The 72,089-nt window shown below is 40.7% G+C and overlaps 1 long non-coding RNA gene across 1 annotated transcript; it reads right to left on the minus strand.

Moving 5' to 3' along the window:
• Positions 1 to 30,379: 30,379 nt before the first annotated feature.
• Positions 30,380 to 51,076, minus strand: LOC119144994. Its single transcript, XR_005103267.1, has 3 exons — positions 49,995 to 51,076; positions 45,953 to 45,956; positions 30,380 to 30,413 (listed from the first exon to the last, which is right to left on the minus strand). It is a non-coding gene; the product is annotated as an uncharacterized LOC119144994 (long non-coding RNA).
• Between the last annotated feature and the right edge of the window lie 21,013 nt (positions 51,077 to 72,089).

Below are 72,089 nucleotides of genomic sequence, written 5' to 3' on the forward strand. Positions count from 1 at the left end.
TGCTGTGACAATGGAGGGCAAATAACATGCTGGGCTGTTTTAGCAAGAACAAAGATGTCCAGGGAAGTGATTATTTGGTTTCTGGGACACTTCTGGAAAACTATGTTTGGTTTTAGACTTCCAGTTTATACATACATATATCAACAAACTCTAAAAAGTCTAGCTGAGGAGCCAGAGCATATGATGTACAAGAAGATGGTAATTAACTTATTTAGGTTGGCATGAAACCTAAGGATGTGTAGAGGAACTTCTGTCCTCCATTACTTGATAGGGTTTATAGAAAAGACAAATCAAGACTTTTCTTGAAGGTTCGTGGAAATAAGTCAAGAGGCAAAAGATACAAGTTGGTATATGGAAAACTTTGATTAGATATAAGGAAAAAGTTTTTCATCGTAAGGCTGGTCAAATATTGAAGCGGAGATCTGGAGAGGCTGTAGTATCTTCAGCCTTGGAGACAAGCAAGGCACAGATAGATGGAGCCCTGAGCATCCCATGTAACCGGACCTGTTTTGAGCAGGGGACTAGAACAGATGGCCTCTAGATATCCCTGCCATTCTGAACTTTCCTGTGATTGCACTCATTAGAAACAAGGTCTGGATGCTTTATGTTGTCTAAATATACCAAAGAAATGCAGGTTAACTTTTTCAAATGTGAGTGCTGGTAGGGCACTTCAAATATTAGGTCAATTAAAGAGTGAGGAAATACTGGTCATAGGAAGCTCAAGCTTGCTTTCAACCACAGCCAGTCCTAACCTCCACCACCTCATTTGTGTTTTCTATATGAGCCAGAAAGAGTAACCACACTCCAAGGGCATTCAGCAGCCCAGGGACAGGTCAAGCCTTCATGCCTGGTTTTGCTGGATGAAGCCAAGCTCAGTCCACCAGAAGGTGACTTTCCTAAGGACAGCCTGGGCACTCTGGTTTCAGGAGTTGCCTGGTATACAGATGGATGAAAAGAAACAACCCATCTTGTGTTCTGAGCATGTTTCCTGAAGGCCTAGGGCTCAGAGCCACGTTTAACTACAGTACATAAGTTTATGACTTCGCATGGGAATTATCTGTGCAATTTTAAGCATCTAAGCAGTTTTATTAAATATAGTGCTTAAGAATAAGGAATTTAAGCACTCTGCTAAGCTGGAGCTTTAAAAGCTCATGTCTACGCAGCAGTTATCATGGGATTCAGGAGTGTGTCACAATGTGCTGCTGATGGAATACCATTACCACAGCTATACATTAAGCCCTGGGGTGTCCAGGTGGCTGGTTATCACTATATGGTTTTGCTTAGAAGCTATTAAAATTGTTAAAGGGCAGTTTTCCTCCTGCCATCGGCTCAATTATATTTCTGTTTTATAGTCTTCATTAAAAGACAAGGTTGAAGATGAACAAACAGAGGAGTCAAGTTTAATGGTGGTAAAAAGACACTTGAATATACATTCCTTGAAGAAATTTGGTGTATACTTGATTTAATTTATTTTCCACTAAAACTATCTCCAAGTAATAGCTAATAATTATCACTGTGATGTAGTATACTAGCAAGGCCCTGTGTAGTTATCTTAGCTGTTTTTTGAAAATGAAATTTGTGGCTACATCACAAAAGAAATTCCATTTCAGCTTGAAACTTCAGCTCACAATAGCAATAGTTGGTGCATATAAAAAATTACTGCTTTTGCAGATTATTGAGCTGAGTTCTCAGTCACCTGGTGACACTTCTGTGTTGCTGGAGTTGTTGGTTTGCAAGATTCTTTGTTAGCATTAGGAAACCATTTATTTTTAGAGGAGGAAGAAGAAGACTTTTTTTTTTCCCTCCAGAAAAATCAAACCCATGCTGATGATGGGTGCTGCTTATGAACCTGATTTTGTACCGTGCACTACTGTACATTCTTATTTAGCTGTGTTTCCACTTGTCAGAACATGGAAATAGGAGTGGTGAGTCTCCAGTTGGGAAGGTTTATGAATGTGAATGAGAAAAGTTTAGTAGGAGAGGGAGTAGCTTTTATTAGCCAACATGCATGCCCTTCAACAGGTCTGGTTTTGGTGTTTGATTTTTGTTTGTTTGTGTGTTCTCTCTGTATTAGCTGGTTTGAAAGGCATTAAATTGCTTCAGAATGGGCAGGAAAAATTAGAGAATTGTCTGCAGCATGGAACTTCTGTAATCACCCCATTTATGGGCAACTGGAAGATAGTGCTCCTCTCCCTCCATTCCTGACTTCTTGGCCTTGATCTGTAGGGTGTTCTGGGGAGCTTGGCAGCTCACTGCTGGAATGGCAGGTGAGAGGACACTGGAGTTCCCGATCAGCCAGCTGGCAGAAAAATGGGCAACACGAAAAGTCAACACAATGCCAAAGTATACAGTGGGGCTTTCAAATCAAACTGTTCCCAGTATGAAACTGACCCGTCAGAAATTTCTACAGCTATCTTGAATTGTACAAGTATCTCCTGATGAAGTCTCCCCAGATCTTTGTCAGATTTTCAGAGGGACAGGAAGAGTAATGTTGGGTAAAGTTCATGTGTGAGGTCTCTGGCAGAAGCAAAACAGTAGTATCTGGATACCCAGATCTATTTCTTCAACACTGTTCTTCTTTCACTGTACCCTATGATACATCACTATTTAATAACAATTTAAAAGCTTAAACATTTGCCTGGCATCCCTGAAAGGTCTCAAATTCTGATCTGAGTACCAAAGGCCATATATTTATCTCTGAAGACAGATTTTAAAAAAACCTTGCACATGCATATAGAGGTACTCTCCAAAAATTACCAGGAAAGAGGACTAACCATCTGCTTCCACTACTACCCCACTAGTAGGGGGTTCCACTAAAAAGGGGCCTATATCCACTACTCCACTACATCTACCTCCGCTGCTCCCTGAGTAACAGGCTTTCAACAGAAGGGTCTAAGAGCTGGGGGTGTCATAGGGAGGTCCAGAGCTGTGTCCTGCCGTCACTGTAAAATGTTGGCATCAAAACCAAAGATCTCCAAGGAGAAGGAAGAATTGTTTGCTGCTTCCACCTTTTACAACCCAAAGAGGGAATGGCTTTGCCATTTCTGTGTTCTGAAATACATCCAGATTGAATGACCGTAACAATGAGTGTGATAATGCGGGGGTGGTGGGGGTGATTTTTGGGTTTGAAACAAAAAACCCAGAAGGATATCTGACTTGTACTGAAAACGTTCAGACTGTTAGTTTGAAATTGAACACATAGTTCACTGTTAACTAGAGTACTGGATTCCAGAAGAAATTGTCGGCATGTACTTTTTTTCTTTGCCGCATAGGAAATCTGACTTTTTTGCTTGCCTTTATTTTCATTCCAATTTAAATTAAATCCATTTCAGAACACTGCATTTTGCATTTGAAAGAACGTCCAGGTTTCCTTTGTCTCAAGGAGCTATCCCTAAACTCTATTTTACCAGCTGTATAGGTATATTATGACAAAAAGTGAGTATGAACGGTGCATAGAATTGATACATCAATATGAATTTAAGTATCAGAGCAACTTGTATTGAGTTTTTTCTCAGTACAAGGATCAATAACTTGTCTGTTGACAACTTTGAAATGACTGCAAGTGGCAAAAAATCTCATTTTCAGATCTCTGAAAGATGATACTTTTAGTAGACCCATGACTCCGGGTCGTGAATGTGTGCATGTTACAGACCTCTTCAGTCCCCGCTCTGCAGGGCACTATTGTGTTTGAAATATTTTTACATTGCCGCTGTGCTGCACGCTGTAGTGCTGGAAGCCTGTCATTCAATTTTGTATCAGGAGTCATCATCGCTAAAATATATTTGGGTTGCACATAAATTCAGCTGTTCCTTCAAATTCTGAGTTAGGCTCTAATGAGACCTTAGGTGATGGTAGTAACTGCACTACAGTTGGCATTTCTAATAAGCAGTGTGCTGCATTGACTCGGGTCAGACTGAAAAGACTACAAAAGCTTTCATTTTCTCTAGAACATACTAAGAAAAAGTGTACAGTATTTTATTTTCTGTTGCTCCAGGGTTTGTCTTGATGCCATCCTCAACTTCACCAAATGCAAAACCTCTGGAGAGTAATTTTAATTCTAAAATTGTCCTCAATCTGCTAAGTACTGATGACAATACACAAGTGGTTATTGTCTTAACATCCAAGCAGCCCAAGCAAGATACAGAGCATGGTACCAATGGGTTATGTATTGCTGGAATGGAATCTAAACTATTTGAGCATATAAATTGAAAACTCATTCTGAAGAATTGGCTTTGCTTTCCTAAACCGAGTGTATGGTAAAAACAGCCAAGACATGCAGGAGACTTATCACTGGAAATGAATGTAATAATGTAATTCATGCTGTGTAAGGCAGACTTTAGTCTTGATGGATGGTGTTTGGTTGGTATTAAACTCTGGTTTGCAGAATGGGAAATTCCTTAAGGAAGCAAAATATCTTGCCAAAGCTGGCAATGCAAGTGCATGGTGATTAACAGTGTGCCAGATCATTCACTAACAACTTAGTCAGCCAACACAGCCACCGACTGGTCTGAAAACACCACAAAAGCAATTTACAGACCCCTTCTAAATTTAATGTAATTGGCAGTGCAATAACCCCATCTTTAACTTAAGCTATTTCTTTAAATGAAAAAACTAGAAAATCCTCACCTAGCTAAGAAGTCTTCCTCCTCTGCTCACCAGGGGAAAAGAGTAATCTCCATTTTCTCTTTGTGCAGAACATTATTCAGGGACTTATTGTGCAATCCTTAACTAACTTTTCATGCAGTCCTTCCTTAAGCAGTTCATTGGGAGTTTCTCTTGGGTGAAGATAATGAGATTTTGCTGACGAGAAAGAAAATGCACTGCATGTTCTGACTAAAGGACACCCTGTATCTCTGCCAACTCATCTCAATCTTCCAATATGTTAGGGGCAGACATGTCTCAGATCCACTTACCGTCCCTTCTGCAGCAATGCCCTCGGTAAGAGGTGGAGATGTGATGGTGGCTTGTGTAGCCCATGGTGTTATCTAACTGTTACTGTTCCCTGGGGATTTCTCTGTTCTTGCCAAAAACAAGGGTGGACAAGGATTAGGTGGTTCCTGTCCACAACAGGTTCCGATCTCAGGACTGGAGAGGTGCAGACAGTTGCAACTTGTTTAAGGGTTTATGAAGTCCTGTGCTGCAATTGGTCATGGTCAGCATGTAGTACCAACACAGGAGAATAAGGCAGTGGTAGCTCCTCTGTCTCCATAGGTGCCCCTAAAAAGAACCCAGTTTATTTTATGCACTCTGCTCAAAACCATTTCAGGATGGTGCATGGTGGGAAGGGAACGAGGTTGAGGAAGAGCTGTGTGGTCCAGCAGGCTAGGTTCTGGACTTTGAAGCACTTTTTCCTCCCTCTGCTTATTTCTGAAGAACTTTTGGCCAGATTTCTCCCAGAATTCTCCAGACTCATGGGCTGTACTTCTCAAGGTGCACTAGTGATTTGATCACTACCAATATGTAATCCTCCTTCATTTACTTTCTACCTTCCCTAGTCCCAGAAAACCAAGCAAATCCAAGCACTGTGAGCAAGGTTGCGTGGCAGTGGGTTGGAGTTGGGAAAGGCAAGCAATGCTTGATTATTCATATCTAGCTTCTGCTTCTACCAAGGTAAAAGCCATTATCTGAAAAGTTGGAAAAGCAATAATGATACTTTGGGATTTTGTACAAAACGGGTAACTACTTGCACCTGCGAAAATCAGTGTGACATCCTCTGACAGTAATTAACACAAAGTAAACTGGAGCAGGCAAATATGTCAAACGGACGAGTCTCAGACATAGCCTCTTTTGTGTCTTTCCTAGAGTTTACATACTGAAGCCTTTCTGTGAAAATATCATGTCTTAAACCCAAGAGCTGGGAAGAAGCTGGGATCTCCAATGATTCCTATGTGTCTTTTTACCTGAAATAGAAGTTCAGTTGTTGGTTTTTTGGTTTTACTGCCTGAGCCTCCCCCACCCCTAATTATGGAACACTTCTTTGCAAGCTATTCAATATTCCTTTTTAATCTTAAACCAAAAGTATAGAGCAAAATTTAACAAGTTTCATTTCAGAAACTTTAAAATGTCAGAATTAAAATATGGCAATCAAAATTGTTAAAATAGACATTTTCTAAATGCTTCACCCTTTAGTTTAATTTCTAAAATCTAGTTAGACTTGACAGGCTTCAAAATATTTATGGGAAAATATTTGACTTTAAGAGGGAAGATACATGATTGTGCCAATACGAATCTTACGAACTCATAAGCTTTCAGTCAAAGCCAATATTGGGCATAAAGTCTTTGAAAGCCTTTAGTGAGATAATGATAAATTATCCTCATTTCACGTATAGGGAAAAGAACCATTAGGCATTTGGTCACAAAAGGAACAGAGCTGCCCGAGACAGTTCTGGGGCAGGAGGAGCACCGAAGGCAACCTTCAAGCTGAGCGTGGGCTGGGACCTCTTGTGAGACAACGGGACTCTTGCAGGGCTGAGCTGAAGCCTATGAGATTATTCTTTGCCATTTCAGTTGATTTAAATACATTAGCTGTAGGGTTTTAACTGCTTAATTTGTTACTGTCATGGGGCAGACAGCAAGTGAAATCAAAGCACTGCAAAGATTTTTTTTCCCTCTTTCTCTCTTTTAAATTGTGATTCTTTTTAAATTAGAGTTCCCCAACAAGAGTACAGTCTTAACTCAAGCTAAATGTAACTGTCCCATATAATACAGAAAGCACCTATTTTACATCTGAAGTTGGTTATGAGATCTTGAGTTGAAATAATTTCTGGTTAAGTAGCCCTTCTGGAATGATAAAAGGGGTGTAAAATGCTGCCCTCATGACTTAGGCTTAAATATCACGACAATTTTGGCCAGTGTGCAGCAACTAACCAGGGAAAGAAATTTAAGGTGTCCTTCACTCCCATACAAGAGAAGAGCATTCCCAGGAAACATCTGTCAGAGTTGGGAAAGACTTGAGAACCAGAGCTTTATTTGGGAGCTCCATAATAGATTAATAGGTCTGGCTGTCAGGAAGATTCCCTTGAAACCAGCATAAACTTTTCTAATGGATTCCCATTGATCCTATGTATGCCTTTCTTGCCTCACTGTGTATAATTCCTCTTTCCTCACTACAATCACATACTTATTGCTAGTCATGTTCCTCATTATTCATTCCCTCCAGGATCACACACAAAATTGAGCTCCTAATTCCTTCTAAATGGGCTTTCCCATCCATTTGTAGTTCTCACTGATTTTTTTGTTGTTGTTGTTTTGTTTTGTTTTGTTCAATGGGAACTTCAGTACCTGTGCTGCAGTTTATGGACAAAAATCATCAAGCTAATACTCTTGTTTACCTCTGTTTTGGTAGTTTGGGAAAGTTTGGACAGTGCAATGGAACCCTGTACAGCTTTCTTTCAGCAAAGAGCAGAACAGGCACGTCAATTCAAGTAATATACCCTTAGTTGCCGACTGACCTTTGCATTTGTTTTGCCATTCCAAGTATTACTCTTCGCTTACAGAAAAATAGAGCATTTCATGCTTTTGACTATTTTACCAACATTGAAAAAAAAATAAAACTAAATATTAATGATTAACGTGCATGGAAAACATCTGGGTTTTGTAGAATATTCACTTTTGGGCAAGCATCCAAATCCTAAAGATTTTGGGGATATATATAAACAAAATTTAAAAAGTGAAAATTTTAATTGTTTTAGGTAGAGGGATTAGCAGACATGAGGGGGAGACAACATTCTCCAATCAGTTCTAAGCTTCATTTTCATCTGTTTCTAATCTTTGTGAATTATCTCTCCATTACCTCTGTTATATACCCAAGCAGGATTTAGAGTTCTGTGATTATATCCCTAGATACATCATTTCCTTGATCATTAATAACAGCATCACTGCCTTACAGAATTATTCAACAAAGCAAATAAATACACACTTAACCCCGGTTTTGGTGGACATCTTTAAGACCTGGATATTCAGGCTCTGCCACCTTGGAGTCTCATAACACTACCCAGGGTTGTAAGAGTTTCTTTTCATAACAAAGTCAGTGCTTCATGCTCTGCGGGACACAAGGATTTGATATACTCTGGTGCTCATATTTCTCTTACTTACCTCTTCAACTTGTCACTATCGTAACTCTTGCTCTGGTCTGTAGGCAGATCTCAAGTCAATTAATGCCTCTACATGCAAAGGAACCCATGATAGAGAGAAGTGATTTGTGTTGTTAATAACCTGAAGGAAGTAAAATAACCTTCTGTGGTCTTAGGTACCAATCTGTAGAACAAATGTTTAATGTTTCTTCTGTCCCCAGAGAAAGATGGTCTCTCAGGTCTCCAGTTTCCCCAAGTGGAATCTGTTTTGCCCATGATTGTAATTGCTGAGTGATTTCCTTGTCCTTATCTTGACCCATGAGCCTTTCATTATATTTTCTCTCCCCTGACCAGTTCAGGAGGGGGAGTGATAAAGCGGCTTGGTGGGCATCTGGCATCCAGCCAAAATTAGCCCACCACAGAGACAAGCAGAAAAAAGTGCTTGCAGTGATGATCAGATGGACCTGAAGCTTAATAGGCAGTAGTTTCCTTCCAGTTTCATTTGGTTTTGCCTGGATTCATGTAGCTTTCATTTTCCTTCCTTGTATTTCTAGACAGAAGTTTTGATGAGAAATGTAGACCCAGATACAACCTGCCAAGGAATTTGCATTGATTTAAGACCCAAACCCAGCTTGTGTTATTCAGATGAAAAAATAACTACTCTCCTCTGCAGAGTAGACCAAAAAGGAAGCTTTTTGCCAAAGTTAGAGTTTGATTTAAGCAGGTTGTGGAAGCTTGGGTCCTGAGGGTTAGATCTGCTCTCCAAGAAGCCTTGCAATCTCAATACTGAGTTAACATATGTTGAAACTATGAATTTTTTAGTATTGCTGCTGTGTTGCCTCCGTGTAAATAAAAGCTCATTAGTTTTATGATACAAGTAAATCCTACTCATGCCAGTGGAGCTGATCAAAGACTTTGACACCTACAGAGCAGCAAAGGAAAGCAGAACAAGCCATCCATTTTTAACATCATTTACTGAGGAGCTTGGGAACAAAGTGGATGCTAACCTCATTATAGCTGGGCCTGACAGGCCAGGGTTTGGGTAACGCTCAGGTCAATGTTGTTGAATCTAGAAGCAGCTATGACTTGAAAGATGTTTTTTGTCAAAGCTGGCAGTGTGGCAGTGGGCTATTCTGTGTATTTCCAGCCTATTCTAGTCCATGGTGTTTTGACATATACATTGCACACAAATGTTGCGATGGCCAGTATGAACCTCATTAGCATAAAATTTTAAAATGGACTTTTCAATAGAGTAAGTAGAGATGCTGGGTATCAAAGATCTCAGGAATGGGTTTTTCTTGCACTTTGAGTTTTACTGAGTTTTTTCCTTACTTCTACAATTGTAATACTAAAATACAATTTTAACACTAAACAGAAATTTTTGGGTTTATATAACTCATTCTAAAAAAGAAATGGTAGTGTCTCTAAGTTACTCTGGCAAGTAATATATCATAGAATTATTTAGGTTGTAAAAGACCTTTAAATCACCAAGCCCAACTATTAACTGCCAAGTCCACCACTAAATCGTGTCTCTAGGCATCACATCTATGTAGTTTTTAAATACCTCTCTGGGCAGCCTGTTCCAATTCATGACCACCCCTTCAGCAAAGAAATTTTTCCTAATATCCAACCTAAACCTCCCCTGGTGCAACCTGAGGCTGTTTCCTCTTGTCCTATCCCTTGTTATGCGGGAGAAGAGTCAGACCCCACCTGCCTGCAACCTCTTTTCAGGTAGGTGGGGAAAGCAATAACGTCCCCCCTGAACATCCTCCTCTCCAGACTAAACAACTTGGCTTGTTTCTCTTGTAGTTCTGGTATTACTCAGCTGTGCAATCTATGGGAGGGTGTGACTGAATGTTGAAAGTCCCGAGTTCTGCTCTCACATGGTTTGCGTGTGATCTGAGAGAGCCGCACCACCATCTTGAGCTCCGTGTTCCCTACTTGTAGGGTACAAGTTGGTCACAGTGATGTTAAACTCCTTTATCAAGTGCTTTGGACAAGATACATCTCAACATTATGTGTTTAGAATGTATTTGTCCACATGAACCCTCCCAGTATAGTCAGCAGCACTCTAGTCACTGCAGCTAGTGAAGTTTAGAATGTGATTCACCTGGGAATAATGTTTCCACCACAGAATGAGATCAGTCCCCATTCAACTTTTTTAGCTCCAGCCATCAGCTCTGCCCACACTGTAAGTAAAGTCTATAGTTACTCACTGAGATGAAGACATTTACATGGTATGTCCCCACATCCAATTAAAAATCAGTGTTTAAGTGACTATATTAGCAAAACAGAATGAGCAAAACCTTACAAGCTGTTTGGAGCACAGGCTATCCTTTGGTACACCTGGACAGTCCCTAGCACATCAGCGATACAAGTAGAGCTCTCAGACTGCTGTAATATGTACTGGTTTCCTTTATGGAGAATTGCCACACTGACTTTTTATATAGTTTGTTCTAATCACAGCTTGAAATGAATGCATTGTTGGATATCTGGATCGAAAATCATTGAAAAAATTTTGTTGGAGAGAATTTTGGGAGCTCATCTGACCTACTACTCTATGCAGACTGGTGCTAACTCCAAAAGTACATTAGGTTTCACTGGACCTTCCCCAGTCAAGTTTTAAATATCTCCAAGGAGACATATGCTGTAACCAGTGTTTCTCAGGGTAACATTCCGGTGTTCAACCATGCTCATTTGGAATTTTTTTTTTCCTCATGTCAACTCAGAATTTCTCTAGGGGCAAACTGCAACCACTGCCTCATCTTTCCCTTAGCACCTCTACGAAAGGGTCTGGCTCCACCTCCTCTACCTCTTATTGTTGTGTACTTGGTCTTTCAATATTATTTACATTCAGTCTCACTGTAAGATAGACTTTATTTTCATTTATGGAACAGGCATGATCTTAGTTAATAATGTTCATATTTTCAGGGTAATAAAACAGTACAGCGATAGATTGGAAAAAACCAGACATTTTCCACTGACAAATATGTCTGAATAAGTATCAGTGAGTTTCAGGCTTCTGTTGAAAAGGTTTCTTCCATCAAGGCATTTTAAAGACTATCCGTGTCAGCTTCTATAGGAGACGTTGCTGATGGTAATAATCACCTATGGATTTTCAGCATGGATACTTCAGAAATTACTGAGCACTCCTTAATATTTTTGTTCTTTCTGATATTTATGAAAATCGGTGAACTGTGAAACGAAGAAAGAACTGGTACAAAGGGTCAGTATCTTTCCCTGTTATCTGCAGAACTAGGCTCAGATGAATCAACTAACAAAGGAATTGAACTCATGTAATTATTTTTCGTTATGAAACCTTAGCTGTTGCAAATGAATGAAGTAATCTAAATTACTGATTCAAGCCATCCTGAAAGCATCTTCATTATGAAATGGGAGACAGATAAAATAATATGGCAAAAAACCACACTTTCCCCGCTATATAGAGATGCGCTGTGATGCTGAAAAGTGTTTGCAAGGCAGTCCCAGGTTTTACCCAATCTCTTGGCTGTTGAGGCACTTGTGCTACTAAATAAAACAAGCTAGAACCTTCTGCTATGAATAACCTTCCCCACAAAAACAGGGTGGCTGTAACCAGTCTGCCTGCTGGGAATGGTCCGTGGTACATACTGTTTTTCATACCATTCCAGTCATTGTTGGTTGACCCAGAGCAAATATAGCCTAGAGAGCATGTTAGCAAGTAAAAAGCACAAATAATCATGGATTAGTTCTTGAACCTGAGACCTGGTCCTGTTTATTTACTGTTGTATAAATGTCTTTGAGTATTCAGGGAGCTGCCCTTGCCTTCTGACAAGTCTGGAGACATTCTTTTCATTTCCAAGGCTTTCAATACTCTTAATTCTGATAGACAATCATAGGACAATGAATCATTGGCTTTCTTTGTCATCACATAAATTGCAAAGCTGTGGTTTAATACACATTCCCCCATTTCGCTGATGCAGCAGACAGCAGGATTTAGGACATGTCAGACCTTCATCACAGCATTACCTGTCAGATGGGTCTTTCTGCCAAGCCACGTAAGTAACTTTAAACCTAAAAACTTTCTTACCAGAAACAATACAGTATTTTCTTCCTAGACGAAACGCCATGTGTTGCCTTATTTGGGTGAAGTCAGACTGACGTTTTTACTAGCCCACTTCCACGCACATTCTGAAGTCTTCAAACAAATGTGTTTCAACACTGATAAAATGGCAGGAGCAGATGATAAGCAGGTCCTGGGTTACACTGAAATGTGCATTCAGACACTGAAGCTTAAACTGTGTACTACCAGTAATTCTACATACTGTACGATCTCATAAACAACAAAACCATATGTGTTACGGGTGGGAGCAAGAGGTACAGCTCTGTTGTTGGGATTCATTAAGTAGATATTTGCTCTCTTGAAACGAGTTGGCAACTTCCACTTGATTTCTACTTCAGTATTTGAAAGAGCTGTTTTCCTCTGAGCTTTACATGTTTCATCTAAGTATTTCTAGAATGAATTCAATGTGTTAGGAGTTTTATACTTGGAAAAAGCTAAAATGAAGGTAATTGCTCTGAGAATTTGGGGCTTTAGTCTGGGTTTAGTTTTGGATGGCAAAGCAGTCTCCAGAGATATTTAGTGCTAACGCTGACCCGTGTGTGACTGCAGTTTATTTAAAATACTACTCTAAATGCAAACCTTTTCTGTATAGTCACAGCATTGCTTTAAATTCCAAGTACTTGCCAGTAGCTTGATTATCTGTTTCAATATTTTTTGTAGAAATTCAAGCTAGCCTGACTGGTCTTTATTTCTCTGGCTCAATTCTTCTGGCCTTTTTAAGAGACGTTCTGCCTGAGCTAGGTAACTATGTTCAAATTCACTGACACTGAAGCATGATTATTTCTGTGCTGGCTGCTCTGCTTGGGGGTGGGAAGTGCAGTTGCAGTTGCAAGGAAACCAAGTCTGGAAGGTCTTGGATTATGGGCATAGCTGAGTGAGTTCCTACCTCTGTGAGAGATCCTGGCTATCCATGGAGCTATCCAGAGGGTGACCTACACTAGGAGTTGGCACTGACATCCTCCTACAAAGGAAATTTTCCTGATAAACTAGTTCAGGATCACCTTCCTCCGAGTTAACTTAAGTAAATAAAGGTAATGTGTGATAAAATGTTCAAGTCGATGTCCAGACCCTGGTACCAGGAGTAGGACTAAAGGTCCCGCTTTGGGGGTGGGCTCACTCAGCTGCAGAACAGTGAGCCAGTCACCAAAACAGGATTTGTAACCTTCATGCTCACACGGACTACGGGTAAGAAAGAAGGAAGGCAGAAATGCCCAAATCCTTCACCAAAGACAAGTAGATTTTCAATCCAGAAGAGCTCAAAGGTGATCTTTACTGACTGCAAGACTGTGAATGCCAGAGCCAGTTGTCTAGATCTGTAATGGGGATTTTGTGAGATCCTGTTAATCTGGAAAGGCCTTTTCTGTCTAGGAAACATCAAAGCTGCATTTTCCTTCATGCAACCTGGATGGTCTGCCTTTGTTGATGATATCAATACAGTAATTGTCTTGTCACAGTCTTCAGGACAGAGACAGAGGTTCTCCACCATATAATGGTAACCCTCAAATAAGAATAATCAAGATACAAGAAAACTTCCGTGATGACACATGGTCAGTCTTTCATAGACTTAAGAGTGTTGATTTCATAACTATAAAACTTTTAGAGGTAAGAAATTGTCTAGTGCACACAAGATCTTTTCTTCCAGGCTGCTTTTCTACTTCCTTCTTATGCAGTTTCTATACCTAAAGAAATGTGATGTGGCTGCTCTATTGCAGGTGAGCTGATCCCCAAACAAAGGCAGAGCTTAAAGCACTCCAGCATCCAAAGGCAAAGGGGTGCCTTCAGACTGCAAACCAGGATTTAAATATCTCATGTCTATGTACATTTCTTACGGGCTGAATGGAAAACTGGAATGAAAAGCAGTCTCAAAGCTCTACTATTATTAAGATGTTGTTGAGAAGTGTTAGATAAAGCCCTGTTGTCAGAGAAACTCCTAATTATGCGTACAAGACCAAGGGCAATAGAAAGATTTACTACTTCATTTTACACAGGTGATCAAAGATAATTAAGCAACTTGCCCAACATTTGGATAAGCAGAACCGAACACGGATCTCGTGTACAAGGCCATCCATCCTTCCCCAGGTTTCTGTGACTCAGACCTGTTGCTGCTCTCCGACCCACGCAACAGTGCTGCTGATTCAGAGGGACAAGTGAGCACAGGCTGCAGGACAGAGACAGCAGTTCCCACAAACAAATGGGATGGCACCCAGCTGGGATGGCAGCAATGAGGAAGCTGAGGAAGGATTAAGGCCTCTCAGTATCCTCACCCCTGTAGGAAATTAGCTTCAACTTCACAACACAATGGAGCCAGCATCTCCAGCTTAGCTGCCCAGAACAGCTGTGGGTGCCCCATCCCTGGCAGTGCTCAAGGCCAGGTTGGACGGGGCTGGGAGCAACCTGGTCTGGTGGGAGGTGTCCCTGCCCATGGCAGGGGGGTGGGAACTAGATGGTTTTTAAGGTCCCTTCCAACCCAAACTGTCCTATGATTCTGTGATCTCCATAGAGCCCATGCCCCAGTTCTCTGTGACCTCCTGCAAAGGGGGGTAAGTTGTAGATCACAACCATATAACACAGGTCTGAGGCATGGGAACCAAATTCACTCTAATTTAGCAGCCAGAGTAAGGTTCAGAGGCATAAAAATCCTTGCATTTGCTTTTCTCTGCATAATTCCTCATCTTTAAAACTGGGATAATGCTGACCTTCCTCACACAGGGGTTAAGAGAAATCCATTAATGTTTGTGCCTTGAAATGAAAGCTAGAAGGTTAAATGGTTGTTGTTCGTGCCAGTAATTCATCACACTGGGCATAAAATTAGAGTTGACAGTGACCTTTCCTTTCCTAAAGTCATCTTTTGGGCCACACTCTGGTATCTCTTTTTCTGGCATAATTCCAGTATGCATACATTCATAACAGCAGAACTCTGGTAGGTTTGCAGTGGTAAAAACTAATCAGAACATTTGCTCTCTTTTTTTGTATTAACAACTTATTAATCAGATATCAAAGCTTATGCAAACAGCTCTTATTATTAATCAGCTATCAAAGTTTATGCAAATCTTTCCAGACAAATAAATATTTTTTATTGCTAGCATAAAGCTGATGATAAATTAATTGTCCCTCATTTCCATAAATGTATCCAACAGTAGAATATCTTTCCTAGGTAATGCAATTGCCTATTAATTATTTCCACGTCTTTCTGAAAATGAATGTAAGAGGACAAAACAAAGAAATTTATGTACATACAAGAATATAGGGGAAATTTTCCCTTGCACTGATATAGACCTTTATGATATCTGCATCAGCTACAAATTTTCAGGCTTATAAGAGTAATTATGTCTCTTGGCTCCAACTCCTGTCATAAATGAAGCTTTATTTTTATGTACAGTTTCACAGAGAAAAGTATTATCAGCAAATTCCTGAGTTAGTGAAAAGCTGGTACATACATACGTATGCATACAGAGCTTTGCCAAATACTCTCCTCAGGGTTTTTTTTTTCAGAGGCCAACATGGGACAAGATCACTGAAACTTCTGCAAAAAGGCCACAGCCTGTGACTCTGTTCTTTACATGCTGGAGAACTGCACTGTTGGGTTTACTCACATCCAGAGCCAATCTCTCAAACATCTCCTGTCTTAAAAACACCACCTTAAATCTTTGCTTTTTGTAAGAAATGTGTCCTGAGTTGCCTAGTTGCAAAATCTTAGTGAAGACAAAAGATTTGTAGTGCTACTTCAGTGTAGGTCCCCACAGATGAGGTTTATTGCAATTAGATAAATGAATCTGAAATTACAAGTGTTTTGTCACTTATTAGCTCAGATTTAATGATCTTGATTAGTAAGTACCTCTTTTTGCATTGAAGACAAACTCTGAGACACTGTAGTAGAAGACGGTGATGCTAGAAGCATAGATTTAAAAAAAAAAAAATAAACAATGGAAGACAATGATGCATCATGTTGAAAAGGCAAGATCCCAGATAATTTTTGCCCATGGTCATAAACTCTAGAGCACCTCCATTTACATCCTTCTGTCAAGAATTTGTGCTACAAGTCATTAGCAAAAGTGGTCTTTCATTTATTCTCTTTATTTTTTTTCAACATATTTTTCCTGAAAGCTATGACAGAAGAAAAAGAAACGCCTGTGTCACCTCTATCGGACATGTCTATTTCAAATGTCCTGCTGGTTGGCTCACTTCAGGTATGGATAAGTTGAAAGCACCATATGAAAACTGTCTACATTTAGCTTTAATTTCTTTCTTTCTTTCTTTTTGCTCTTTTTCTTTTTTTCTCTCTTTCTTGAATACATCTCCTCAAGTTCAGGAACTTCTAGAATCTCTCAGCTTTAAAGTGTCACTACTCTGTAAAAAATTAGAAATTTTAATATCCTGGACATCAGTTTGACCAGTTGCTCTCTGTTGATAGGAGAGAGATCAAGCAGCCGTTCACAGGCATCAGACAAAAGGATTCAAACCCTCCCCCATTAGAGACTGGTCGCCGCCAGCACTCCCCCTCCCCTCGTCAAAGGAAGGAAGCAATTGCCTGGAGCTGGGAGAGTCATTCAACAGACTGAGCTCCTCTGGCCCTTCTGAAGAATACCTGGAGACAGCCAACAGTTCGAAACAACAACATAAATAGGGTGTAGCATGTTGACAGAGCCAGGATTGGGAGCAAAGCATACAGTCGCATTTCCCTGCTCTTGCTTTTAGTAAAATGAGCCCTCGGGAACTGATATGAAGTGCTGACTTCTACCATCTCTCTCCCTGCAGCCAGTTTTACTATTAAAAAGCACTTTGCTGCAGTTATATTCAATGAAGGTGACAAACCACTGAAAATTACAGCAGATCAGAGGTCCCAAGTGGAGCAAAGATTCCGGTTGTGCCTGTGGCCCCACAGGGCTCTGGTATGCAGGGATGTGCCCAGTTGCTGGTAGCTCTGTGAGGGTGGCAGGCTGTCTCCATACGGTGAAACTTTATGAGAGTTTCTAGGCTGGCAGCTCTGGAAATGAACCTGCAATGGAGGAAGAGTGCTCATCCACACCAATGTGGATACCACTGTGGTATCATTCCTGTTTCTGCATGTGGGTGTACAACTAACACCGCCAAAAATTGTGTTGAGACCTATACTGAGCCCCAGAAACTTCTCACTGGTACTCATCAAAATCTTTCCTAGGCAGCACAATCCATCTGAAATCTCTGTGTACTCCCTCTTGGATGAAAATAGGCAAATGAAATGTTAATTGAGTTGCAGGAGTGACTACTCTGAGGTCTAGGGCCGCAGGTGGTTAACAGTATCAATAGCTACATGTTTCCAATATAGACTCCACCTATGGAGAACATCTATAACCACCGGAAAGTCAAGTCTCTTTTCTTCCTGCCTTTGTTTGAAACCTGAGGTATGTCTCTACTATTAAATTCAACAGTGGCAGGGAGCATTTGTGGGTAGTCAAAGTCATTGTCTCTACTGCTGAATTGCTAGAGTGGAGCCCAGCGTGGCTGCAGTTGGGGTTGGAGACACAGCCCAGGAGGTAGCTCAGGCCCGTTCACAACAGGCACTTTGGATGTCACTACCCTGAGTTGAATGTTAACAGAGTTTAATAACACGAATGTCTGTTTTTCCATGCTCCAGTGCCAGAGAACAATCCAGACATATTTAATTTCTTAGAATAGATGTAGCTCAAATTTCCCAGGGATGAAATGATAATAACAAAAGAGATCAAGAATCCATTTTACATATTATGTCAGCAGACTGTGTCGTGCATGATCTTAAAATATAATGTGCACTTCAGTGCTGGCAATTATATATCTCAGTGTAGAAATCTCACTTTTTGTAATTAATGTTGCTCCATTTTCACTGGGAAATAAGATTCATGGATGGAATGGAGAAGCCTTAATGAATCAATGTCACAGTGTTCAAATGCCTGAAAAACCTCCTCCTTTATGGCAGTGGCAGAAGGTAGAGTGGTATAAATGATACGAGCAAGTAATCCCATCACAACCTGACAAGTCCCTGTGTATCAGCAGGGCTGAGGTAACTGATATTCAGCCCATCCCTTTTGAAATAAAACCCACAATTGTTTAAAATCCCTTTACACATACTGATTCACTGATCTGCCCAGAGATTCATGTCTTGATAGAAAACTAACAACCAGCAGTTAATAAAAAAAAAAAAAAAATTGTAAACCTTCAGAGAAGGTTAAGCTAAAATTTTTAATCTCTTGACCAGTACGCTAAAAGATGCTAGGTACAGTTAGTGTTCTGCTAAGAACTGGGAGATCATTAGTCTAATCTGGCTCTTTATGGTTGTTTGTCCATCATGGACAAGCAGTCGTTCTTTGCTTGGTGTGACGCTTGTGTTCAGCTGTTTAAATGTTAAGGAGTCATGGCAAAAGTGTATCACCCACAAAATACATGGGCACTCAGGGAAGCTACCTCGAGGCAGTCTGAGATTTTGCAGTGCGCAAGCTGCCCCTCTGGAACTACAGGCAGTGGGCTTTCTCATGAAATGTGACATCGCTTGGCTGGGTCTGTGGGGTGACACAGGGCAGTATCTCGCACGTGACACAGAAGAGCTGAATCTGTGGCGGATGGAAGCACAAGAGGAAGTAGCTCATTCTGACTCGCTGTTTGTTTCAAAACTGGGTATGATAAGTTGGCTTCCACTGAGTTATACACACGTACTGTGGCAGGGAAGAGCTGCTGAAGAAAAGTGAGCGAAATTGGGAAGCTTGATGGAAGAAGTGGTCTGGCGGGTAGCCTGCTGGTTGCACGGCATAGCCAGATCACTGAAGAAGTTGGCACCTGAGTGTTTGATGTTGGATAAAGAAAAACTTGTGGTTTTGGCTCAGTCCCCACTCGGGTTCAAGGTGGTGTTTCCCCGGCAGTCACAGCCAAGGATGCAGATAGCATGGGATTAGGACTCCAGCTGTAGTTGTAATCATTGACACTGCTTCTGTCCACCTTCACCAGCTCGGCTCTAAAAATCATTTGAACTGAAGCCATGAGTTTCTGCTTGCAAATGTGCATAAAGTGCTGTTTAAGAGTTTTAAAAAAGATTTGAAAGTTGTGGGTTTTTAAAGTTATTTTTAAAAATTCACAAAACTCAGTTCTCAGATAATTTACATAAAATAAAAGAGTTCAAGATGAGTAGACCTGCCAGTTTGAAGGAATCTTTTGTTAGAAAACTAATTCACAGAAATAAAGGGCTCAAAGTTCACCAAGAGGATCAACTTTCATTTTGACTTCAATGTTATTGTTACAAAAAAGCAAAGGCAAGTCTGATTGACAGCATGTGCCACATTGATCCCATGGGCATTTAGGTATATAGGAAACCAGCTGCTGATGGTATGGGGGACGGAGGGAAGGAAATTTGGGGTTTAATGCAAATATATCCATCAGAGCTTTTTTTTAAAAAGAAAACAAACAGTCATTTTTTCAGCTTGAGCCCAAACCAGGACCTTAGGGGTTTGCTAAATGTTCAGATACCACCAGTTTGCGTTTCATTTGCTACGTAACGTTTAAGGAGCTTTGTGGCTTAAGAAAATGCCTGTCATTTTAAACATCTGTTAAAGAAATGCCAGTCCATTCCTCACTTGCCAAGTTACCTTTTTTTCCCCCTCGTTAATGCCACCCCTGATTTGCCATGATTTCTGACCATTGAAATACTCTCATAAGGACTGGAAGAACCTGACCTTCTACCAAGCCAAGACAAACCCTTACCCTGCTTTCAGTGGAGCAGACCTTCACTTGTCACTTGGAGGTGAGAGTCCCTCTCAACTGCAAGCCCAGGAAGAAATGTGAACGAAACCATGATTGAACTTCTCTGATTCTGTCATGAAAGTCACACCTGAATGTAAGTTCAACCACTGGGTTTTATCTGGCATTGAGAAAGAAAGAAACATTAGCATTGTTACAGATGCAGCCCCTGAAGGATTGCTTATTATTAAAACACCATTCTATGCAGAAAGTTTGGAACTGATTAGAAATTTCCAATCTTTTCTTTTAAGAAAGAAACTTCCTTGCTTTCTGGAACACAAGAAAAAAATGGATTAACATCTTTCATCCCAAATCAGAAAATCTGACAGAAAAAGTGAATTTTCTAAAAATGTTGGACTTAATGCACTTTATCAAATCTTCCTTTAAAATGATGGCACTCCATTTTGTTGTACTACTATGTGTCTCACAGGGAAAACATCTACTTAGTCTCACTATGAGTTAAACTTTTATCCCTGAAGAACCAGCAGTGCTTCTTGTGGGGATGAGGTTTGATTTGGTCCAGAAGGAAGAAGTTAAGGTGTATTAGCACAGGTCATAAAGGCGCTTTCTTCCAGGAGTGTGTACTAATGAGGCAGCTGCTCCAGCTTGATTAGAATTACAGTCGTTACCTCACTCATTTGCCCTTGCAAAAGTGTTATTTTTAATTGGAAGCAGCACTTGTGAATCACCTCATCCAGTTCATTATGGAAGTCCATTGTCGCGCACTAGCAGGCAGCATAAGGTACTCACAGGGCAGGATCTGCACTCTGCTTCGTGCCAGCTCCGTCCTTTCCCTCCCTGTGGAGCAGATCGCTCACTGAACACCCTGTCTGCGCAGACAAAATTACAGGTACGTAAGCAATGAGCACAAGGACCCTTATGTGCCACATCAGGGCTGACCCCTTTGCAAGAAAACTGATTCTCTTGAAATGCTCTTGAGGCTGGTACCTGCCTCTCGCTGTTGATTCTGTATTAAAGAGGAAAAAGGAAAGTAATGGGAGGGATTAGAGGAGAGGTGATGAAAAGCTACTGAAATAGGACCCAATCCGCATTCCTCCTATTGCAGATGCAGAAAGTGCTTGTATTTGTACTCTCACAAAGGAGACTTTTGTCCTGTCTGAGATTCCCCCAGTCCTACCTATGTCAGTTCTGCAGTGACGACACACAGTGCTTTCTGTTGTGCGAGGAACGGGTCAGGCAGGCTGGGCGCGATTTCTGTGGCTAAGCATGCAGGATGGCCAGGTGAAATCAATGCAGCCAGTGTCCTAAAGATAGCAACCCTGTTTTTACAACTCAGTTTTGAAAGAAACACCTTGAACCCTGAAGAAATCCTTTGGTGACAGCCTGTGCTCCAGTATCTGGGAGTTCAGTTCTGCATTTTGCAGTCGTGCATTCACGAGATGTATTTTCTAGGTCTGCTTTGTATGACCCAGCACTACCAGCCTTCCTGGGCCATCAATTCAATATGCAGAGTTGTCTCTCACTTTACTGATTTCAAATTTGATAGTGTTCAATCCCTGAAAAGGAGAAATCTCATCCACAAAGACTTCCCCAGAAAAGGCCAGACTGTAAAGCACTGAATCAGTCATACTAAATTCCATTTAATTTGCTTTCCTTGTATCTCTAGTGAGCCTCCTTCTACAACCAGAGTATCTCAGACATCACTTACCTCCTGCTCTGACTGAGGTATCTACTTCAGATATTAACATAGCCAAATACTTAAACATTTTTACAGAAAATAAGCTTACAAATTAGTATCCTGTCTTTTCTAACCGACCAATTTTCTAACACGGTCCTTTACTGTGCCTTTAAAAATTGCTTCCAAATACATTTTAATTCTTTTTCTTTTTCTTTTTTTTTTTAAATGCCCTTTGGAAGGCTGCTATCCTTACTCCTCCCTTTGGGGTATGATCCAGAACCCACTATGTTGTTGGAAAGTTCAGCAGCGATTGAATTAAGTCCTTAAAATATTCTTGAAAGCTCATCTATCTGAAGAGACTGAGCAAAAAAATAATGAAGATGGTACTTTGCATTTTTTTCTAAGACTTATATGAAACTGACAATCAGAAATTATGGTATGTATTGTATTGATGTGATACATAAGTATTTTATCAACTGTGATAAAATGCATTCATCAGCATCTCTTCTTGCTGTTCTTTTTCACTTAGCTATGGCACATTCAGAGGATAAATACCTTATTTTAAGATCTTACAAATTGTCCATTGCACTGGATGCCAAAAAAGAAATTTTAAAAAACAGGTAACCTTATTACAACTGGTAACTCTAGAGAACTTTCTCTAGAACTAGAATGTGGGATGAATCTTCTTTTTGGAGATTTTGATCTTTTCCACAGAATGTGAAGGGTTTAGCTCTTCCCCCGCCCCGCCCCCCCCCCCCCCCCCCCCCCCCCCCGCCCAGACTTCTGATTAGACTGGGGTCAATGTCTGTCTGAGATGATAGAATTTCTAAACATAGTTGTTCGCACACAAACAGCTACTTGAGAAACAGATTCCTGAGTTCCTATTATAGCTAATAGAGGTCTCACTTCGAATCTGCTGGGACAGAGGCATCTCCTTCTGGCACACATGTCCTACCAATTCAAGCAGATCACATATACTGTCAACCCCATGAATACCTCTCAGAGATCTCAAAGCATTTGAAATGGTTAGGTGCAGGTTAGGTGGAATGCCCTAAATATCCTAAAATGGTCCCTGACTTTTACCTTTAAGAAAATTACTGCACTGATTGCAAGAGGGGCTGTGTCTGGATCACAAGTGATAGGATTCAGCTGGTTAATTGTTGCTTTCTTGTCATGTCTTAGGAGACGGGAATGCTTTTCCTATTCACCTGTCACTACAGAAAGGCATAGCTCTCCCACCGCTCCTATGTCCCGTTGGCCTGCCTTATGAGTCTGTACCTGGAGACCTACTTAGGCATCTAAAATAACCAGCTCAGGTCTGAGTGGGTTCCACATGTACCTGTATGGCAGTAGATGGTTACATTTAAACAAATTAATCTGCCCTTTAGATTTAAATATCTTAATTCAGAGCTGAGTCCCATCACTTGGTGCTCTCTAGCTTTCAGAAGGCTAAAGCAGAAGGAAATTAATTCCGCCTGTTGTGATAGATTCTTGCTCTGGAAATATTACAGAATAGGGATCAAAATAGAAATAATTACCTTTGGGCTAGCTTCAAGGTGACTGCAGCTGGAATCCTTACCTGCATGTTAATTTCTGTCAGATCAGTCCTAGCAGAGGAGCCTAGACCGCTATTGAGACCATTCATGTACCAACATTAGATGAGATGAACCCAGTCTCACAGGTCTGTTAAAAAGTCATGCCTACTTGAGGAATATCCTGATTACCACTTGGAAGCCTTATGCATGCACTGTGACTAATAAATATGCATCAGTAGAACGGAGTACAAGTACTCCTTGCAGTGTAGTATTGCTGAATTATTTTAATTACATTTGCAAACAAATATATTGGGAAGTGAATGTCTGCCAGTTGATAGTTCTGTTGTGCATCAAAGATTTTCATGCTGTCATGGGGTGTCCCTAATCAGTATTCCTTACCCAGCACCTTTGCATGCTGACCTAAAAATATTTAACACCTTTTTTCAAAACTGATGCTCTAGTCTAGGTGTGGTTTAAATCAGGCATTCTTCACCTAGGAGCTAATCTCTTCCAAGCACTGGGTTATTTTGTGATGATAATGAGGGGAGGATTATCTATCACCTGTGTAGTACTAATATGCACTTCTTTGCCTAGTATGTGAGTCATTTCTCCATGACTGGCTGAAAAGAAATGTTGGAAGGGACTTAAGGAACGAAAGGGGCCTTCAAGGATCCCTGAAATACAGAAAAACGGGAGAGAAAGGGTAAGGCATGTGCATTCCTTAAAGTTGTAACCATTTGGATGCATTATTCTGCATATACTGACATACTTTTCTGAAAGAAGGAGCAGCAATTTGTGGTTAAGAATGAACAAAGAAATCTAGGATCATTATTTATCTGTACCCACCCAGAGGGCAATTTTATCGCCCAGTAACATGCCCTGGTCTGAAGCCAGACCCCACTGAATCTAGAACTGACTTCAGTTAGCTGCACTTGTAGATGGCCTTTGGTAAACATCCCCATAAACTTGTCCAGGAAAGGTGGGCTTAGCTTTAGAAGTAATTGTCTATATAATGTCAGTAGGATACGTTTCTGAAAAGGTAGAGAGGCTCTGTCGTGTTTCAGAAGGAAGGGAGACATTTTTTGCAGGAATACCTGGCTGAGTCTAGAGCACCGCCAGCAAGGGTGTGTGTTTTAACCCCAGCGCTTAAACCCAGGTTCCCTTGGGGAGCCCAGAATTTTGTAACTGTAATAAAACCACTAAATGTTAGGAAATATTTTGCATTGCCTGCAAGTGGGAGAGGACTATTTAGTTTACACTGTTGGGCACAACTATTTAAGAAAGCATCAAAAACTTGTCCAAAAATGATGCTTTTAGCTAAGTAAAATAGTATGTTTTTTGCTATTCTTGCTACCCTGTTCTGCTGTTTGTTGTATGTACTGAGGTGCTTCATCTATGAGGAAAACAACAAATTCAACTGAATACCATGTATCATATTTGTCAACCCTGAAAAATGCAATTAGGCTTATACTTTAAAAAAAAAAAAAAAAAAAAAAAGCTACAAAAAGGCTGGTTATAGAAAATGACCATCTATTTAGAGTTTATTACCAAGTTGACAAAGGACCTCCTGAAGATGTCTTTGTTGAGGATGAGAATTACATGCCATCATATTTGTGCTGATTGAAATAAACAAATACAGATAATTAAATTACGTATTGTTTTTATTTTATAGAATAATAAAAAATTATTATGTTTTACACTATTTGCCAAGAAAACAAGTAAGGACTATGATGTTTTTTCTACCACAAAGATGCAAATGTATGCCAGCTTTCTTCCACAGAAGGATAAAGTGACTTCCCTTAATCTTAAATAGTGTATTTGAATATAGTAATTGGGGAAAAAAACAAAATATCACTTAAATATCAATTAAAACAACATGTCTCAGGGGAGAAAAACAAACAAACAAAAAACCCCGCTGATTTTTTTTTCCCAAAGGATTACCCATTAAGAATATGTTGGACTTTTATATTATTACAAACACACCCTAAGTATAAAGAAAATAACTTTTACTCAAATTGTAAACAAAATTTCAGAAAATCTTTAATATATATATATAGAGAGAACAGTTTTCAAGGGTATTGTCCTTGGGGAATAAAGCCGTGGGCAGTAACTCTATAGCCCTTCATATCCTACACTAGGGAAGCCCACACCATAGGACCATGTCCGCATGCTGACAAAAGCTTCTGATAATTAAAACTATCAGCTGGTCATTTTCACATTGTGCTGGGGGTCTTGGAGAAAGCCTAGTTCTTATCAGCGTATGCAAGAAGGATATTTCTAAAATGCATATTCCTTTTCTTTAATTTGGTTTTGTTCAAATTGATGCAAAAAACATCAGAAAACATTGAATTATCCTCTAAATCAGGACTTGAGCTTCTTCCAGCTGAAGCCTAGACCCAGTTCATTTTAGTAAAGTAAAGGTTTAGTCTTTCTCACAGGCTGTTGACTCACAACCCGAAGGTGCCTTTTGATACTCATTGACTAGGAAGGTAATTTAGAGAACTAATTTTGACCTGACATCTAATCTTGGTGATTGATGATGCCTCCACGTAGAACCCACTTAAAAATACTGTCTAAGAAGTTTCCCAACTCTCCCACCCACCAGCAAGTACAGGTTAACTAAGGGTTGGTAAACAAGTACAACTTTCAGTGGAGCAATTCCTTAGTGAATTTTTCCTGGAGCAAAATTTATGATCTTCACAGCAGTCATATAAATTCATATACTTTTTATGAAAGAAAAATCTATTTCAAAATACCACTAAAGCAATGCTTAGCTGGGCACATTTTTTTAATCTTGTCCTAGTGAGTTATGTCTTCACCTGTTTCCTCACCAAAGATGACACCATGCAATAAAGACAGGTTTGGTTTTTTTCAGTAAGAACTCTATGCAAAAAGGGTAAAATGTTTATTACCAGAGGGAACACACTTCTTCAGTACATGTCTGGGTGGTCACTAGCATCCATTTTGCCTCAATTGTACTATGCAGGAATTCGACAGACTTCTGTAATTCCCTTGAACCACTAATTTATTTCAATCAAAATGTAACTTCAAATGCTAAAACCTTTTTTTTACTATAAAATTTTAATTGGTTAGGTGATCTTTCCTTATGCCCCTTCATAGCGTACCTCAGGGTTGGGTTTACTGGAGTAAGCAAAGTTCTTCCCTTGCTTTAACATCACTCAATGCAATCAACTCACAATACCATTTAAACAAGAATGGCCATGAAGCTGCAGAGATCTCTCCTCAACCACTTCATGATAATTAATCTCGGAGGCCTGTATTGCACCTCTGGAACATCTGAGAACAGACTAGTTGTAGTTAGTTAACATCGTAGCAAGACAACTGAAACATACATCCTTCCTTCTCTTTAGAACATTTTCCTCTAATCGTTAGTGTAATGATTTATTATTAATAATTTATGATATTCACAAGCTCAAACCTAACCCCATCGATGCTATAGCTCATCGCTGCATCCAACCCTGCATCTATGGAATTTCAGTGTGGAAAATCAGAAGGAGAGAGAGTTGTAGACAGATAAATATAAAAATATGTTTGTTTGTAGATGTAAATATATGAATTGTGTATCTACATATACAAGTATTAATTTGTAAAATTTAGAATTTAAAAAAACACTGCCTTCTTTAAATGTTTAAATAAATAATGTTATCTCTGAACAACAGTACCACTCTTTAATGGTTCTCTTAACTAATAGTAAATGTAACTCAAGGCATGTGAATACACAAAGGCCATTATTACTGCATCTGAACATCTGTTGTTGCACCAGCTTTTGGGTATCATTAATTTCCCACTTACAGATTACAAAACATTACATTACCTTTAATGGCTCATCAAAATTATGAGCAATTGTTGTAACCATATCTGCACTCCCAGGAGTCTAAGCACATCATGGTTTACACAGCCATCAAGGAAACAAAGCAGTACAAAAGTTCTGAAGGAGAATGAGTTTGATCTCCATATACCTGAAGAGTTTTTTTCATATAGGGAAGAAGAGCATGGAGGAAAGATGTTTTAAGTCTTTCTCCTTTGACAGGTTATTTAACACATCACCCTCTTAGAGTCTGTTGTAAATTAGCTGTATTTAACAATGACAGAATAGCCTTCATTAATTTGATTTTCCCAAGTTCAGCTTGGTCTCTGGGCTGTTAATGAAATCTAGGAAATGTTCCCTATAAAATTTGCACAATGCTTCCAAAAGTGAAGTCCAGCTTACACACACATAATGGTGTTGCTCTGGTGAATCTCAGGCACAACTTTTTTAAAGCCCCCAGTGAAGCCTGAAACAGGACATCCTAAGTGCTCATGTTTCCACTGGCATACCACATTTACAGTCACAACCACAATTAGCTCTGCACTTAGCTCCAAGGTGAGCTATTGCATATTGAAAAGAGCCACGTATATTTGCCATCTTAGATATATGTTATCCCATATCAGCAACTCTTGCGTATCACTCCCTTTCAGACTTCCCTACAGCACGTTTATGTGCTCTGTCATCAGATTAACCAGCTTCTCCTGTTTAAGTCTCTGATAGCACATCAGCTTAGTTTGCTCCCCATTTAACTGCAGGCCATCACCCCCTAGACCATCCAAACTCCACGAAGGCTGCTCCAGCTCCAGGCTCCTAGCAGGAGTGATCCAGTTGGCTCCATTTAACCAGGCATGGCTGACAGGACATTTTTTTCTGGAGGATGCTCCAAAAAGCAGGATTATTGGCTCTAACATATGGCCTCAGTGCAGCCTGTGAACTCATGTAAGGCATCAATTCATTATTCCATGAACTTCAAAGTGGAAAAAAGCACAAAGATGAATCATAACTATGCCTCAGGAGAGAAGCGGTCACACAGGACCTAGAGAAAATGCTGACTGAGTGCTATGCAGCGTGCACATGAGCTAGCTTGCACCATTTGGGACTGGGACTCTCACCCAGGTGCTACCCACAAAACCAGAATATGCATATGTCTTCTCTACTTTTGAATAATTTCTGGGTCTTTTCTTTCCATCCTTCTTAAGTTTGCCAGTTTTCTTTCCCCCTATCCTCAGTGCAGGCACAATGACAGCATCTCTCCCTGTGATCATGCAGGGTGCAGACTCCTTGCCTGCCTCACTGCTCTGTCTGTCCACAGCATTTTTCAGGGAGGAAATTGCATCAGGTCTGTTTCTATCATTTTCAGAGAAACAAGATTTTAAAGATGTTTTAACGAGCAATCAAGTTACACCAACAAAAAGATAGATTTCTCTACTCTACTTGTCTTCCCAAAAGGAAAAAAAAAATGCCTAAGGCTCCTAAAAATGGCAAAAACAGGTCAACCTAAAACTAGCATTACAATTATCTATAGGAAAGCCCCAGATACTCTGAGGGAAGTCTCCTGGGGTAAGACTACCCAAACACCAAGTAGAAATAAAATGGGCAAATGGGGTTTATTTCCTAATTTGGTTTGTGGTTGGTTGGTTTGTTTGTTTTTCCAGTTCTCCCTCTTCCTCTCTCTAAGGTCTAAAAGAGAATCACTTTATCATAGCTTTTCTGAAAGCTCATTGTGCTTGTTAGTGGCTGCTTTTTGCTTTAGCTGTTTGTTGTACTGCTGTACTGGACAGGCTCCTGTGCTTGCCATGTGCTTGCCGTGGGACTTGTTTGCCTTACTGCAAATTAAAGGTGAAGGGACTGTGGCTGTGGTGGAGAATGTTCTGGTTTTGGCTGGGATGGAGTTAAATTTCTTCATAGTAGATTGTATGGGGCTGTGCTTTGGGTTTGTGCTGACAATAGTGTTGATAACGCAGGGGTGTTTTAGCTATTGCTGAGCAGCGCTGGCACAGAGCCAAGGGCTTTTCTGCTCCTCACCCCACCCCACCAGCGAGCAGGCTGGGGGGGCACAAGGAGCTGGGAGGGGACACAGCTGGGACAGCTGACCCCAACTGACCCAAGGAGTATCCCATACCATATGGCATCATGCTCAGCATATAAAGCTGGGGGGAGAAGGAATGGGGGGAACATTTGGAGTGGTGGCATTTGTCTTCCCAAGTAACCATTATGCATGACGGAGCCCTGCTTTCCTGGGGGTGGCTGAGCACCTGCCTGCCCGTGGGAAGTAGTGAAATAATTCCTTGCTTTGCTTTGCTTGTGTGCACAGCTTTTGCTTTACCTATTAAACTGTCTTCATCTCAACCCATGAGTTTTATCATTTTTACTTTTCCAATTCTCCCTCCCATCCCGATGCCAGGGGGGTGAGTGAGTGGCTGTGTGAGGTTCAATCGCCAGCTGGGGTTAAACCACAACACACTGAATCCTCATGCACCTATAAACTACTGGGGGAGAGACATCTCTGAAGAAATCCCTCTTTTTGCCTATCAAGTGCTGTGCTGCTTATTAGAAAATCATGTGTTGAACTAGGCTGACTTTTACTGCTGCTATGGCTCGGTACTCGAAAGACCCTGGCTTCTCTCACAACAGGAGCTGGATTACATGGAAGTATGCCCATCTTATTTCATGGCAGCTGACTTTCTAGCAACGCAGGTCATTCAGAAACAAGTGTCCTCTTGGGAATACAGTGAAGTTTGGTAGATGCTGGGTTTTCTAAGCTAGGAATCAATGGAGAGAATTAATGAAAGCCAGGAGCTACTTTAGACATTCTCAGCAGAATTTCTTATCACTCATTTGTGTTGCTGGGACCAGCCAGAGCATGAAAGTCTATATCAACTTAATGTTCCTCATTCCCCTCATTCCTTCTTCTCTAGGATTGGTTCTCCTCCTCCCCAGAGGTGAACATCAGTAAACAGAAGCCAGCTATTTCTAAGGCAGACCTGGAACACCAGACTTGCTTACCAGGGATTTTGTGTCTTTTTTTTTAGGGGGGGGTATTGGTTTTTTGTGAGTTTAAGGGTGTTGTGGTTTAACCTGGCAAGCACCTGAACACCACACAGCCATCCACTCACTCCTCTGCAGTGGGATGGCGGAGAGAATTGGAAAAAAGGTAGAACTCGAGGGTTGAGACAAAGACAGTGTAATAGGACAGAAAAGGAGGGGAAAATAATAATAACGACGACAGAATATACAAATTGTAACATACAGTGCAATTGCTCACCACCCACTGACCAATGCCCAGCCAGTCCCTGAGCAGCAGGCTGCCACCCCCCAGCCAGCTCCCCACAGTTTCATTGTTCAGTGTGGCAGCATATGGTCTGGAATGTCCCTGTGGTCAGCTGGGGTCAGCTGTCCGGGCTGTGTCCCCTCCCAGCTTCTTGCGCACCCCCAGCCTGCTCACTGGCAGGGCAGTGTGAAAAGCTGAAAAGCTCCTGACTTGGTGTAAACATTGCTCAGCAACAACCAAAACATCAGTGTGTTATCAACACTGTTCCCATACTAAATCCGAAACACAGCACTGCACCAGCTACTGAGAAGAAAATTAACTCTGTTCCAGCTGAAACAGGATGGAGGGTGTGTACATAGTTTTTTTGTTTTAATTCATCCAAATTAATCAACTTTCTGTTTATCTTGTATTCATTTACTTATTTCTAGCTGTCTAGGGGATGAGGCTGAATGGGTGTGCCAGGAGGAAGGAAATAATTTAAAGTTGAATAGCATCTCTTTTGATGAAATTTATCTTTAACAAGTTACCATTGTGTGTTTCAGTATCATGTTCACTCACCTATACTTAAAACTTTGTGAGAACCTGTTCCCTTCATATGCGCTACAATCACACAGACACACACACACAGACACACACACACACAGAGACACAGAAAGACACACACGCACGCACACACACACACGCGCAACCAGGGTAATTACTTATCAAAAGTGCTTAGACAGAATCTGAGCATTTTGCAGTCCAGGATGGATTTATCTGCACAACCCATCTTGAAACCACAGAATGCTATTATCTCTCCCTTCTCTGTCAAGGGAAGGGAAAAGCCCACCCCAGCAGAACATGTTACAGGAACTGGCTTTGAGATCTTCATCCCTCTGTTGACCCATAAGGGCATCTAAAGAGCCAGATTAAATTAGCTACCTAATCTCTGAAGGGCTAAGATTATGTGAGATGACTCCCATTCACTGTTACTTGTATCAACTCATATAGGAAGACTCTAATGAACTCTGATTACATGGGTCGTAGGTTAATGATCTAGTCATTAAATTACCTTCATTCTTTGTTTAGTCTCTGACCTTTGCTAGCATTTCTGGCTATTAGCACATTATAAATACTAAGCATCAGTAATGCCTCCTTTTGTATTGAAAAATCCTACAGGCCTTTCATAAGGTAGTTGACAGGTGACAAAAACTGGGCCAGTTGAGCCTGTCCATGCTCTGCTTTTGGTAACACAGTAAGGCAAACCTGCCTTCCTAGGTTCATAGGATTACAGGATGATTCAGGTTGGAAGGGACCTCAGGAGGTCTCTAGCCCAACCTGTTGCTCAAAGCAGGGTCAGCTGTGGGTCAGATGAGTTTGCTCAGGGTTTTATCCAGTTTGGTCTTGAAAACCTCCAAGGATGGAGGCTGCACGATTCAGTTCAGATATTCTGAACAGTGACAATCACTATTTACAGACAACATAAGCATCTCAAAATAGACAAAGAAAAAGCTGTGTCAGAAACAGCACAACTAACTAACTCCATTTGCATAATAACTTGTGTCCTCTGTCCCCCAAATCCTTCCTGGTCCACAAGTCCCACCTCCCCCCCATTTCCAGGGCAGACTGGAGGGGGTTGGGCTGGGCTAACGCAGCCGCAGGTGTGCAGGTTGGCTCTGCACGCTCACAGCGTGACCGACTGCTGACGGGCACTACCTATAATGCCCGAGTCATTTGCCTCTGTCTCACTGAGCTGTAATTTAAGTCTTTCTATTCTACTCAGCTCCCAATTTCTGCACAAGTTTAGGAACATAATATCTTTCAGACCTCCATCCTTATCCAAAATTTGGTTGAAATTGGCTAGTAGATTCAAAAGTTAAGGAGAAGCAGAGAGACTGATAGATAGACTGCAGGAATACATAAAGCCTCATTTCTTTAGGAAACCAGTCTGAAAATCCAATTATTATATGATTTCTGTACAAGACTCCAGAACCTTGAAGCTGAGAAAAATGTAGAAAGCAGAATGTTTCCACAAACCAAGCAGACTTTCAAACTTTTTTGGCATTAAAATAGCATTATTTCCATTGCAAATTTGCTTCTCAGTGGCATGGAAGTTACATCAGTTTCCCCTGTTATGCAAAGACATTAATCCTACTTTAAATGTCTGTAGGCTTTTTAATCCAGCATCCCCAGTGTGCTTACAATAATTAAGTATGCCATGTAATGCTCCAATGAGCAAAGTATGATTTGTGGGGAGAGGTAATATCTTTTATGAGACTAACTGATACAGTTGGGGGATAAATCAAACAAGCTTTCAGGCATACAAGCTTTTTTTTTCCCAGGTTATTCACGTAGTTTGACAGTGGCTGTGTGCCTCACACCTTTCCAAAATAACTGCCTTAAACTGAGTAATGTATTAACACTCCAAGGAAATTGGGATTATTGCCGAGAGAATGGGGATCAGCTATCCCTTCCAGGTGTCAGGGCAGTTTCCATCAGATAATACGCGGAATTCCATCATTTTTTTTCCTCCCTACAGACTAATACACAGTTAAAGACCCCAATAAATATGCATGCCCTTCCTAATTGTTCAGGACTATTATGCTTAAAGATAGAAAAGGCAGGCTGAAAGCAATGCAGCATTAAATGGCAGAAATCCTGAAAAGGAAAGGATAAAATATGTGCAGCTCTCTGTTCTCCAGGCTTCCCGCTGCTCTAATGATGCAAAGATCACTGCTGTGGACAATATGAAATTGCAGACAATACATAAGAAGCTCGAGTTGGAAATTACAGGTCTATTGAAGATATTTAATCTGTTTAAAAAGAAGCCACAGACTTTCCAGCTGAGTTAGGCAGACGAACTGGTTTGCCTGTACTGCAAAAGAAAAAGGAGAGGGAGAATAATGCAGACATCAACCTATCATAGTGTAAAGCGAAAATTTTAAACTATGAGAATTATGATGATCAATAATAGCTGAACAATTGGAAATATTTTAACTGTTTTCAAATATTTTGTTTCAGCTTTGATTCCTGTATTTTCTGTCTTCAAGGAAACAAAAAATACCTTAACGCTTGAACTTTCAATAACAATACGGAAGCCAAAAGTGAGATTAAAAATTTAATTTTAAAAAGGTCAAAAGAAACTATGTCAATATCTTCTTTAATAAAAATTAAGAATTAGGAATTAACAAGTTTTTTCACATTTTCAAGTAAAATATATATTTTTAAAAAACCAGTTGCAATCAGCCCTAGGGTTTCATTAGGTCACTGTTTCTGGGTGATGTGATGACTGAAAGCAGCCAGCTCATCATCAGGGCCTCTATTTTAGGTGGGCAAGTCAAGCTACCTTCCAGAGAGGCAAAACTGCCCATAGTAAAGGTGAGATTTCATCTGGGCACTGTTCCTCAAGTGCTGTGGGAATGATGTACTGCTTGTGCTTCCAGTGATAATTCCCTGTCCAAATTATTGGATGTGTCTGGGCAGATATTCAGGCTACAGTTGACAGACAGTGGCCCCCTTCATTGGAAACCAGCGCAGAGGAAGGAGATGACACCATCCCAGGTTCTAACCTGACTTGATGTTATGACATGTAACCAGTGGTCCGTAATGGCTATACCCCCAGTGTCTAAGCAACTGAAGAAGGGACAAGCCATGGTTCTGCTCATGAACAGGTCTTGTCTCTCACTTATACGTATTGTATCTCTGTACTTCCTTTTTTCCCCCTGATCTAAACTCCAGCTCATCTCACTGTGTTTATGGACTTGTGATCCTTTGTGAGCACCTATGGCAGTCTGAGGAAAGAGAGGAGGTATCATGAAGGACAAAGGAAGCAAATGACTAGGATGAAAACACAAATGGAATCCCTTCTTAGCGGCCATACAAGCTGAAGGTCATGGAAATATGGCATTAGTTCTCGGCAAGTGCTGGTGACTACAGACTCACAAAGTCAGCTGCTGAGCTGCTCTGTTGTTCATTCTGCAGTTAGTGAGCTTGGACCACCATATGGCTTCATGATGCTCAACATACTCCTGGCTCCTCCAGTGCACAGTGGTCCAGAGCTCCTGGAATGTGCTGTTTGCTCCTGCTTCTGATAGACAGTGGCTTGTAGGTCTATGCCCTGCCTTTGCACAGCAAATAAGTAAAGGTCAATGCACATGTCTAATAGTGGTTTTTCCTCAGATAAAACATTAAGCTGGAAGGAGCCATTTCATGGGCAAGGTGTCACAGTCCGCCGGTTCCCGCTTTACAGGTATGGGCTCTGCTGGCAGTAGCTGCCTGTGTTAGGACTGGCTGTTTGGGTGTTTTCCCTTTTCTCATGTTGCAGTTCAGCCTCTCCTCTCCCTTTCCCCACGCTGGCTGTCTCCCTCCCCAAACTATCAACACAAAGCGCAGGCATCTACTCTCAACCCTGAGGCCTTGGTACACTGCCATAAACCACAGTCTGCAAGTCTAAAATAGCTCTAGACCCAGAAGTGCTGGGTCTGGGGCAACTACTAGCTCTGTCTTTGCTAGTGAACGTCTGAGAACACCCTAACTGCAGTACCTAAATGCAATCTAAGTACAGCAATATATGCTGACACACCGATTACCCATGGTTAGTACCAGGACTTTGAACTTGGCAAGGCCACCTAAATCACTTTCTCACAGCTTTCTAAATCACAATGATCCCTCCTGGCCTCTTTCTTTGAAAGATGTTATTGAAAGTGCCAGCTCCAGGCAGAACCAAGGGATTAAGCAGGGTGTTAGCAGCTGGCAGGAGAGGTGCCTGCCTGTCTCCTGACTTGTGAACAGTTTGTGACATGGTGTTATACCAATAGTCGCATTTTACAGTGTATCACCTGCGGCGGGCTGGCTATGCCGGAGGGCAGGTGCCCCCCTGCCCGCTCTGTCCCTGCCCTCCTCAGCCGGGCAGGGGGCAGAGAATGTAACGACAGGCCCGTGGGTCGGGGTGGGGGCAGGGAGAGATCGCTCCCCAGTGACCGTCACAGGCACAACCCAGGTCTGCCCCGGGGAAAGTCAGAGCGGGCCAGTGAGAAATAAACCCGCCCCTCAAAGCACCTTCCGCAGCGCTCCCTTCTCCCCGGGCGCAGCTCGGCTCCTGCCCGTCCCTGCCCCCTCCCAGCAGCAGCACAGGGCTACGGGCACTGAGGGCCGCGCTCAGCTTCTCGCTCCTTGTCTCCCCCGCTCCTCGTTCCTCTCTTTCCCTGCCGCAGCGTGTCCCCCCCGCGGGCGCAGCCCCCCCGGCCCAGCCGGCCCCAGCCCCCCCGCCCCCGGGGGCACAGGCCCTGCCCCAGCCCGGCCCCAGCCCGGGCTCCTCCCCGCGGGGCCACAGGCCCTGCCCGGAGCTGCCCCGGCGCCGCTGCCCGCGGGTCACAGCCCCCTGCGGGCACCCCCTGCCCCGGGGGGGGCCCTGCCCGGGCTGCGGGGGGGGAGCTGCTCCCCCGGGGGCTCCGCGGGCCGGGGGCGCCGCGGGCTGGGGGGGAATCTCTGCTCCGGGCCGGGAGCGGCTCCGGCCCCTCCGGCGCTGCCCGGGGGCTGCAGGGCCGCGGCTCCCACACAGCTCGCTCCTCTCCCGCTGCAAGTTGCTGTGCGGGTTGTTCCCGCTTCTTCAATACGTTCTCTCAGAGGCGCTGCCGCCGGCGCTGATGGGCTCGGCCTGGGCCGCCGGCGGGGCCGTCCCAGCGCGGGTCCATCCCAGCGCGGGTCCATCCCAGCGGCGGGGCCATCCCAGCCGTGTGTCCATCCCAGCGGCGGGGCCATCCCAGCGCGGGTCCGTCCATCCCAGCCGTGTGTCCATCCCAGCGGCGGGGCCATCCCAGCCGTGTGTCCATCCCAGCGGCGTGTCCATCTCGTGGCTCCGTGTGACACAGGGGAAGCTTCTGGCACCTTCTCACAGAAGCCACCCCTGTAGCCCCCCCACTACCAAAACCTCGCCACACAAACCCACTGCAGTGCAGAATGGTTTGGATTTTACTGTGAGAAAGAAGTTATTCTGTATCCCGTAGGAACTGACTGGTCAGGTTTCTTGTTACAGGACTAAGAGGTGCCCCTAGAAGATTCCTTCCTCTGGATGTTCGAATAGGTTACGGCTGAATGAATGGAAAGAAAGGTATGCAGGCCACAGTGCTACGGAAAACTCATAGCGGGGGTGGAGCACAAAACAGCAGTAAAAACCCGACAACTTTCTCAGCACTTTTTTACCGTTGCAGAGTGATTTCCTATCTTATGCAAATACCCTCAAGGTGTGCATAGAAAGATTTCTTTTCACTGACACCTTGAGAGATCTATAATCATCCTTTCACAAATCTGAATGTCTTGTCACAGCGATTTGAAAATTTAGTGGAGAAAATGCCTCTATCACAGCACCTCTTCCAGCTTGCTGTCTTCTACAGTGAACTCCAGACCAGCACATTCCCCTACGTTACGAGTCTCACAGCACAGCCTTTCAGGTCTTGTTTGCTTGGGCTTTTTCAGTGTTTGGTTACCGAACACCCACATATTTCAGATACAGTTGTAATCTGAAAGGAGATATCCTAAAATGACATAGTGAATTACATGTGACTTAACGATGGCAAATTGGATTCGGTGCACTTACAAATGGAATAGACGATTTTATACATGAAAGGCTGAAAACTCAGCCTGGCATTCAAAATCCAAATTAGACTTTGTCATCCTCACATGAAGAGGGTTGGAACAATCTTCTCTCCATGTCCATGGTTTGTACAGGAAGATGTGGTGGGTTTCACATGCAGTAATAAAGACTGCGGTAGGTCACTGTGAAACACTTTTGATGAAAAGGAGGTGAGTACTCTGAAAAACTGGCTTAAGGGGGAGTCTCCATCACTGCAGGAGTTTATGAACAGGGTAGTCAAAAATCTGGCAGCAAAAATAGAGGTGTGGGTCACCATGTAGCATGTCAGGGAAATTATCTAAATGATCTCTTGCATGGAGTCCCATCTGGCCCCATTCTCTGTGATATGGGTTATTAATAATGAAGACTCTTCAGCCATATAAAGACGTCCCCATAATAAAAACCTATAATAAAGCCAAAACCACACCCAAGGCTACCACTGTGTCTTCAGATAGTATCACCCATTCCATTCTTTCCTCTTTGGTAGTCAGTCTGCATACCAAGTAGCCACTTCTTTTCTTGAATGGGCAACGTGTTTCATGGTGCCTCTGCACCTCATTCTGTGTAATTTTCTTCCTCAAAAATGCTTTTTCCCCACTCATGCTCTGATTTGAGTTATAGAGATTGGAGCATAAAGCAGACTATACTTTGTGGTTTACCCTTGTTATATACTTATTTTCTTACATTAAGAAGAAACAAAGCTTTTCCAACAATGTTATTGTTAGTAACACCAGAAAAGTGGCACAATAGAAGTTTTACGGGAACGTGCCCGGTAACGTAACACCTATCCAACAGTGCACACCAAACTGTGTAAGAAAAACACTCACTGAATTGCATGCTAGGGGATTGACAGATATACTGTAGTGGTGCAGGGGCTTAGATGTGCTCTTCAACCACTGACCTCCAGAATCCAGCCCTAATATATTTTGGGTTAGAGGGGACCCTGCCCTTCAGCTGCATCTTTGTGCTTCAGTCTACTCATCCCTCCTTGGGCTATACTGGCTGAAGCCTCTGGCCTGAAGCCTGTGCTCCTCTCCCTGTGCTTCTTAAATTTTGGGTTTTCTCCCTTCAATAATTTTTCCACAAAGCACAAGATTTCCCACAGAGTTTCAATTTCATGTGCCTAACTCATATTCTTAACACAATGGGGGAAAATTTCAGGGTCACCGCTGAGCTCCCGTGGGGAATCAGTAGGAACAGGAATGTTACTATACTTTGTTACTATAGTTTTGACCTTTGAGAATTGTTCCATCTTGGTCCTTGTAACTATATTGAAACTTGCCAAGTGCACAGTGTAGTTCAAAGGAAGAACTTCGTCTTTCCTGGAACCTGAAGCCCATCAGGACAGCGTCTAATTACCATTGCACAGCAATAGGAATTGGCAGGTTGTGTTCCAAACTCTTTAAATATCCAGCCATAATATTTGACCTGATGACTCTGTGAGATGGATTTGACAGTCTAGGCTAACCTATATGAAAAGAGAGATTTTCCCGTCTTTTAAATGTGCCATTCTTTTCATTTAATTGACTGACCCTGTTCTCCTGTTAGGGGATGCATTACAAACCTGTCTCCCAAGAGAACCTGCACCTCTTACTGACATCCCAGTCACAGGTTGTTACACTTCGCCGGGAATATGAAGATACTGGTGATCCTTCACACTGACCCTGACAATTGCTTTTCTTGAGACTTGCAACACATTAAACAGATTACTTTTAATTTTCTCTCCTATTGAAATAATTGTGAGATTTTTTTGTCATCATCGATGATAGTGCAATCAGACACCAATAATAGGAAGCAATGTATAGAAAGATTTTGTGCAAACAGTAAATTGCTGGTATTTTTTATGGCCTCTGCAGAAATTTAACTGACACCCCCCACTGAAGTGTTGGTCATGAGTCAGGATTTTCCAGTGGGCTGTTCTAATAGAGGGAAAATAATTAAACTCCAAAACAGTTTATTGCCTACTGCTCTGAAATATGACCCTAATATACAGCAAACAAGAACATGGCTATAAAGAAGTGAGAATTTCATACAAAAAAAAAAAAGGAAAACTGGCATTAATGTGATATTATGGTGTCACTTTAGCCTGAGAAGTTTGGGTGGCATTTCTAAGTTATATTGGCCACTTTCAGGGATACAGACGTATATGCTCAGATAATTCCTTGGCACCCTCTGTGTTGTGCAAAATATTTGGCTGCTGGCAATTAATCCACTCCAAGAAATGATGTCAGGAAATAAGTAATGTCTAATACGAAGGAAGGCATTTTCAGGCAGAGTTTTTTATAACCCTGCTGCCAGGAATGGGCACTTTTGGGTCCTCCCCTCTGCCCTACATTGAAGGATTTATATTATTTATTTCCTTAAACTAAAAGTTCAAGACCATTAAGGAACTGCAGTTCATCTTAAAGATGAATTGCAAACCAGCTGTGCAGTATTTCACATTAATGATCCGGTGCATACTGAACAGCATGCAGAGAGCAGGATACCAATTCTCTCTTTGCTAAACACAGCAAAATAATGCAATCTAGAATCCAATTACCATTCTTAGAGAAGTGCAATGATTCCAGTTGTCTAAATGATAAGCTATGAATAATCAAGAAATGTAAACCTTTCCAGGCTGCAACTGAGTTCTACACAATTCACAACTCAAAGACTTACCAGTCAGAGTTCGAAGTTACCAGTCAGAGTTCAAAGTTACAGTTCTTCTGTAAAGTTGCCCAATGAACTAGTGAATATTTAAAAATTCTGTTATTTGAATTTTACAGGAGACCACATCTATCACTATGTCGTTTTGGTTTCCAGGGAAAGATAACTGCTGGCTAGGAATTGTTTCAGTCTTTGATGAATTTCCTATTTGAGTTATTAATGTGCATCAAGTGTGAGTTACAACATCATGTGTAACAGCTGAAATCTGGCTTTTAAATCATCAGTGGTTAACAAATAGTTTTTAGGCTAATTAATGAGAGCTAAGGAAAGGATTGTTTCTTACCCTGTATCTGATAGGAGGTGGGATCAAACAGGCTGCAGAATAGATCTTCATGCCAGGGCCAGATCTTTGGCTGCTAAAGTAAGAGGAGAGTGGCCAGGGACTCAAGAAATGTCTTTACAGTGTGAGCATATTGATGTTAAGATCAAACTTGCGGGTTTATTCTGTTTTGTTTCCAATTAAAAACAACTAACAACCTACACAAAATGTTAAGATAGAGTGAGAGAAGTCTCTTACTATTAAAAAAAAATACAGACAAGGGAAACTACACTGTTTTTCTTTCTGAGTGGAACTATTATTTCGAAGGGGAAACGCATCTGTAAAGCATCGAGCAATCCTTTGTTGTGCATATGTGGTTAGAAGGTCATGTAACAGTGCTGAGTCTGTAGATTGCTCAAAAGAGTGAACAGGAGGAGGTAACTGCTCTGGATTTGTCTCCGTAAGGCAATGGGAAGAGGGGAAAGCGGCTTTCCTGTCAGGTGCCCCATATCCTTGTATTTCCGTTTCTTGAAGTTCACTGAGCTGAGCTGCAACGGTCTGCCAAGAATAACAGCATGACTCTCACGCAACAATTTCTTTTAAGGCAGCAAAAAGCAAAGGAGTTTTTCCTGGTTTTGCAACACAATTGCTTATCGCTACTTCTAACATGTAGCAGGCCAGGCAGATAACCAGACATTTGACTTTCCGATTATTAACATGAACTTCTTCCAGTCTCAAATTCTTTTTGACCCTCCAATAGCAATTTTTTCTCCAAATACATTGAGAAAATCCCTGACTTTTTCAGATGCACAGGGTCATTTTTTTCATAAGAGTTGCTTATGAAGCCACTGATATGTGGTTGTTTCCACTGCTGTATAATCAGATCAGGCCATGGATACACAGGACTGAACTCCTTCAGGAGAGAGACGTTTTGGAAGAGATGAAGAGTGACTCACAGATTCAGGCACCAAAACCAGCCAAAGTGGTACGTGCATTTCAAGTGAAAAGCAGTTCACCATGTGTCTCAGCACTTTGCCAGACCAGGACAACGTTGTGATGATGCTGATTAGACTCCCCTGGTGACCTCTGTGGCCAGCAAAGCTATTTCAATCTTCTTCAAGAATAGCTCAGTGCTGTGTGAGACTTCATCGAGGTCTCCGTGCCCATGTGCCCTATCCACAAGCAGGATGCTCTGCAGGCACAGTACATACCCTTGTACATACCAGCCTTTTGGCATCTGAAGGTACTATTCCCTGTACGGAGAGTGTTTTAAAGGGAAAGTAGCAACTTAAAACATCTTTAAAGAAAAATAAGATTGCGGAGGAATATATAACAGTCTGTGATTGCTAGATTGTGTGGAAAACATAACTAAAGCCAAACAATTGTTTCTTTAAAAGTTATGTAAATTCTCTAGTGTCTGAATTGATTGCTGCTTTCATCACACTGCTTTAGCTTTAATAGGTTTGCTTTTCAATTATTAAATCTCACAGACCTTTCCATTTGATTCTGCTAAGGCACTGGGAAGCCCAAGGACTGTTCAATAGCAGCTCGGGCATTTGTTAGCAGACCCACATCCCTCCTTGCCCTGCCCCTGACTGCATCTCTCTCTAAGACCCATCCTCTCAACACCCCTCTTACCTGAAATGCATCCCTTGTGCAAAAAAAACCCCAACACATCCTTCTGAGAAAAAGGGATTTAGAACCACCTTCTGAACATGGCTGTCCTACAGGAGGAAACATCTTGGCATCAGACCACAAAGGCATTCAGAGTACTTGCAGGTGTCCCAGGAACGCAGTGCCACATGTGCTGCTGGTATTGGTTGGTGCTGTTTATTCTGAAGTAAACAATCTTTAGACTCGCTCTCTCCTGACGTGTACATGCACGGCCTCCCCTCCCTTTCCCATGGGACGCATCAAGGGCAGATGCAAAACCAGAGGGCATCTGAGCCTGCGCCAAAGCAGGAACAGGAGCCCTCTTCAGAGTCCAACCATGATTGCCTGCTTATCACCTGGAGAGCCATCGCTCTCCACAAACCAAGCTGACTGTAAACTGCTCCTGACAGTTTTAATTTCTCCAAGGGATGTCTCTTAGACAGTCTCTCTGTATCTCCTATTGACTTTTATGAAGGGCATCACACTTTTTTGTCATGGAGTGGGAAGCTCAGAAAGTATAATGGAGGTAGAAAAATATTCAGATAAAGAAAATGTGAAGAACCTTTTTATAGATAATTAATTTCTTCAATTTAAAAAAAAATAAAAAAGAAAGGACAAAGATAAGCTCCATAAAAAACAGGTTTGAAGTAACTGAGCAGTAAACCAGTACAATCCCCATGTGCGCTTCACTGTTGCCTTTGGACTTCTTGGTCATACACTGGGGATGAAGCTGACACTCAAAAAGCAGATAATGAAACAAGGAACATGGCAAAGGGTTGTTCTGAAGAACAAAGGAAGCGGGAGGTGTCCATGAAGGTTTGGTTGATTTGGAAGAGATGTAACTGTGGAACAGGTTTCAGTAGCCATGTGGAGCTTATATAAATACTGAAGAGCCTGAAAAACATTTCCCTGCTGCCACAGGGAAATAAAGATACCACCAAAAGAGTGTAGTACATTAAAAATTGACATGGACAAGAAGTTGTTTTCTTCATAGGCTTCAATTAGCTATTAAGGAAACGGCAATGATTATACTTCCTCTCTCCTTTTCTTTTGCCTGCTTCATTTCTGGGGTCATGCATTGTCCTCTTCATTGTGTTTTACTTGCTTCAGCAGCCCTTATTTCTCCTGGGGAACTCAAAAAAGGCTGTTTTACATGGAAAAGGTGTTAACTGAGCAAAACATGAACACGATCCTTTGCTGTGGAAGGAAAGATGTTTCTTTCTGCAGACAAAGGTTCATTTATGTACCTGCCGTGCACCTACAGAGCGGGAAGAGAACAACATAAGCCATGGAGCTCAGTTGTGTGGCCATGCTCCTCACCCGGGCACACCTGCCAACAGGGTACTTCAAAAGGAAGGGCTGAACTTATGAAATCCTCTTTTTAGATCATAACTATTTTCTCTTAATTCATAATTTCACAGATGTTTACTCTGGAGACTGAATGTTCAAAAAATGTTAAGGTCCCAGAAAATATTGGAGAGCAAATGGAGACAAGGGGATAGGACTCAAATTTAAGTTCAACTTGATTTCCTGCAGCACAACCAAGAGAGGTGACAGAGGAAAAATGCAAAGTGCAGAGAAACTTTCTTCACATAATGACAAAGGAGTAAAACCAGAACAGTTCCTTCTTTTACATTTTCTGCTGAGAAATGTGTTGGGTGGCATTAACTCGCACAAGTGGGTGAGATGTTTAAGTGTATACGGAGTTAAGATCTCTGAGGCTTTTGAGATGCTTCAGTGAAAGATGGTCTGGAAAGGTTTAAGGATAAGACAAGTAGGAGCACAAAACCAGTCGTGATGCAAGTTGTTACACACTTAGTATTGATTTCTCTGCCAGATTAAATCTGTTAAACAGCAGAGGCAACAACTGTCATGTCGTACTGCGTATTTCTAATTGAACAAAAAAACCTTGGATAAAACTGGCTGCTGTGATTCTGGGATCATCAGAAGGATAGCAGGAGAATTTGTGAACTTGAAGCTGCTTTTCATGACATCCACTTGAGCCTGGATGTGAAGAAAAGCTAGTCATTGTTCTGGACTCCATGAGTTCTGTGTAGGTTTGGAATTTGCAAAACAGTTCATCCATCTACAAACTGTGTAGTTCGCTTCCTACAGCAAACCTCTCCCTTCCTAAAAGAGTGGGAGTCCATAAAAAAATCAGTAAAAATATCAGTAAATTCTATAGGTACTTTATGATGTAAGAATCATTTGCTTTCTGGCTGAGGGAATACAGTTGATTGAATGAAACTTTAAATCTCTTACTTAAATCTGCTGCAGTTCCTTGGAGATAGACCATGAATTTTAGTGGGTGTTGGATTAGCTCCTAAGGGACTAATTTCCAAGACAGTAAAGAGATGCAGTGCTGATTTGTGTGGGAAACATGCTGCCCAGGTGAATGAGAGCTATTTTGTTATACGACCAGAGATCTGTATGCTACATTGATACATGGTGATGAAACGATTGTAGGAGACAAAAAAACAGGGACTACAACCTCCTTTACCTTGCCAACTGTAACCACAGATAAGGCTTTCCAACCTGATTTTCATGACATCTTGGGCCAAACCCTGCAGTCCTTGCCTAGTTAGCATTCAGCTAATGAGCTCTCAGAGGAATCTCTAGACGAGAAAATGGCAAAGCCAGGCTGGAGAGCCGGTTGTCTTTTAACCACATTTTCTCATTGAAATCAGCTCCGCGCTTCACTCGTGTGGCGTTTGGCACTCCTGTCAGCACACAGCAGGGAAGCCAGCTGGATGTTTGCACTGCGCATTCCTGTCTTCCTCAGTTCTTCATGCATGGGGGACAGATGTCTTTGCAAAGCAATTGCAACCGAGTCTTCGCAAAAACAGGCGATACAGTTCTGGGTAAAGGCTGCAGATCTGACCTGTCAGTCCCCTGTCAGCTGGTTAAGAGTTTGGTGAATGCATCACCTGTGAGAACTGGGCAGATGGCAAGTTTTACTATTTCAATTTGTCTTATATTTCATTATCTCATTAACTTTTTAATTTGACTACTCTAATAAAATAATCAAATTTTATGAAGCTTGTTTTTCTGCTGGGTAGGCAAACATCACAGATATCAAAATGTAATAAGAAGACAAATACTCAGGATTATCAAGACACCATGTATCCATAGTGATTTCATTTCTAATGCATTAAAGTTACAGTGCTTTAGGCTAGTTTAACTGTTCAAACACATTAGAAGGAGTGCTTCAGATAACTCCATCTTGGGAACAGAGAGGTATTTCAGAAAGTGATGTGTTCAGGGAGCTTAAAAAGCAAAATGTGTTGTCATGAACAGTTTTAATAGGTGATCTGAGATTTAGGTATTCTGGAGGTAAAGCTAATTTAGTCTTCCAACAATTTTGTCATATTTACTGCTCAAATTTCTTTAAAAAAGATATGAAGAATAATTTGGGAGGGCATATTTCTTGCTAAAGCCAGTGATTTTCATTTTTCAACATACAAACTTTATACCTGGTGGAGATGAGGAACAAATCTTTGCCTCTATATTCTCTGAAAGAGGAAAATTATTTTGTAGTAATTTTTGCTCCCTTCTTTTGGTGGCAATGTTTATTAACAGGCTAGGGAACCCTGATGGACCCAAGCAAAGCTTAATAATGTCTGACAAGCCGCTTACAGTAAAACTGGTTAATGTCACCTTTGCTTAGCTCAGATGTTTTAACTTCACTTGCCCCTTAGCCTATTATGTCAAAGAGGTAACAATAAATACTTGGGAAAGAAAAATAAGCTCTATTTCTGTGTTTAAATGGAAGAAAGCAACACAATAAAAATAACCAGTCAATTTTCTATACACTGTATAAAGCAGAAAGTCATCTTTTTCCAGCAAAACTCCATACAGATAGACAATCCTACAGCATTTACACCATGAAAACTGCCCACAGGGCTGGAGATGCACCAGCAAAGTCACGTACAATTAATTGTCTGTTCTAAATGAAGCTGGAAAGCCTTTGCAGGTTCAATGAATTCCACTATTTCTGTCACATAGGATTCCCTGCCGGATGGGTAAGGAAATTGCAATGAAAGACAGCCAAAAATGTCCCAGATTACTAGTCTTGACTCTGTTGTCTTCAAAGATGGGAGGAGGGAAGATGGAAAAGAGAAAAAACAGTGAAGAAGCAAGACACCATGAACTTCAGCTTCTTGTTTTTCTGCCTGTCCCTGTGGGGAGAACTTTCAAAGGAAATTGCCCTACTAAAAGTTAGTCCATATTTTATGCCATGGTGTACTGTAAACAATTGAAATAGATTGTAGGATACTAAAATTATTGTAGTGAAGAGCATAGTAGGCATCCTATGTCGACATGGATAATTTCAATATTAATAAATGGAAAAAGTAAGTTATAATAAAGCAGTTGTCATAACATTAAGGTCAGGTGCATTCAAAAGAAGGCATCCTAAGACTAACACAGATTTAAAAACTCTATTAAATATTATTTTTCTTTGATTGCCAGGATTATATTATTCCCCTTTGCAGGAAAACATAACCTAAATAAATAGGCTGTGGTTTTCAATGAGACACCACTATCTTCAACCAAAATAGCATTTCACCTAATTACAGAAAAAAACATAAATAAAAATCCTTTTCAGTCTTATGTTGCCTTTCCAGCAATACAGTACAAATACTGTGTTCTAACAGTGAAGCTTATTTCCTCCAGGTTTTGATGTGTGGTTATTTTCTCCTGTATATTACACCTGGAGCTGGGCTGAGCAGAGATCTGCGGCTGCGATGACAAGATGTAATTCATGAGGAAGCAAATGGCTTGTTTAGAGGCTTTTATAACCCATTTTCTCTCCTATCATTGTCGGAAGAGAGAAACTTAACTTTTGGGGCTTTGCCACCTTTGTGACCTGTTCATTGGTAAAACTATTTCCCAACTCATTTTATTAATTGCTTTATGTGTATTATTAACACATACATGTTAGAGCTGGAAACTATCGTTTACCTTTGTGGCAGGAATTTCTCAGAATATCTTTTTTTTTTTTAAACCTAGCCCACTTCTCTGAGGTATTCCTTGAGTTTTCTCAGGTGCTTATAGAAGGTGAAACTGTTTAAAATAGGTCAAATTCCTTTATTCTCTCTATAACTATTTTTAAACTTGCTGCTTTACAATTTTATGTAACTAGCCCTTTAATATGACACGACTTTTTGTCAGAGGCTTTCTTTTCCAAAGGTGTGTCTATAACCAAGAAAAGTTACCAAATTAATATATGTGTTTATTCCTAAAACAGTTATGTGAGTAACTCTTTATAGCATTTTATGACTGTGCCATATGTACAAAAAGTTAATAAATATTCAGTTAAATAACGGAAGTGCAGATACACAGGACTTTCAAGGACACAGCTCAGAGACGTGCGTTCTAATTCTTAAAGATCACTACATTTCCCATCACTGTGAGGACACATAACATGATGGAACTAATCAATCCAAAAGAATGTTTTCTTGTGACTCTCTGGGTATAAAGGTTTAAACTCTTAAAAAAACCCACCTATTTTTAACAAGACCTGTAGGTGTTTACATTGCTCAAAGAAATGAGCCTGCACTGCGATCTCAGCTTCCACTTGGCTGTTTCCAGCACCCAAACTCATTTGTCCTGAACCAGCTGCACACTGCAGTATAGACTGCACTCCAGATAATAAGAAGAGATGAGGGAAAAGGAGTAGCTTTATGACTTGCTTTTATGGCTAGTTATAATATTCATTATGTAGAAGTCCCTCTGAAGCATCCTGAGTAAAGTGTGTATAAATATTTTAATTTTCTTAGGTAGCAGTTCTCCAAAACAACTTTTTTCCCCCAAAGGTAGCATCATATCTATGGCATCTTCTATCTGTCCATGAAATTTGTCCTGTTTTTTGATAAAACCAAGCAGCAACAAATTCAGGTTTGTTTGCCTTCTGACCAAATATGTCAGGATTTATGACCTGACACTTGCAGTCTATTTGCAGTCTTGAAACTAACAGTTTCTGTTAAAGATTTTGTATAAACCACAAAACATAAAAAATGGTTATGTACATTTTTCAAAACATGTAAAGAAATAATAGTAAAGAAAGTTAGAGCACAGTTGGATTCCATAAAAATTGCTTTTTAGAGTCTTTCCTCAAGACACTTTGCTGTAATAAATACTATTTTATGACCAAAGAAATGTTACCCTTCTAGTCATTTTGATTGTCCCTGTGAGATAGCTGAAAATTTCTAGAATATCTCAACAGTTAATGAAACGAGGAACAAAACCTTATAAGCATGCAAGTTACTGAATTTTCAAACATTATATATATTTTTAATATTTTTTTTCCACACTGCATAAAGGTTCCTGTAAGACTGCAATGACCTAACAAGACCAAATTATAATAAGATAGTTAGTTGGTTTTGTGATGTAATTCAGTTCCGTCCCTGGGAGATGAATCAACCCAAAGAAGAAATTTTTCATTGAAATTGTTTCACTGCCGAAGTAAAGCAGCAGAAGGCTCAAGGGGGTTTGCATCTTTATTTTATTCTCAATGGCACAAGCAGCAAGACAGTGAAAATGTCATGCAGGCATGGGATAAAGAGGGTAACTGGGGAGCTGAACCAGGTAAGAGAGCGAGGTTGTTCCAGGGCTCACCAAAATGTACCTCCACAAATGTCCATGTCATCAAAGCTCCTACCTAGGACCATTGTGGGCAAGCTGTTAGCTGATTGAAAGGATTTAGAGGTTGTGTTCTCACCTCTTTTTAGGTCATTGCGGAGATATTCTAAAGGGTCATATTGCCAAAAACATTGCCTGCCTGTCAGTAAAGAATAGCATCTCGTCCAGGGCTGTCAGCACAGTGCTTTCCATGAACGTGGTGTCTGATTGCTTTGCAATAACAAAGAACTGAATTTAGGCTTCACAAAGTACTTTCATATTCCTTATAACACATATTTAAACACAAATCAATTGGTTGGCTCTGCCTTTCTTTCCAGCCATACCTCTTCTGGAGGTCACGTACAGGTATGGGTATAAGTAGTGTCCAGAAGACAGGGCAGAGGTGGTAACCAGGTCACAGCAGCCCTTCTCAGGGTGTGCTCATGGACCTGACTTAAACTGAAAGAGCTGGATGAACTATTTGCCAGTCACAGCGAAAATGTGTAAGCAGGGATAGGTTGTTTTATTCTACCAGCCTATTGTATTCATTTCTTTTATGCTATATGGGGTGATGACACACCATAAAGAAAAAGGTGAAAACACAATATTGTGATCTCTTAATTGCCTGATGCATCCAGTAAACAGAAGCTATAATACAGAGGTGTCTTACTCAGCTTAGTTTTAGGGAGGAAAAAATGCAACATGCCCAAATAAAAGGCATCAACATTGATTGGAAGGAGCATAACCCAGTCTGGCCAGGGGGAAAAAATATTCTGGAGTTGTCTAGAGATGTGAATCCAGACAATTTGCGAAGCTCTGCTGCCTTTCAGTGATAAACTAAAATTTGAGGGTGAGTCCATCTGTTCAGATTTCCACAAAGTGAAGGTTCAATCCCATAGCTGGAAGATAAATGAAGGCAGGATTTATATTGTTATTGCAGATAATGATTTGGTCGTTTTGGTGAAAACTCAGTTTGCAGCTGAGCATCGCTGCAGAACCTCTAACTTGCTTACAGGCCCATTTTGCAAAGGGGAATGTTACGTCGATGATTAGGGACTGGGCTGTGGTATAACAAGAATTCAGAAAGAGCAGCTGGATTTATGACTGTAGTGCCTGGGTTTTTAAAAAGCAGCAGCCATCTCCCTTGGTACCAGGCCAAAATATCCCTGTATTACTCTATTGACTTAAACCCACACACATATTTGATTCATTGGTTTTAATGAGGGTGGTTTTTCTCTGGCATGTTTATTTCTGCAGTTTTCATCTGAGGCCCAGGAGGAACGTGCCCGGTGCTGGGAACAGTACAGGACATGTTGGATTTGGCTGGGATGACTGTGTTGGCTGGTCACTGAGTGGTCTCATGTCTCTTTGCTGTTGCGTCCAGCTCTGTCCCTTGGGAGTTGTGGCTTCAGTGGAAGTTTTTACAGACATTGCCATTACTATGAAAGCTCACAGCTGACATTGACAGAGTGGGAAGGTGTCGTGGTTTAACCCCAGACGGCAACTAAGTACCACACAGCTGCTCACTCCCTCCCCACTCCATGCCTCAGTGGGATGAGAAGGAGAATCAGAAAAAAGCAAGCCTCATGGGCTGAGATAAGAACAATTTAATAATTGAAATAAAATAACAATTAATAATAACAACAACAGTAATTGTAATTAAAAGAACGAAGGAGAGAGAAATAAAACTGAAGGGAAAAACCCCCATGGGTGATGCACAATACAGTTGCTCACCACAGCTGACCCATGTCCAGCCAGTCCCTGAGCAGCAACGGGCAGATCCCAGCCAGATCCCCCCGGTTTATACATTGAGCATGACGTTCTGTGATATGGAATATCCCTTTGGCTACTTTGGGCCAGCTGTCCTGTGTCCCCTCCCAGCTTCTTGTACCCCTCCTGCCTTCTCACTGTTGAGGTCTGAGAAACTGAAAAGCTCTTGACTTGATGTAAACAGTACTTAACAACTAAAACATCAGTGTGTTATCAACACTGTTCTCATACTAAATCCAAAACACAGCACTGCACCAGCTACTGAGAAGAAAATTAACTCTATTCCAGCCAAAACCAGGACAGAAGGGAAACAAATCTAGCGTCAAAGCAGCATGAATCCATGCATTGGTCTTTTAGCTTGCTAGGCTGTGGGTGCTGGGGAAGATAAAAAAGGAAGGGCATGGGTTTGGTTAAGTCAGAGTATGTCAGATTAGTTAGTCATTCTCTCAGATACCCAGCTGGATGCTTCAGACTGGTTTTTCACCAAATTTTGTATTAGGAAAAACCATATAGTTCTGACTAGATGGAATTCAAAGCATTTTCATGTTTCTCTGAAAATATGGGTCCAGTTTGCTTGCTGTGACTATGTAGGAATAACCCAGCTACATCAGCCTGAAGCAGCTCCTGGTGCTGGTGGTGATGATGAGTCCTTTAATGCCTTCCTTGTTTACATTTTGCATACTGAAGACCTGGAGTGCTCCGGTGTAACTACTCTGAGGATATTCTCTGGGATTAGTGAGCTGTGTTTAATTGCTCAGACTGAACAACCTCATGATTGCTCCCAGTCATAAACTCCTGGTGACAATATGATAACTCACAACCTATATGGAACCAAAACCAGTTTAACTGGCCACCTTATAAATTTTTAAGAAAATTGTTCCAATTGATTTATTTGTGAACACTAAAAGCTCTTTTCTTCTCTATGATGGAGAAAAGTAGGTAGAAGTAATGTGGTTCACATCCTGCTCTTGCCCTGCTACAAATCATGTCTGCATCATCATAAATTAATCCTCCAGGTATAAATGAAGGTGAAATTAAGTTAGTGGACCGAACTATTCTCAAATGTATCAAAATTCACATGAAACAAGTTTGAACAATAAGCCCATGTTAATAAATGTGGTGCATTCCAGAGAAGACTGCAAATATTATTTTCCCAAGAAAATTCATTTTTTCAAAACTTTATGCAGGAAGAATTCATGAAGTATTGAAAAGTAGTGTTCTCTCCTCATACTCTTTCCTCTTTTTTTTTTTTTTCCTTTTTCTCATTTGTCCCATAAGGGGGGGAAAAAAGGGATATGGAAAATTGTGAAAGTACATATACAGAGACCTTTCATCAGGAAACATTGTTACATTCGTTTATGTACTCAAAAGAAATCCATAGCCGAGGACTCAAACACTTTTGAAAACAAAGTTTTCTTACATAGGTTTTAAAAAAAGTCTAAATAAGAGTCACAGAAAAGTTGTATTTGGCAAAATGCTCTTTCTAGCAAGATGGTTTTCTTGAGAAAATAGTGATCATCTTTAATGTTTTGTAAGACACTGACATCACTGGTGATGCCACATGTAGTCATGTTTCTCCTCATTCAGTAAGGAAGCCATCATTTCATTTATTGATGTGATTAGTTTGCTATGCTGTTATTTTTCAAAACCCAATTTCTAAAACTTTCTAGTTCTCTTAATTTCAGAGTTCAGTATAAAAAAACATTAATACCAAGGGCTACAGCACCAAAAGATAACTGTTAAGCGGTGGCAGAGGGTGGGGTGGGGAGTGGAGACAGAAAAGAAGTGTTGCACAAGAGTAGTCCAGATTTATTGATTTACCAGTTATACCATAGGGACTAAATGAATTTCAGATATCTTCCTGTCAGATTTCTAATCCCCATATTTCACGAATGAAGAAATAGAGAGAACCTACATGGGCACGCACAGCCTGGATCTCTTACCCAAGTGGATTTACAGGCTTATCATGACCTTGGACGCTACTTGTGGGGGCTCAAATCTCCCCTAACGTGGAGAACAGCCCCCCCCGGCTGATACAGCTGCCTCCATCCATGATTCACATTTCTGAGAAAACACATGTCGAAGGGCAGAGGGACTGCGGAGTCATTGCTCGTTGTACAGTGAAGCAAACTTTGATAGGAGACAGTAAGACTGATGAGGATAGACGTTGATTATAATGAAGACAGTGCTTACAAATTAGCACATCTCCCTCGAATTTACTAAGCCCTTATGCACCTAAAGCCTAGGAACTCTTTTCTAACACGAGGGGCTTTGAAAAACTCATTTGGCTAACCAAGAGACCTGCTGATTAATTAATCATCTTTGCTGTGCAAGAAATCCAGGAGAAATCAATGTGCAGAAGCTGAGAAGCCAACAGCTGATCTCAGAAGACATGATCTGACTAAATTACACCACCTAAGACCCTAGACTGTTAACTTCTAAAGTAGTGCTGTAATGTTTTCCAGTCCTTTCTCAACTCCAGTTCTTTCTTTCAATTCAGTTCACCACACGGAAAATAGTGAAGAAATGGACATTTTTATATACCTAACATCTTCTGATTTCTGATTAGAGCATCATTTAGCTGTGTTCCTTTTTCAAAGCATCCCAGCTCATCTTAGTTTCTGAAATTAACTTTGAAATAAAAACAAAACAAAACAAAACAAAAAAAAAACCACAAAAAAATTATCCCAGAATTTTCAACACAATCCAAGTTTGGGAATACAGGGGTTTCTTAGCTATAGGAGTACAGCTTTACTTATCAGGCTGAATACAGAGGCAGGCTCTTGTGCAAGGAATATTTCACAGCATGGCACCCTTACCCGAAAGGGCAAGAGTTTAAAATTTGTACTCAATTCTGTCTTTCATTTTTATTCAGATGATGAATAGGAAGCCGATACTATGTGCTCTGCCGCAGGGCGTCTGCCTTATAAGACTATTTGTATCCAGAAGTGCAAATAAACTAAACCTCAATTAACCAGATCTGGTTATAATCCCTCCCAATGGGCACTCAACCTATTTAAAAAGAGGTAGCACTGTAACTTGTTAATTTAGCTAGAAAAGAGCAATAAAGCTGTCTGCTTAAGAAGACAAAGCATGGCTAATGATCTCTACATGCTGGATTCCTGAAATCTTCTGGACTCTTGTAAGCCTTCACTGCATTAACCCCACTCATTTCAAACTCCAGAGTGGGTCTGATAACCAGATACTCCATCTACCTGCACGGTTCACAGCTGAACATCCATTTTTCTTGTCATTGTAATGTTTTTACCTACTTCTTATATTTCATTAACTTTTGCGCAAGTGGATGGAAAAGATTTCAAAATAAGAAAAATTTCAAATAAGTGCTGTCTGCCTCTGAGCCTGAATTCACTTCTATGTAGCCCTCTCTGTCCTCTAAGAAAATATCTGTTTCTATGGTTTATATTTTCTTTATGGAGCACAGTGATCTAAACACACCTGTGTATTTCAGTATGCCTTAAAGATGCAGAGTAGCCTTTACAACAGCTGTGCAAGAGAATAGAAATTAGACTCTTCATGTTACACGGTGGGGTTTTTTGTGCTCAGTATCTCTAAAGTCTCATTTTGACTCTTGGTAATGTCCTTGCTTCCTCTGTCACTTAAAACTATCACTTCTCCTAGTGTAGCAGTAGTATTATAGCTCGAGAGCTCACAACACTTTAAAGTACAGGGAGCATTGTCCCCCAGTCCTAGCACAAAGTCAGTGGAAAGCAACTGTGCTGTTAGTCTGTTATTCGATTGCTTCCTAGCAAGTCTTTCTAAATCTAAATTGCTTCGGAAGTAATTTAAAGCAGCATTATATTTGTCAGTACTTGTTAGAAAGTTGTTTAGTTTGTGGCTGAAAGATACGATGTTGATGGATTTAGAAAGAGCCCAAACCCTCAGTCACACAATGCTATTCAACATGATGAATGAAGAATCTGGTCAAGTAAATTACCTCCTCATGCCAACTGTTCTCTCTAATTTTATAGTGAATCCCACCACTGTTGCATATACATATTTAAACTGTTCTTTAATGTTTTCTGCTTCAAAGAAAAATGGTTTACCAAATCTCCATTTAAAAACCAAACACCTGATAAAGTATTGCATTTCAAGTGCCAGGTTTTTGTCTCAAATCAGACTTTTTTCTGTGAATAATAAAGCCCCAAGGAGATTTAACTCTAACATTATCCCTGTCAATTTGAAGTTTATTTGCCTGCAGGTCTGTGATAGATACGGTTATATCTCACTGGATCCTGAGGTTTTATGAGTGATTTCTGAATTTAAGAAAGACCCAGACAACTATTTTAAGGATCAGTTGGGTTTTTCTCAGACTGCTTTTTATAGGGGCAAAATCATAAATCATGTTTTTTTGTTCTTTCAAGAGTATACTTTTGAAAATAACTGTCAGTGTAACTTGGGTAGCTCTGCATTTTAGAGTTATGCTGCAGTAACCGTTCTTGGATCCTGTGCTGTAGTTTTGGGCGTTGAAGTTATTTATGAGATGATGCTAACACTATGGAAAGATAGAATAGTTCTCAATCTGACCCTGAACCAACATAAATCAAGAGCAACTCCTGCTAAAGCTCATTATGAGATTGGTGAAACAAAGAGCAGATTCCAGCCCAGTATGGCTCTTAAACAATGCATTGTGCTGAAGTATGGAAGCACTTTTAATGGTTTTGGATAACCATTCATCTGACCACTGTGATTCATGGCTCTGTCAAATGTGGTGTCATGCCATCCTTCCCCAAATTTATTTCTATTTTGTTATTTTTTTATAAAGACCAATGTAGCATTTTAAAGGGATTTGCCTCATGAGTAAGAAAAGAATTATGTTTTCTGTGGGGATACTTAGGTGCAAGTTAGGAACAAATTCTTGTCTGAGTCAGCTAGTTCAGCCCACACCAAGTACAAACAAGCATGAGAGCTGTCTTTCGGTAAATATGAATTTACTTAAGAGCTTACATGGCCTGGAGTTTACATGCAGTTGCACCTGCCTGTCTGTGAGATACTGTGTCAGCATTGAGAAAGAAAATGTTTTATAGGCCAGACTTGCAATCTTAAAGTTCTCTGAAGAAAGGAGAGGCCTTCAGAAACTGTCAGAAGACCAGGTATTTGGCTAACACCAGGAGAGACTGCATTCAAGTCTGGTAAGAAAAGAAATTTCTCCCAATAGGAATATTCTAGAAAATTGTTGTAAGCAGAAGAGTAATTTCTATTCTCTGATTAATTTCTAATATGACTACAAGTCTTGTCCTGGACTAGAAGAAGATTTCTGAAAAAAAAAAAAAAACAAACCCCACACAAAAGTTCTATTTAAACCAGTGCAGTTCCCAAAAGGTGTGTTTTTGATATAAAAGCATTCTGTCTGAAAGCTGCTGAGCAGCTGCAGTTTGGGATACCAAGTCAGAACCACCACTTTCCCCAGGAGATGGGTAATTAAGATCATTGATCTAGGTGAGGGGACAGACAGTAGCCTCAAAAATATTGCAGATGAAACAATCTGGGGAGGAGTGGCTGATACTCCAGAGGATTGTGCTGCCATCCAGAGGGACCTCGACAGGCTGGAGAAATAGCACTTCGTGAAGTTCAACAGGGAGAAGAGCAGAGTCCTTCACTGGAGAAAGAACAACTGCCTACACCAATATATGCTGGAGATCATCTAACTGGGAAGCAGCTTGGCAGAAAAAGAGCTGGGCATCCTGGTGGACACCCAGTTGAACACGAGCCAGGAATTTGCTGCAAAGAAGGCTAATTTTATCCTTGGCTGCATTAGATGAAGTGTTGCCTGCAGGTTGATGGGGTGATCCTTCCCCTCAGTGCTGTGGAGGCCACACATGGAGTAGTGCGTCCAGTTCTGGGCTCCCCAGTACGAGAGACTTGGACATACTGAACAGAGTCCAGCAAAGGGCCACAAAGATGAGGAAGAGTCTGGAGCATCTGTCCTATGAGGAAGGGCTGAGAGAGCTGCGACTGTTCAGCCTAGAGAAGAGAAGGGTCAGAGGGGATCTTGTTAATGCATATAAACATCTGAAGAGAGGCTGCAAAGTAGAAGAGGCCACGCCCTTTTCAGCGGTGCCCAGTGACAGGACACGAGGCAACGGACACAAACTGACATACAGAGGCTCCTTCTGAACATCAGGAAACACTTTGTACTGTAAGCAAGACTGAGTGCTGGCACAGGTTGCCCAGGTATGTTATGGAGTCTCCATCCCTGGAGATGTTCTGCTGCTGTCTGAATGTTGTCCTGGGCAACTTGCTCTAGGTGGCCCTGCTTGAGCAGGGTGAGTGGACAAGGTGACCTCTAGAGGTCCTTTCCAACTTAAGCCATTCTGTGATTTTGTGAGACCTGAATGACTGATGGGTAAAGGACATTTAGATCAAATCAGAGTTCCCATACTGTCCTGAACCAGGTGACACATGGTGGGAGTTTCAGTGTCAGAGGTGCCCAGCACTTTGTTGCCCTGGCTGTTGCACAAAGGAGTATCTTTCCACTGCTATACAGGCGTGCAGATGTTTTTCTCTACAGCAAGCAGAAAGAAAAGGGAGAAGAGACCGCATGCATGGATATGAGCTGCTCTTCTTAGAAAGCTCTAGTACCACTTGATGTGAAAATAGATCCTTCAGCCAGGTATTTGAGCAAAGCAAACCAAATGGAGATGATCTCAGATGCCCCTAGTGCTGGAAAGGTAGATGTCATTTGTTATTCACAGATGTACAAACTCTAGTTTCCCAGTTGCTGGGCTTTTGTGTCCACACCTCCCTTGACAGCCAGCCTACCCACAGAGGCTCAGCCAAATACCAGTATAACATACTCCACAGACAGTGCTGGGTTTACATCTGTCCACTGCCTTCTCTTCCCAGGCTCCCACTGCGCTTCCTCGGTTGCCCAGAAGGACAACCATGCCTCTTCTATTGGATCTCCTGCAGGGACAGGTTTTGATTCATCTGACAGTCGAAGTACAAATCAGATCAACGGTCTGTTTTGACCAATAGTCTGTTTCACCTGTGGACAGTGCAAAAAAATTCATCAGATCTGTTAATTCCTCCAGAATCCTTTGTCAGAGTAATTCTACATGGTCCTGGACATCAGATGAATATGTCATTCAGCCAGAAGCAGTTACCATTTGCAGGATAGCTTTTCACTCAGCAGAAGATACATGGTCAAGTATATTTACACAAACTGAAGTTGAACAAGTTCCCCATACACATAAAGACTTGCTGCTTTATCATTTTTAAATTCCATATTACAGAACTTTCTCAAATGAATGGGTGGGTTAGATTCTAATCCCCACAAATATTTCTATAAACATATTATGGGTTGATGCTTTGGTTTGGAGCAAATAAAAATTGTCTGTAGAAAGTGTCTGCTTTTCTCAAAACCAGTCTATTTTCAGCAGGAGACTAGTAGTTTATCACAAGTAATCAAATTTGTTTTAAATCTGAATAAAGAAATCGCTTAAAGTGTTGATGAAAATCATCCAAAGGGAAATACCTCCATTTTTTTACCAGCTCAATCAGGCATTGTGGACCACAGTTCATATCCTCCAGATTTTCTAAACTAGTCAGCAACATTTGCTTGGTAGGCAGGAGAGAGATATTATCTCTTCTAATGTTTATCCTATTTAGAGACAGTTCAAGGATAGCAGTGTGACTCACACTCTGGGAGCACCTGTTTTTCCACTGATGACAGAGGGAAGCCGAGTGACTTGTAAACTAAACCCCACATTTTTGGATGTCTTAAAGTAAGTGAGTCCCATTCTTAAGTGCGGTATATTTAAAGTCTGAATCACATTAGTAATGTTTTACAGTCCTTTCCATATCTTAATTATATTTATTTTCAAAGGAAATCTAAATCAGCACAGGTTATTGTAGGATGATGATGACAGTGAAATGGTGTCGCTGTGCTTCCCTCTTTTATCTGCCTCCAAAGGCAATGACAGTAAAACTTCTCTTGCAGTTATCACAGAAGCTAAGCATGCATAAACTCAGTATGGCTCTGTAAACAAAAAGTCTTGCAGCATTATAATGAGCAAACATCAATATATGATGGGGGGGGTTTGTTGAGCTATGCAAGGTAATTCTGAATTTGCAAATCTGGTATCCTCGTACAGTGTGATGTCCTCTGTGCTTCTTGTTGCTGTTAACGGAAAAGCTGGAAAACACTTTACCCACCAGTGAACAGTGTCCTTTCAAGTACATTTCTGTCTTTACAATAATGTAATGCTCTTTGCCTTTTAGATGGGATTGTCATCTCATAAGCATTGCAACCATCATTTTTCACTCAAAGCTCGCTGCTCAGTCCAGCCTTCTTTTCCATGCTGGGGTCAAACAGTCTCAGGATGGTCTGCAATTGAAGCAGCCACCCAAGCCAAGCTGTGCCCATGAGAACAGCTCAGCAACCTGGCAAGGCTGGAGATCGAAAAGGGCAGCCAGATGGTGTAAGCGCTATAGAAACTTAAAAATAAAGAAGGGTGACTTTGCATATTTGTGTGGTGTAAGGCAGAAAGATGGAAACTGCTACATCTTGAGCTTTGGCCTTAGAGGGCCTGTAGCTCAATATTTTAAACTGGAGGAAAAACCCTGTGCAAAGGGTTAAAGGTTTCTCTGTTACATGGCCAGAGGAACCAGCATATGCATACAGTGCAGTCACTGACAGGGGACCAGGTATCCATTCCCCATGCCCTGGTCCTCCCAAGATTTTACATGCTCTTGTGTGGGAGACAAGAGGAGAAGAGAAACCGTTGGTAATGTCTGTGAAAACAACCTGGCGTACCGTGTGAATTCCTCTCTTCCCCATCCTCCTCTCTTTCTTAAAACCGAAGAAAGCCTGATTATGTTAACTCAGCTATGCATATGAAATTGTCCATCGTTTCTCACAGGCGGGTTTTGGTTTTTTTTGTGGAGGAAGAAGCCTATAAATAGCGTGGCTTTAAGCTGCTGCTGTAAACAGCCTCGTAAAACACAGGCTGTTTGTAAAGCAGTGCAGAGCGAGCATCGCCTGTGCTGACTGAGGGCTGCAGTGCAGAATTCACTGTATCACTTCATCACAAACACTCCCTCCTCATCCATCGTCCTCTTCCGTGCTGTACGCAGTTCTGGTTTTCATTTACATACAGGCTGCACTATTTCACAGGCATCACCAGCACTGGCATCAGCAGAGCTCCTTATGTTGACCCCAAAAACTTATTAAACCTGCCATTTTTGAGCAACTGGTGCTTTGAGGCAAATTTACTAGGAGGCAGTTTAAAATTAAACTCCAAACAATCTTTTTCCATACTCTTGGAATTCTATTTAACGTGATGGATAGTGATGACACATTAATTCTTTACTAAGGCTTCACAGCAATTTTTAAAACACCTTCCAGCAAGTAGAGGTTTTTCTATGTTTTAGAAATCCAGATATTTTGTAAGGTTTTCCTTCTTTCTGTCTTCATTTGGTTCTTCAGACCAGTGCCTCCATAGTTTCTTTGCATTTTTCATCATCTCATTTCAGAAAACATTTTGTAAGGCTCAAATAAGAAAAAGAAAAAGTTAAAGTATAGGAGACCATATTGATTTTTTCCAAAAGCAGCTTAATTTCTTCTTCTGTGACTGCAGAAAAGCATAGAATTTTACAGTTCAACTTCCCTTTGCTTTCAGTAGAATAGTATTCAAAAAACATTTATATACTTTTAATGCAGCTGTTACATCTAAAACAAAATATCTGTAATCTAAAATAAATCCTTTAATACAGCAAAAAGTTTTATCTGGAAATATTACTTCACTACCCATCTTAGAAGATCCTTAATTCTGTGATCTGTTTCTTTTCTATAGACAATTGTTCTTGAGACTTTTCTTGCAAATATTTCTTACTATTTTCCATGCAAGAGTATGCCTCACCTTCAGACTGTACTACATGATATTCAACTTGCAATTTTCTTCATAGTTTTAATCCCAAGATTTCTGTTCATATCATGTTGAGACATCTATTTTTTAATACTACACACATATCTGTAGACTAGCACATTCCTTGCTTTTTGGGTTTTGTCAAGCACTTTGTTTCTTCCAGGTTTTGCTTTAATGTATGAGCCCATCAGTTAAGAGGTCACTACACCTAAAGAAAACCATCTAGATTTCCCTGAGCAGCAAAATCTTTCTCAGAAGAGTCTGTTTGCCTTCTGTTCTTGACCTCAGTCACAAAATACGGTCCCATAAATTTCCTCCTTTGGATGTATTAGTACAATCACTTGTGGGGCCAATCCCGGACTCTTGGACAAGAAAATAGATCTCGGTAAAAATAGGTAAAAAGCCTATTAAAAAGGAGGCTGTAATTTTTTCTAAATCCAGGTTTTCAGTGATGTGATTTCCAATATGGCCTTACAAACAGCTGCACTGGCAGACCTGAGGGAGCAGAAACCTGCTGCATGTGGAAAGAAAATGAGCAGTCAGGGGCTGGGAGGATGGCATGAATGTCTTAAACAGCTTTGCCATCAAAGGAAACCAAGGTTGTGTAAGGGCACCCTTAGGAGTGTGTAAGCATTCTCATAAGTCACTCCTCCCCATCTTTAATCACTGTCAGCACTTTATTCTCAACTCACTGTAATTTTTCAGTACATTTCCAATAATGAGAAAAGCAGACGACATATGCTTTCACTGTAGTATTTCACAGAGAAGGATTTTTTCTTCTTTCAAAAGAAAATACGTAGATAGTTAGAAAGATAACAATAACCTTAAATAAAAGATTCCTGCATGGAAGGAAAAATACAGGCTTCTTGATTTTTATATTTAACAATAGTGCCATGTTACAATCTCATGTTGAACTCACCGCTCTCTAAATCTCACCTAAATCGCTTTGCAGAGGGTTGCAGTGTTAAGTTTTTCTCTCTAATTAAATAGTCCCTAATAGTCTAATTAAATTTAATATTTTTTTGATGGATATATACATTTTAGAACTGCATCCCCTATTTTTTCCCTTCTTCTTTTTTTTTTTTTTTTTGAGATCTCATGCTGACTTTTTTTGGGTGTGTCTGTATTAAATTTCCTGTCTCCCTGGGTATTCACAACACTTCTCAGCACAGCACTGTCTGCAATTTTTCATCAGTTTGCAGCTGTTTGTTCATGCTTCCATTTCATTGCAGCTGTTAAAAGCAGCCACACAGCATAGCCCCTCTTCTCCCACTATCTTGCTAATAGGATTTGCTGCTGATCTCACTGGCATGACAAAGTATCTGGGTTTATATTTAAACAATGAAATGTCATGGATAAATTAAGTTTCCCAAAGGCATCCTATTATTGTAAACCCTGATTTAAAGCCTTATTTTTCCGATCTTTGTCTTTTAATTTTTATTGTGAACTAAGAATATACTGAGATTTCTCTAGGAATTCTTTCTTCCTGAAATAATGTATAACAGAAAGGGACAAAAGAGACTAAGGGTGAAAGGATACAAATGCAGGAATGTTCCTCAAATACAGTAAAATTTGTTATTTTATTGATTGAACTATTTGCTATTGGAAAAGAGATAGCTTGAGGATGATTTGGAAAATCTAAAGTGAGAAATAGTGTTTAAGTATACCTTTGAGGATTAAATTAATTTGGTCTTAAAAATGTAGTTTAGTTTAGGTACATGGAAAGTTAGAAAGCTCTCTTCCAAAGTGTGGGTTCTAGTACCTAGTGCCTTTTCATCCCCTCGCATTTTTCTTTTTTCTATTTTCACTTTATTCACTATAGACAAAAATGAATAGGCCATCAAGAAGGAAAAAAAAACAAACCCTACCTTACCAACCAAACAAGGGACGGCCTGTAAACTTGCAAACACAAATTAGGAAAAAAGATAATTTTTTAAAAATTTTATTTTAAAAGCACAGGGGAAAAGAAGCTGGTTGGGAAAATATGAAAACTGTAACGTGGATTTCGCATAGAAAACTGAAGCTTTTTCTTTATATTCTGATTAAACCTTCTTAAAATGTTTCTGGAAATAACAGGAGGCTCCAATAAAGGTGTTGTATATCAAATTTTGTCTTGCAAATGAAGATTAAGAAATGATTTAGGAGTTTTAGTACAGGAATAAATCAGCCCAAGGCTGAAGAAACTTCTACCTCATAAAAACTTTCACTCTAAGTTTTCTTTTCTTTTTGAAATTTAAGGAGAATCTGTCTATACATTAAACCTTCATAAAAGCAAAGTGCCTCTCAGCATATATTGTAACAATGAACAGTTTGTTACTGAACATTTCAATGAACACATATAATTGAATTTTCCACCTTTCTCTTTTCTTCAGAAGGTGCAGTAGAAGGTACAGACAACCACACTGAGGTAGTGTGCTGCACCCAGTGCAAAGCACCCATTATCCTCTGCCACGCACAACCTGACCTGACAGCCCACCTCTGCTCCTGCCGCAGGTCCCAAAAGGTCAGGCAGTGGTTCAGCTGCAGCCTGTAAATTTTTGCAAATATTTGGCTAGTGCTTCCAGGCCCTGATCGCACTGACCTGAACATTCAGGATACGGATGGAGAAAGGTTTGTTCTTCTGCATTGCTCCTCTGGATTTGTAGGCTGTTGGTCAAACTCACAGCCAGGAACATTTCAGTTGCTTTCAAAACAGCAGCCATTGCTTGGGTTTTTAAAAGTTTCAGTTTATTTCATGCATGGATGATTTTAGTCTTATGATCAAAACAAGTAATGTACTGTAGTATAACATAAATTGTCATGACTTAAATAGATTTAGACTTGACAGACTGTGTAGTATCCAAGTTGTTCAAGTATAAAAGCCATGAATGACATTATGCCTATCACAAGAAGTGTGGCTGTCAACGGCAATCACTTCTGTAGCATTCTGGAAACAAGGACAATTCAAATCTTCAAATCACAAAGCATCTGCTTCTGTATTGCTTTTTTCTTCTCTGGTGTTTACCATGGAACTTCTTTTAAAACTAGCTTTTCGATGTCCCCCTGTAACTTTGGTCATTTGCCTTGAAATACAATACACACCGTTGCATAATCAGAATAATAAGATCTATATAATTAGAATTGCATTTCCATAGTGCACAATCATGGGGGAAAATTCCTTGTTTTATTTCATTGTTCACAGCAGAATAAAGTGATAGAAGGACAGACTTTAGGACTGTCACTACATGTAGCAAGAAGGAGAACTAGAAATCCTGGAGCAGCTCAGCATTTCTGCTACAAACTCATGCAGCAATGCCATTAACGGGAACAGCTTGTGTGACAGCGAGCTTACCGGGCACGTGGTGCTGTATGTTCTTTAAATTGCAGTAAACATCCAGAATTTTCAGCACACCATTGCTTACTGGGAATAGCACCAGCAGACATAGGTGGAGGATGTGGTGAAGTGGACGTCGGTCTGCTAAGGTATGCGCACACATGAGAAGCTGGTGTTGCCCTTGCTTTGGTGAGTGTCCTGAAAAGCAAAGGAACACCATGCAGCTGTGCCTGCAGGCCAGCTCTTTGCCCAGTTCAAGTAGCTCTCGGAGAAGGAGCCATCTTTACCGACATCTAATGGGGCAGTAGCTGTTTCTTCGATGATTGAAATCATTCTCTGCCTGGCTTGTGCTGAGCCCACCAGCAGCTGAGGCTGGTTGCAGGCCAGGGGAGCAGAAGTGGAGGCCCGCTCCACCAGCCCTGTGTGCCAGGGGGAGAACGGCCACAAACTTAGACTTTCTGTGTGGCATTTGAGTCAGCATTAGCCAAGGCATAATCCAACAGGAACGGCGTGATGGCTTTTTTGCTCTGTCCCGGTGTTCAGTGTCCAGCAGTGTTCAGCTCCTGCTGAAGGCGATGGAAGTCTGTCTTGTGAAGCAATTACACATGTCATGCCTCAGACTTTGGCATATGTTGTATCTTGGATGACACTGTGTTTTCTTCTTCAATAGGCCATTTACCAGGCAGTAGCTTTGCCCCCCTCCCCACCCAAGGAACAATCTCGATCCTCTCAATGTGATTACAGTCCATTTCATTCCATAATAGGCTGCTTTTATTATTCCCTCAGGCATGCAAATCAAATTTTACTCAGTATCAAAATCTTTGTTCTACAAAGAATGCTGGCATCGAGTGCAGGGAAAAAATAGCTTTTCTATTGAATACGGTCTGTATTAATAGAACTCCACTATCTTTTTTACTTTGAAAGTAAACATCTGTCAAAGTTTATTTGCTCCGTCAGAAAGGCAGGAGTGTCTTAAGGGAAAGCACACGATAAAAGCAGATAGATTATTCTGCAATTATACCTTTCTCTGTCTAAATGTTTAATTAGATAAGCTGCCACAGAGACAGAGATTACTTTGGCATCCATCTGTCCCATTTATCGATGTTATAAACGCAATGGAAGTCTTGGCACATTGGATCCCAGCAGCCGCAGGGAAAGCAGGGAGCTGGCAGCTCCAAGTAGGCCAATGTCAAACAACTTTTCAGCCCAGCTGGGTGGTTCTTTTCGGTAGGACAGCTGCCAGGGGTTGATCTTGTGCTGTCAGAGTCTGGGATGTACCAACTCGAGCGCAAATGTAAATATAATATTTGAAGCCACAACATCTGTCACCCCTCTGCAGTTATTGCTCTTAAATGTCTTTTTATGCTTGATTTCAAAAGCAGCTAAATAGCTATATGTGTCCATCACAATATTAGTTTGATTGCAGATATTTTAAATGCAATGGTAATACAGGTTTCTGTTGCAGGTGTTGCTTCGTGCTGGGCTTGGAAAAAGCATAGAAGAGGACATGATTTCCATGACACAAAGCCTGCAAGCTCAGGCAGTGCGTAATATGTAGAGGAACAAAAAAAGAGAATGAGGTAAATAAGCTTGCAAAAATTACGGATATATGAAAGTTTTTCCCACTTCATATGTAAATCTAGCTCAAGATCATAAAGGAGCAGGAATATTCAGATACTAGGCAGGAAAGACATTCTAAATAACAAAGCTGCCCAACCCTGTGGTTACTGGGCTTTGCTGTACAGAAATAAAGGTGGTGCTTTGTACAGATATTGTGTTTTCTAAAACGGCAGTCAATCAATACTTAAATTTAAAAGGTCTATTACCATTAAAGCTCACAAGACTAAAATGTATTTATTTTCATGACACCTCATAAGGACACTTTATGGGTAGCGTTAAGCCCATGTGCAGCCCTCCTAGTAGACTTGAGCTATGGTGTAAAAGTTAATAGTTTGAAACAGCATTCATATGGCCAAACATATGAGTAATAAGAGTCAACTCCAAATTAAGAAATCTAAATTTAAATGTTTACGTGAGAGTCTAAGCTTCCATTACGACAATGGAGATTTAGTCCATCCAGATGAGGATAGATTCAGATGTCTGTGAGTGATGAGCTGAGTCACGTCCTATGTATTGGTACCCAAGACCTATATTCTAAGTGTTGTTGCTAAGCTCCATCTTCAGAAAAGCACGCTTCACACATAGTCCTCTATAGTATCTAGCAGCCTAATGTGGGCATCTCAGACACTTGGGGCACCCCAGATGGTGAAGAGGAGCTTCTGGGATACGATTAATCTCCTTCCTTTTTTAAAAGGTCAGTAGGAACTAAGTAGTTCATATTTATCAATTTATGTCTAAATCCCAAAGTCAATTAAAGCAATGATGTAGGAAGAATCCCAGCTATCACATGGTTATTTTGCATATCAGGTTTTTCTCCTACACTGTGATTTGGACTTATTATTATTTATTGTTGTAACATCGGGAGACTATAGTGGGTTTTGAAAATATATTAAACAGAGCATGTTAATTGCTTTTAAAAGAGGTAAAACCCATGAAAAGTAGTGGGGAACATTTCACCCTCAACAGAGAGGAGAGACACTGAATAATGAGTTAAGAGGGGATGAGGTCTCACAATCCATTCTTTTCCCAGTTTACCAGTTTTAGGTTGTTGTTTAATGATTCTTTCAGTAGCATTTTGGAAGTCAGATCTTGTATTTCTGGATGCTGTTTTGAAGCCACTTGGTGAAGTATTTTGTATAGGAAAAATAAATACATGAGACATTCACAATGAAAGAAGAATGTGAAATACACCTGCTTTCAGTTTTGTCTGCAGAACTGAATTCAGGCTATGAGCACTGGTAAACTTTCTAATGAATCTCATCCAGTTTATGCAGTGTATCAAAACCACTCTCATTTGTAACTTCCACTAGTTTTGCTTCAGTTATACTTTGGGGTACATTTTGAATCCAAAATTGAGATGTGCAGTTTGTGTGTTATTATTTCTGTTTGCTTATCATACCAAAATAGGATGCTGTTGTCTTTCTAGTGTTCCATAATCTTTATCTGTGTGCCTACAGCCACTGCATAGGAATTTTAGAAATATAATCCTTTCTTTGAAATACTCATCACAGTTATGTTCCTTCATGCCATTAAAGGGAAAAACCACTTATTTTTTAAATCAGAGAGATAGAGAGATTAATGCTTCTGCATCATCTGTTTTTGCAGATGTTACTGAAACACTTTACAAGAGGCAAATGTCATTGTAAATCAATATTTGTAATTGCAGGGCAGAATGATCTCTTTGCAATGGCTGAGGAGCATCTAAATTCAGACACAATTACAAAACCATAATATAGCAGACAAGCAAACCTGCCCTCTGAAATGAGTATATTACCTGCTACAGATTCATTTTCTGTGTTGTAAGAACACTACTGATGTATTAGCGTGTGAATCTCTCTTCTCATTCTCCCTGTATAAACACAACCTACTACATTCATCTCCTTGAACTGCATCATCCTCATCTGGACACCAATATTGAACACAGAGAATACACCAGACTGATTTTTTTTCTGTAAGTCGCTGTTCTTGACCTTGATTTCCTCCATCAGTTTTATTACTGCAGTATTTGTGCCTTCATCCCCATCCCCCTACAAAACCCATGGATGTTGAGATTTGAATCAGTGAAATTCACCTGCTGGATTAAAAGCAACCAAGTTCATAAACCCTAAGCCTTTAACAACACAGAAGATGAGCCATAAAATATGCATCACTCACAGGCCCAAGACATTCTGGTTCCAATTACCTGTAGCGGTTGCTATAACAATACTTTTATAAACATGCTCACAGAGCCACATTCTGGGGAGATACAGAAATTTCTTGTCCAAAAATACTAAGTATTCATGAGCAATAGCATCCGTAAGAGCAGCACAGCCCTTCAGAGTGAATCATCAAGTTCAATGGCATGTTAAATGTCAGCTAGAAGTACCAAGAAAAAAAAATATGAATTTTAATGATCTGTTTTCTTGTATTGGGCATCTGAAGACAACACATTCAACAAGACGAAATACTTGCTTGCATCTGGATCTGCCTGCAAAATAATCTTTAAAAAGCTTCTTGGAAAAAAAAAACAACAAACCAACAACAACAAAAAACCCCAAGAGAAACACATTTGCCACAATATTATGGAATTGTCAGAAAGTTGTGATTCTGTCATGAGCCCGTTGAAAATTATTCTTTACTTTAATTGACACAATTCAGAATGAATTTATGTATTTGGTATCAGTTATGGCCAATTGCCACTGTGTTCTCACTGTTCCTGTTGCTCAGGATTTTTTCAATCTGCATAAGAGGAGAAAAGAGGGAAAAGCCCTGATTTCAACCCTGTTCAGGTCAAGGCAAGATCAGAACACTTAATTTCAATTTATATTCTGGAAAAATAAAAGCATTGTCAATTTAAATTGTTTGTTAAATGTGACCGTTCTATTTTAATGTGAGGCTTTACCTCTGTGGGAAATGCCAACAGTTTAGTATTTTTTTTTCTTTCATGGAAACAATTTGTTACACTTCCTCTAAAATTAATTTAAAAACTCTTTACATCAAACTATTTAGACTGAATTTCAGCTTTATTTTAATTTTAACTGGCTCTATATTATTTTAAAAATAATTATTGTAAATGTATTAAGTGATACTATATTTTCAACCAATAAAAGTATAAGATCATCATCACTAAAACTCAAATTGTTTGTCAGCTTCTGAATCAGTAACAGCCAATGCAGTTGAGATATCGAGATGACAAAGTAAAACACAAATGAAATAAATAAAAAAATTAAATTAAACTTTTAAAATTAATTACCTTTAAAACCTGAAAAAGAAGACATACCATTCAGGAATTTTTAACATACTTTTGTAAAAACTTAGCCCAATAAAAGATGTCTCATCTTTTAGAGCTGTTACTAAATTCCTGATCTCTGTTAATTCTCACTGGGATGAATGGAGGTTGGGAGAGTATTATGGGAAAGAGTCACACTATTTTTGCAGTGCTCCTATGACCTTTCCTTGCATTCTCTATAGATATCTACTGTTAGCAGCTGCTGGAAGCAGGATGGTGGAGAAAATGGATCTTCTTTGTTTTTTAATCCGATAGAGTGTTTCTCACGGTCTTAAGTTATCTAGCAGCAGCAAACATCATTGAGATTTGACAACTTAAGTAATGAAAAGAGACTATTAAGAGGAAGGAGAAATATTATTAGATCATCTGTGATATATTTAGCAGACTTTGAGCGGAGCATCACATTGTATCTGTGTCTATGCAGAAAGCCTAATTTTCTTTCTAAAGCTCCAACAGGTAACACACCCTTTTATGTGGTCCGAGAGACCTCATTTCAGGCTATGTGAGCCAGGTGTATTGGTTGTCCTGGGTCAGCTTGACATGTGAGAAATCAGCTTGCCTGCTCTGGGTGCAGCAGATGCATGTAGGTACACACACAGGGAGCGCCTTTGGAGACGACGTGTCTACAGTCACGAATGTGAGCCATGGCCTGGTTTATGGTCCTGCGTGTAGGGGACACAATGCAGCTCTTGCCCAAAGAACTAAACTTTCTTCTTCTCCCAAACCAAGGCACCTTGTCACTGCGCTGTGGCATCTCTGGCTACTCCTGAATCAGCATCTGAGAGAGAGTCTGGAATGATTCAGAATCACCCACGGAATGTGCTTGCAGGTGGAATATAGCTCAGCCTCATGCGGACACAGCCTTGAGCTCCAACTCATCCTTTCCTGAGTTTTGCAATTGTTTTATCCAGCAGAAGTCTCAAGTGGCAATGGGTAGAAAGAAACAGAAAAGGAGGAACAAGTGCCCCTCTGGGGCTGGCTGTTTCTCCAGTTCCTTCCCAGAGGACTTCTGGCCTAGCCTTCCAGATCTCTCCAGAGAGACACTTTTCTCCTTCCTTCCCCAAATGCAGCCATCTGATCCACCATTTCTGGCCAGCCAGATATGTCAGCGTATTAGCTTCATAATCCTTCAAAGGATTATGTGTCATGGCACAGAGGACACGTATAGTTGCTTTAGCATTTAATATCTCTGAAGGAAATGTCTCAGATTTCTGAGACAGCTTCATGGGGCCCACAGATGTGACACAGGAGCCACGAGTGGCCAACACCCATCCCGAGCAGGAGCTCTCAGGCAGGTTGTCCTATGGTACCTCAAACATTTGAGGAGCAGAGCAAAATTCAGTAGCTGTTTCTCATGATTTAATGCTCTCATGCCTTGTGCTTGTCTCATTGGGACCTGCACCTTGATTTTATTTCTTTGCTTATACCCAGTCTTGCAGAACACTTATTCAGGTGCCCTAAGTTCATGCATCTGACCGATCTTATTTATTTCTCTGCAGGAGAAAAAGAGAAAGGTCAGTTTCACTCTGTGCCACTCATCCAGAATTACTCAGGAATCTGGTGTATAAAGCTAAGCATGCTTGTATTTGCAGAATCAGAGTTTTATATCAAATTCTGGGAAAGGGAGGAGGACAGGAACTTTAAAGGCACCATGTAAATACACATTCCTATGTTGAATGGGTATTTTTGAAAAGTCTCCTTCCATCATCCATTATTTTGTGCAGTTCTCTGCAAGCTTTGTGGTATTGCTAGCATCATAAAAATACATGGAAGGACACAGAAAGCCTCAGATTTTCCAAACATACTGAGCAGAACTGGGGTTGTTTCCAAGTCAAACACCACAAATGCATATTTTACTTGTAGTGACAGACACACTGATTAATTCTTTACAAGTGGAGGAAGTGTGGGTTAGTTATCTCCACAGTTAATTGCAAAGAAACGTCAAGACCAGAGAGGAACACCTGACATGAATCTTGGGGTACAGTGAACTTATGCTTTCAACTGGTCTTGTTTCCCATTGACTCCAAAATGAGTCTGGGCAAGAATAAATTAATCTAGATTACAAAATTTTCTTTTAGGCAGATAAAATTAGGCAATAGAAATTCCCCCTTAGTTTACCAGGGGACAAATAACAAGTAGGACAACCTTTATGTCTCCACTGAAAACCAGTCAACCTGAATTTTATTCTGGGCCATGGAGAAGATTGTTGGGATGTTACCACAAGGGTTCTCAGTGGTGCACTGGCTCCTGCAGTCTGTGCAGTGAGACAGTCACGTTTTTCTTTCTTGTATTGTAATGCCACCATGACAAGAGGAAGAAGGTACTTTTGCCGAAGTTCCATATCTTTAGAGAAATTACGACTAAATTTTGTGTGGATTCCTGGAAAGGTAGAGATAAAACTAACTACCTTTGTTTAAGGGGAACGGATGATCTGCAACAGGGTTGCACAAATGTCAGGATCTGCATATCAAAATGCAGCAGTCCAAGGAAATTTTTTGCTTCTATAAATGTGTGTACCTCTAGAGACTTGTGGACTAGACATAGCCAAAGAAAAATTCTTGACTACCCATGCTGGATTTAGTAAAACAGAATTTAACTTGAAATCTGAACAAAGCAGTGTGTGTGAAAGAGGGAATGTTTAGTCTATGCTGGACTGCCTGTTAAATATCTTCAAAAATAGGATTTTCCTTTGTCTATCTCACCATAGTCCTATTAGCTGAAAAGGCTGTGAAAGCCTGGACATTGCCTTCCAGCTGCCCAGAAGCAAATAAACTCAAACAAGCTGTACCAGATAAAGTGGAAATCTCTGCAAAGACACCAAGACCCTACATTCCTTTAATAAGCTGTAATAGCATTCTTAAGCAGGTCAGTCGTCCCAGAAAAGTTCAAGACTTTCACACCACTTCACACAAAGGTCTCAAAGAATACAGAAATGTATTTCCATGGCTCCCTTTCCTAAACAGGACACCAAATCAAAAAAAAAACCCCACACTAAACCAAACAAAAAATCCCAAAGAAAACCCACTTGGGATTGAAAAACTAAAGTAATTTTTACACAGATAGACACAAGGACATAATAAAAGAAAAGAAGAAAGGGGGAACCCCATGCAGTTAGCAACCAACTGAACTGGAGACTTCAATGCACTGGTTTACACAATTTTTTAAAATACATGGAGATACATACAAATATCTATACATAAAGCTAATCTTCTTAAAGGAATAGTTATTAGCATAGGAGACAACTATGCCATTTTAGCTTCGAAACGTAATGTTTTAGAAAATGAAAACTAAACTTCCTGGGGAAATTATTTCTTTTTCTTAACGTGTATAATAAAAAAAGACACAATGATTATAACGGTTTATTCCATCATATAATGTTTCCTCTGCAGAGGAAAGCCAGTAGCATTTTTGGCAAAGGACATCTTTGCTAGGGGCAGAGGTGGTCTGACTACCTGTGAGAGCAGAACAGACTGGCATTTTGAACAGGCATCATTTTGCATGGGAGCACCCTGCAAGAGAAAGTAAATTGTCAGCCACTTCTAGGGAAGAAATGTTCAAACACAGACGAAAAAAAGGTCAAAAACTGGTCATTAATCCCATTAGAAAAGCAAAACACATTTCTCAACAAATCTCTTTCTCAACAAATCTGTTCAGGAAAGAAGCCAAGAAAGGCAAATCTCCAGAGGTGCTGAAAAGACAAAGGGACTATAGGGGGAAGGAGGAAGAGGCTGATAAGAGGGGGCTAGAAAGGTCAATGTGAGGCAAGGGACAGAAAAGAAAGGAATCTTTCTGTGTGTCTGGTGTTTTGACAAGCTCCCCATTGAGCAGGAGTCAGGGACAGTTGATAGGAACCGGTTTTAAGAGGAAAACAGATCTGTGTCAGTTTTTCCAGAATATAGCGACTCAGCCTGAGTATATCTGCAAATCCAAAGTCTCCAAAGTCAAGCTTAAACTCACAAGGGTGCAAAGGCAGTATTTCATACCTCTGAATATTTGGATAATTTGTATGGCAATGCTTCTTTGTGTTTGTGGCACCTAAAGGCAAATATGTCTTGAAGTTTCTTTTTCTAAAGAATCTATTTGTATATTGCTCATGTATAAAGGTTTAACTATTAAAAGCAAAAGAAGTCTCTACATTTAAAAATGACATTAAAATAGAAGTACGTTTTGGGAGTAAACTTTAATAACTGCAGA

This window comes from Falco rusticolus, chromosome 3 (genome assembly GCF_015220075.1).
Source record: "Falco rusticolus isolate bFalRus1 chromosome 3, bFalRus1.pri, whole genome shotgun sequence".
Taxonomy (NCBI): Eukaryota; Metazoa; Chordata; class Aves; order Falconiformes; family Falconidae; genus Falco; species Falco rusticolus.